This window comes from Dipodomys spectabilis, unplaced genomic scaffold (genome assembly GCF_019054845.1).
Source record: "Dipodomys spectabilis isolate Male_0828 unplaced genomic scaffold, ASM1905484v1 ptg000031l, whole genome shotgun sequence".
In the NCBI taxonomy this organism is placed as follows: domain Eukaryota; kingdom Metazoa; phylum Chordata; class Mammalia; order Rodentia; family Heteromyidae; genus Dipodomys; species Dipodomys spectabilis.
Window position 1 is genome coordinate 75892 of NW_024870708.1, and position 72089 is coordinate 147980.

Sequence of the window (72089 nt, forward strand, 5' to 3'; positions counted from 1 at the left end):
AACTATATATATATATATCTGTCTCATTCTATAAAATATGAAATTATGTGTATGGATGTATGTACATATGTGATAAACAATAACAGGATATTGAGTAATTTAGTTAATGCCTTATTAATTGTTAACTGGGACACATCATTAAATGGAGACATAATTTAATAAGTAATAATTGGTAGTAATATCTATAAATTAATAATATACAGACATCTTTTTGTGTATATAATGCTTATATACATCAATCTCTATACCTCGTTCACTCCTTGGGCTGGGTTGTTGAGTGCTCACATAGTGAGCATGAAGCCCTGGGCTCGATTCCTCAGTGCCACATAAACAGAAAACCCAGAAGTTCTGCTGTCTTTCAATCAATTGAGTTCTACCCTTGAGCATAAATGCTTAGGGACAGGGTAAAAAACTTTACTCAAGCCCCAGGACTGCTGCCAAATAAGGTACAATGTTCTAACGGCAACTATAGAAGAACAGGACTTCAAATACCACATGACAGAGCAAGCTAGGAGTCTTGACAGCTGCCACCTAACCTGACTTAGCCAGATATAAACTGCTGCAACCCAGCTCCATGGGTTACCCCCATCATCCTGGCTTACCCTGGCTTACCCCCGATATCCTGGCCTCTCTGGGGCTTTAAAACCTGGCAGGATGTCTGCTAGACTCTTTGAAATATGGCTCAAAGTGGTAGACTTCTAGCCTTGTGCAAATGTTATTAGAACAATAATATCCCCAAGCTTTAAGCTCAAGCTCCATGACTAACCCCCTCCTCCAAAAAAAATCCCACTAAACTGTTAGGTGTGAACTTGTGTGGTTTGTGAAATGTTCTTCAAAGAATGGTGATATTGATTAGAGCGCCCTAAGTCTAATGAAAGCTTGTGTAACAGAGCTATGTGTGAGTCATCCATAGGGTACTCTGTGTTGAGTCCTGAACATGGTGCCATGTGCTGTGTCTTCACAGGTTGCAGTGTACTGAGTCCTGCATTGGGTGCTGGGTGCTGAGTCTTTCACAGGATGCTGTGTGCTGAATCATGCAAAGAGTGCCATGTGCTATGTCCTTCATCAGGTGCATTCTTTCATTTGGTCCTTGTAAGATCTCCCCACTGAGATGATTATGCAGACAAGAATATTGAGGCTCATATATGTATCCATGGCAGGGACAAAATTATGTATTACTGTAGACTAGTGAGTTGTCTACTTCAGACAATTGTTTTGTTTTGTTTTTTTTTTCTCAGTCATAAACCTTGAAATAGGGGCCTAATCTATGACCCTTACCTCCTGGGCTCATGGTTAGCACTCCACCACTTGGAGCCTTGGACCCCCTTGCAGCAGAGGCCACAGCCTAGGGGTCTATAGCTGAGGTCTCTCATCCTGCCTTCCCAGGAAGCTGATATCTGAGGATCTGGGTTCCAAATTATCCAAGACACAAAAGGTCCCATGAGCCTATTATCTCCAGTTCACCACCAAGAAACCTGAAGTGGAAGCTAGGTGCTTGTCACTCATGCCTGTCATCCTAGCTACTCAAGAGGATGAGATTTGAGGATCATAGTTCAAAGCCAGCCTGGGCAGGAAAGTCCTTGAGACACTTAGCTCCAATGGACCACCAGAAAAGCTGAAATGGTGTTTGGCTCAAGTGCTAGAGCACAAGACTTGAGCTGAAGAGTTCAAGGACAGCATCCAGTCCCAGACATCAACTCCTACAATAATAAAAATATAGAGAAACAAACTAACATACCTAAAGTAGAGGGCTGGGAATGTGCCTTAGGGGTAGAATGCTTTGCAAATATGAAACCCTGGGTTTGATTTATCAGGACCACAACAGAAAAAAAAATACTGAAGTAGCTCTGTGGTTCAAGTGTGAGAAAGTTATGATTGTACAAGTGAAACTAGGTACAGTGCTCAGGTCCTGAGTTCAACCTCCAAGAATGGTGTATGTGCCCGTGCCCTTGTGCACCTGCGTGCATACACACACACACTCACACACTCATACACACACACACACACACGCACACAGACTAGAATTGATGCTGTTATACAAATTGGTAAAGCACTGGGCTTCTGCACTGAACTCATGGTCAGCACCCTGGCCCTGTGTTCAACCCCAAAACCTAGGCACCCAGGGCCCAACTAGGAGAGGGCAAATGTTTCAAAACATTTGTGATATCAGATATGTGCTTGGATTTCCTAAGCTTCCAGAAACCTAGGAGAGGCATCATAGGCCCATCATCAAAGGCAATGAAACAATTAAGTTCAGTGCCCTAGTTGTCTGCCAGAAGGACTCTTGAAGTATATTGAGCATTGTATCTGAACACCAGAATATAGTCTCAGAAAGGCAGGATAAGTGCACAGGACTTGGCCTGCCACAGGAGGTGGCACAAACGAAGGATTCCTGTCAAACCAAAGCACTGGGGAGAGAGATAGTTTGGGGTACAAAGAGACCTTTTTCTCCTGATCTTCAGAGCCCGCCCCAAATCATCCTCACTATCTGACCCAGATGGAGTTGTTTGTTACACAGCTGTACAGGAGTGAGGGCTTTTGTCTGCCTGACCAGACAATGAGAGAGACTTCTTCCAGCAGGCCTGGGATGCAGAGAAACCCTCAGGCTACACTGGGAACAGTGAGGGGAGCTCTGTATTATGCACTGTCATGAAAGCAGTCTCTATTATGAAATCATTTTATTGAATACAAATTTCCTATCTTGATGCCATTCATCATAACTACTCTGGAGCTTCACCTATATGAATATATCCATACATACCCAAAGACATGGAGGTACAGACTCTTTTTGAAGGGCAGGTCCTGGGGTTGAACTATGAGCCCAGGCATTGTCCCTGAACTGCTTTTGTTCAAGGGTAGTGCATTAACTTTGAATCACAGTCCCACTTCTTGGTTTTCCTGTGATCTCTTAGAAATAACAGTGTCATGGATTTTGCTATACTTGCTGGGTTCAAACTCAGATTCTCTATACCTCAGCCTCCTGAGAAGCTGGGATTACAGTGAGAAGCGACTGGCACCTTCTTTCTTTTCTTCTTCATTTTTTCATCTGGACAATCTGACTTCTTAACAGGGTCATTCCAAAGGTTTGAATTTATAAATTATCTACCCAATGTTCTTTATAGCTGTTTTCTCTGAAAAGGATTTTCTCTCCTCATCTTCTCCTCTCGGTCACAGGTTTGAAGCCAAAAGTAAGAAAAGAGTGTCACAGGATTTGGGAGCAAATGTCCACAGGACAAGCACGTTCTGTCACTTAGCATTGAGCTGCAGTGAATTTGCTGTCTCAAGATGAGAGGAGCAAAAGTTGGAGCGATCCTTATACTGTATTTATTCCTCCTTTTGTCTATAAAATGATCTAATAATTATGAGTGTTGTGTGTCTCCAACCTTAAGTATCTAGAACACACTAGACTTGTCTTCATGTATCTCTTTTTCTCTAGTGCCTCTCGAGATTTAGACTAAGGTTTTGTGTAGAGCGGCTCTTTGGTGTCTTCCTGAGGAAACCCGATTGAATCTTGTTTGTGAGATTGGCATTCAAATGCAGCCTGAGCAGGAATTCTGTGAGACTCTTGTCTCCAATAAACTATTAGAAAACCAGAAGTGGTCCAGTGGTCCAGAGAGTAGAGCTCCAGCTGTAAGAGAGAAAGCCGAGCAAGATTCACAGGCCTGACCAGGAAGGAAAGCTTGGGAGGCGCTTATGTCCAATTAACGACCAAATGGCTGGAAGTGGAGCTGTGGAAGTGGTAAAGCCTCAGCCTTGGGAAAACAGCTGAGAAACGCATCGGGCCCTGAGTTTAAGCCCTAGTATGTCCACAAAAAATTTTCAGTGCTGTACCTACTTAGTCTGTATACTACCTCCCAGAATGCAAACAGACCTTATGCAATGCTTCTCCTTTTATTTACTGATTTATTTTTCAGATATGCTCCTGATGCATACTGCATCATTCTCTTCATTTCAGTCCCATGGCTTTTCTCTTCCAGGGTTCCAGGCCTGTGTCCTTATATGATACACTGATGCTCTCAGCAGATTTTATTTACATTTTATTATGAGGCCAATGCAGGAACAGTAACAAACCAGGCAGGGGAAGAGAAGATCAGGTTTCGTATAAGTAACCATTATTCAGGAAATTAAACTTGGGGACGTAAAATGGCATCATACTTATGTAAAAAACTACCATTAAGGAAAAGATGAGGGGGCTGGGAATGTGGATTATTGAGAGAGTGCTTGTCTAACATGCAAGAAGCCCTGGGTACAATTTCTTGGTAGCATATACACAGAATAAGTCAGAATTGGGACTGTGGCTCAAGTAGTAGAGTGCTACAGACAGTGCCCAGGCCTTGAGTTCAAAACAAGAACTGGCAAAAATATACCTAGGTGTTGGGTCTTCGTCTGTCCCAGGAAAGATGAACGGGGTCCAAGGAAAGGTCAGTGCCACACTCTCCCATTCCTTAGCCTCCCTCAGCTCGGGAGACAATCAGACACATTGGGGAGACAAATAAAGCAGGAAGAAAAACTCATTTATTAACAGAGAGTAGCCCTTTTTAAAGCCAAAAAGCGTGGGTGGCATGGCAGGGGAGGAAGAGGAACCAACCACTGTCAAGGTCACACCCTATCAGGCAACTAAGCTTTCATGGGCTGGCTGTGCATTGAACTTAAGGCAAATTGGGCTCAGCCCACTCTACTCTCTCAGCACTTCTTTGCTGCCCATGTGCCCTGCAGATTCCCCCTAACTTTTTTCTTGTTTAAACAGGATTACATTTGTAAGAATAGGATTTGCCACACAGGGGGTTTGAGGCAAGTCTGGGGGTCGAGATTCACCAGACAAGGATAGGGAGGGCCCTTGTGCTTGATCCAAAAGCCTGTCCCAGTTGCCTCACATCCCCACCTAGCACAGTAATAAACATCAGTCCCACCACAGTTAGAAATATCCGAAGCAGTTCAATTATTTCCTGGGCATATATAAAAGTCAGTATCAGTATCTCGTAAGGTCGTCCTCTTTAGAACATGGGAGCAACCTGGGTATTGGGAGTTGCACACATGTGGCACGGTATATCCTCGTGGGCCCCCACACTCAGGCAAAAGCATTACCAGGCCAGGAAATGTCATTACCAGTCCTTTAACATTAGTGAAGGATGGAATTGCAGTCTTTGCCACCAAGAGTCCAGAGGTAGGGCTTGTAACAAAAGGTGGTTGTTTAACAATGAGTATGGATTCAATGCCGCCATACAAGCAATTAGTAAAAGAGCAATTAAAGCAGGTAATATTAAAATGACATATGGTGGTGATCAAAATGAAGGTCAGGCCACCAGGTCAAAAGGACAGCTTCTCTTGTGGTGCTGTTGATGATTTCTGCATTGCCAGCGCTGATCACTGCCCAGGTCAACCTTTGAGGTTGATGCAGATTCCATAGGGCCATTACTAGGACTGGGAGGGTCAGGAGAGCCAACAGCTGGAGTATCGGAGTATCGCCATCTGCAATTGTTAGAGAACAAAAGAGCTTCTCAAGGGCTGGTTGCCCTTGGGGATAGTTATTAGTTATCTTTCTGGATTTTCTCTTTTAAACACAAGCCTCGGCGTCGGCTGTTTTTCTTTCCTTGTTAGTTAGTTTATCCTTGGGCATCCTCCTGTATAGAGGAGATGGGTAAAAACTTAAGGTTCCTAGCAGGGATACAAATGGGGGCTGTCTCCCCTATGGGAAAAACGAATCCAAATCCCCTGCCCATAGTAACTAGGGGATCAGGTCCTCTCCATCGTCATGTCAGGGGGATAGATAAAAACAATCTTTCACAACCAAGATATATTCTGAAGGTATAGCAGGAGCATATGCCAAGCTCTGGAGGCTTTTTGAATAACAAATATGGATGTTAGATATTGTCAATGGTCACTGCTCCATCCAGATTGGGTTTCCCAGCTTCCACCTAATGGGAGGTACTCCAGGGGTAGTGACATTTTAGGATTGGGGATGCACCTGAGCGGGTCCCCTATGTTCTTCTCTGTAATTATGAAAGTTAAAAAAATCCTTTTCATTAACTCCCTCTAGATCCTGTTTAAGCCTTTGTGCTTCATCCCCATCCAGGATATCATCATAGGATGCTTGATGGTCTGTAGTGACCACAGCATCCCTTTGTCTTAGCATGTCTTGTCCTAATAAATTGGCAGTGAGTTTTTTGCCACTAAAGGGCATATCTTTTCCTGTTCTCCATTTGGGCTAGTCCATGTCATAAGGGCAACCATCTCTTGGAACTGCGTGTTGCCCTCTACCTCCAACAACAGCGGCCCAGGTGAAGCTTCCAGTCCAAGTGCACTTCCTCCTCCCTCTACCCCAATAACAGGGGCCCAGGTGAAAGCTTCCAGTCCAAGGGCACTTCCTCCTCCCTGAGTATGGTTCGATCTGCCCCAGTGTCAATTAAGCAGTGAGACCTCTTTCTGCCTAGGAGAATACTCATTTTAGGGCAGAGTCCTTCCACCAGAGGGACGGCCCAATGGGCCTGAGTCACCCTGCCACAAGGGGGATAATCCTTGAGTTAGCTGGGCTGGAGGATGCCCCTCCCCTAGTTTAAAGGCTTTCCATCTAAATCAAACTTGTATCCCTCCCTGCCCCTGGGGCAGAGTGTAGGGGATGGTTTGCTTCCAGGCTGATTGGTGGGGGATTGTTGTAAACAGTCCCTCTTAAACTGCTCCTCCTGCCTGCATGTAAAACAAGTCCTCTCCCAGATGATCTTGGGGTTCCTTGACCCTGCGCTGCCAATTCCTGGGTAATAGCTTCAGTCATTGCAGATGTCTGAGCCTTTAAAGCTAAAGCTAATGATTGGAACTGGTGCTGTTGCATTCCCACATCCTGGGAGGCCACCACCCAGCTGCCCAGGGAACTCTCTCTCGATCCCATGCAGGCCATGCAGTGGTCTGCATTCATCCCTTCCCAGACCAGCAGCTTTACAAACGGATCATGGAGGTTCCCTTCTGGCAGCTTGCTGTGAATGCTAGATTGGATTCGGTCTAAGAAATCTGCTAGAGGCTCACCCGGTTTTTGTCTCACTCCTGCTATGGGGGACTCAGTAGGCCTATCATCCAGTTTGTACCACATGGCAAGTCCTGCCTGCCTCATCTGGTCACAGTATGGGCCAGGTATTGTGGCCTGTTGGATGTCAATGGAGTACCCTTCCCCCATCCCTGCTAACATGGCGTAAGTAATAGGTATCTCGGGTTGAGCCTGCCAGTTATCCTCCGCTCACACTCTGCATTCCTCCTCAAAGAAAGCACAACATTTAATAAACTGAGAACTAGTAAGGACAGCTTTGGTCACATCCAGCCAGTCCTTAGGGACACAGAGGTGATAAGCAATGTCCTGTAATAGGGTCTGGGCCCAAGGAGAGTTTGGGCCATCCTCTGCCACCATCTTTTTTTTTTTTTTTAACTTAATTTAATTTTATTTGTGAACATACTGTACAGAGGAGTTACAGTTACATGGGCAGGATAATGCGTACATTTCTTACCAAGCATTGCAGCCTCCTCCTTTGTTTACCCTTCACATCCCTTCCCAGCCTCCCCCCTCCCCCCTAATCCCAATCCTTCTCCTCCCCCCCCCCCCCCCCGCACCAACGTTGTAAAGCTCGTTTGCCACCATCTTGCGGAGCTTTTTAAGATCCTTAGCTTCCCATGGATACTACTCCAATGGCCTGTTAGCCCCTGGTGACAGATTGAATGGATACGCTTGGGGAAGCGAATCCTGTGGCCTAGAGTCCGGGCTCTCGGGTGGCCTTTACTTTCCAGGGTAGGTCTTCCCGTAGATTACTTCCCCAGCCCTTGGCCCCTCCATGGGATAGGGGTCTGGGTCTTGAACGTCCCTCTCACAGGTCTTGTAGGGTGCCGTACCTCCCCTCCAATCGAGGGAATAGGGAGGGGGCCTACGACTGTCAGGATCACCCGAGTCAGAGGGGTTAACTTTCAGCCTTGTTTTGACTTCCACTGTGCATGTTTCAGTGCCCCTCAGGTCAAGGCAAACACTCTACCATTTGAGCCACAGTACCACATGGGGTCTTTTCATGGTTCACTGGAGATAAGCGTCTTATTTTTTTTTTAATGGAAGCAATTATATTTACTCAGTTCCATACTGAACATTAAAAAAAAGCAGTGTGGAGTTTGTACAGCTATTCAGACATCCTTTCCTTACCTCTATAGTGCTTCTCTGAGAACAACATTATTTCTCTTATTTTGTACTTTTTTATTGCAAAAGTGTTTTACTGAGGAGTTACAGTTATAGGAGCAAGGTAATGAGTACATTTCCTATTGAGCATTGTTGAATCTTCCTTTGTTTTCCCCCTACCATCCCTTCCCTCCCATCTCCACAACTATCTCACCCTGCTGAGGTCAGTGACTTAGTTTTTCATTTTTGGTTGGCATGGGGTTTGAACTCAAGTAGTGGCAACACTTCCCTCACATTGCTACAAATTTACCAACACTCTGAGTTCAAATCCCAGGCTAGGAAAGAACACTGGCAGAAATTCCAAACCAGGGAGCTATGTTTTTTTTATTTCGTTATATAATTAATATTTTTATTTATTTATTTATTTTTTGCCCATCCATGGGGCTTGAACTCAGGTCCTGGAAACATTTCTTCAGCTTGGATCTCCCTAGGCTGGGGTGCAGTCTCCAGACCCATAACTGATTCTGAGATCCTAGGCCCAGAGGGCTTGCAGGAAGAAAAAAGGAGATGGAAAGCACAAAATGTGGTGAGCTTCAAATGGTTGGCATTTTACGTTTTTTTTTTTTTTTTTTTGGCATGGTGACTATCCTGGGTCTGAATGACATGGCTGCAAAGTATACCTGACCTGCCATTGCTGATGGCTGGTGGGCTAACAGTGAAGCCATAGCCCAACCTGTCAACATAAGCCCTGGGTTCAAATCCCAATCCTGACACCAATGGCAGGAGATTACAAGAGATTCATTCTTATGCATGGGAATACAGATTTAATGAGTAGTTCATACATGGGTCTAGACTAAAATTGGATGCAATAGTCCTAGAATGCTGATTGATCTTAATGTATAGATTATTAAGCATGAATAGAATAATATTCCTTCAATGGTGGTATAATAAATACCTAAAAGTTGGTAAGAACGTAGTAGGTATCATTCAATCATAGATAGGCTCTGGCACTATTTTTTGGGGGAGGGTCTGGCTGTGGGGTCTGAACTCTGGGCCTGGGCACTGTCCCTCAGCTCTTCAGTTCAAGGCTAGAGCTCTACCACTTGAGCCACAGTGCCACTTCCGGCTTTTTCTTTTTTCTTATCTGGTGCTGAGGAATTGAACCCAGGGCCTCGTGCATGCAAGGCAAGTGCTCTACCACTGAGCCACCTTCCCAGCCCGGCTCTGGCACTCTTTAACAATATATATTTATTTGTATACCATGGTCTGCCTATCCATGTATCGCTCTTTTGGCCAAACCTGAGGGTGGATCTCAGCGCCTGGGAACCACTTGACAGCTTCATTTGCTAGAGGCTCCCATGCTCAAACTCACCCATTCATGAATTGGGCCTGCTAGGCACTGAGTTCAGATCCTCACATTGCCAGGCATGATGGAGAACACATCTAAAATCTAGATTCTATGTGATAGAATGTAATGAATATAATAAATGGTATAGGTGTCATCAGAGTCAATAAAATAAATGGTAAATAAATCAACAAAACAAGAAATAAAATAAATAAATGCACCAAACACAATACGGACTGAACATCTGAACGGAAGTATAAATCCTATCATTAACATATATTTAAGGACTATCTTTTCCAGGTCTGAGGCTTGAATTCAGTCCCCGTAGGAGGAGGGAATGGCAGGAGATCCTGAGATACTTGTTTCTGGACCTAGGAAGAGTCATGGCATGCGATCGATCTCATCCTTGAATGAGTAATTCGTGCATGATGCGAGTAGGAAATGATACTCAAGACTCATGGGGTGTAGATTATTAGTAAAGAAGAGTTAATGAAGCATGATTAAATCATCACAGACATGAAATGGATGCATCAGAAAAGATCCAAATATGGGTACTCACAGATTAGATTACATCACAGGTCACCATCAATCCTACTCTATACAAATATGTACTTATTCGGGGCTGGGAAGGTGGCTCAGTGGTAGAGCACTTGCCTTGCATGCATGAGGCCCTGGGTTCGATTCCTCAGTACCACGTAAGCAAAAAGAAAAAAGCCGGAAGTGGTGCTATGGCTCAAGTGGTACAGCGCTAGCCTTGAGCTGAAAAGCTGAGGGACAGGGCCCAGGCCTAGAGTTAAGGCCCCAAGACCAGAACGCTCCCCCCCCAAAAAAAAACAAATATATACTTATTTGCATTCTACCTTCAGCTTATGAATGGATGATTGTTGTGCTCCCCACTCTCCCCACAGGGGAGCTCAAACTCAGGTACTGGGAACGCCTAGCTCCTTCGTTGCTCACAGGCTGGTGTACTCATGTGTATCCATTCACCAATTGGGCCTGCTAGGCCCTGAGTTCAGATCCCAGCCCTGCCAAAAGATTCATCTTGATGTCAGAAGCCAATTGTTGCATCTGTTTTCCTTTCCTGTGCAAGTCTTGGGTCTCAGCTAGGATGGAGAATGCATGGGCCACCCTGTGGCCATGGGAATTAGTTGTTATACATGTCAGCCCAGTTATACCTGTCATTATATACATAAGAAAATACACAATACATCCATGAATAGCATACAAAATAAACAAAATAAGTACACACAATGCACCATGCAGTCCACACACTGATGTGATATTCAATGATGCATTGAGCACTATTTTGGCTTCACTGTTTCTCAATCTCAGTTCCTGGGAAGAGCCCATCTCCTTAGTGCCTCAAAGTCTGGTGTGATCACGTGGACCGATTGGGCAGTTGGGCCTCCTAAGCCCCGAGTTCAAATCCCAGCACTGCCAAAAAATTCACTCTGATGTGAGAAGCTAGTCGTTGCACCTGTTTTCCTGTTCTGTGCAAATTCTGGGTCTCAGCCAAGATGGAGAATATATAGGCAACTTTATACTCATGTCAATCTATACTCAAGAAAATACACAATACATCAATGAACAAGACAAAAAAATAAAGAGAATGATTACACCAAATGCAAGATGCAGCCCACCCATGTTTGGAAATATAGATTCTTTGTTTAATTATGAATATATGAGTATATTGGCCCCCCACCAGGACTCAATCTCAGGTCCCGGGAATGGCCCAGCTCCTTAGAGGCTCATAGGCTGCTGTGCTTACCATGATCCATTCAACAACTGGGCCTGCTAGAATTTGAGTTCAAATTTCAGCACTGCCAAAAGATTCATTCTGATGTGAGAAAACCAAGGTTGCATATGTTTTCCTGTTCTGTGAATGTCCTGGGTCTCATCGAGGGTGGAGAATGCTATAGAAGCAATTCCATAGCCATGGGAATAGGTTGTCATCCATGTCAACACAGTTTTATCTGTCACCATATTCAATAAAATGCACAATACATCCATGAATAAGACACAAAATAAAAAGAATAACTACACTGAATGCAAGATGCATACCACTCCTTTACGTAAAGAGAGATCCTATGTTTAAAATAGGTGGGCTTGTTATTTTGTCCAGTGCTGGGGCTTCAAATCAGGCCCTAGACCAGGCATGAAATTCTAGTCTTCAAGGATGGTGAGCTTCCCCTTCCCCCACAGTGCAACAGTGCTACCCAGACCAGAGTTCAAATCTCAGCACTGACAAAAATTTCCTCCTGATGTCAGAAGCCAGTTGTTTCACACGTTTTCCTCTCCTGTGAAAGTCCTGAGTCTCAACCAAGAAGAGAAATTCATAGGCAACCCTGTAACCATAGCAAAAGGTTGTCATTCATGTCAGCAAAGTTATACCTGTCACCATATTTAGTAAAATACACAATACCTCCACGAAATAGAGACAAAATAAGAAGTTCACTAAACACAAGATGCTGTTGACACATATATGTCAATATAGATTGTATGTTTAAATTATGAATTTATGACTATAGTGGATGACCATAGGGATCAATGTCAGATCTTGGGAATGGCCTACATGCTTAGTTGCTCAAAGCTTCGTGTGTTCACCTTGACTTATTGGCCAATTGGTCCTACTAGGCCCTGAGTTCAGATCCCAGCAATACCAACAAGTGGGTTGTGGAGTAAGAAGCCAATTGTGAAACTGGTTTTCCTTTTCTCTGAATATCCTCGGTGATCCTGAGAATACTGGCATGATGGAGAATATTTCTACAAATCTTGATGCTCTGTGATAGGATGTCATCAATGTAATAAACGGAATGGGTATCATCATAGTACAATCAATGGTAAATAAATGAATAAAACAAAAAATTCAAGGGACAACCACACCAAAAATGTATGGACTGAACATCTATAGGTAAGTGTAAATCCTATCTTTACAATGTATATACATAGTATGTTTTCCAGGGCTGGGAATTGAATTCAGGACTAGTGAACAGGCCTAAATTTCTTATCTTCAAGTACAGTGATCTTCCCCTTCATCTACATTGTTTCAGATTTACCCAGATCCTCGGTTCAAATCCAATGCCTGGAAGAATAAATATCACGAATTGCAGGCCAGGGAGCTAATTTTTTTATTTTACTTTTCTCAGTACGGTCTTGAAGTCAGGTTGTGGCAAGTCTGCCTCAGCTTCAATCACCCTAGGCTGGGGTGCAGCCACTAGACCTACAGCTGCTTCTGGGATCCTAGACCCCCAGGTCTTGCAGGGAAAGCTCTGCACAGAAAAAATGTGGACTTTTTATGTTTTCTTCCTTTGAACGGTGACCCTCATGGGTCTGAATGACACTGTTGCAAAGGGTACTTCACCTTGCATTGCTGAAAGTTGCCGGAATATCTGGGAAGTCATAGGCCCACGTGGTAACTTAGGCCCCCTCCTAAAACCAACCAATGGCAGGAGATACTAAGAAAATGGTTCCCATCCATAGGAAGAAAAATGGAATGTTATCAATGTCAAGGTTCAATGAGTTGATCATGAATGATGCTCCTATAAATTTAGGCAGCATCATTTCAGGAGGCTAATTGATTTTATTTAATATTTATGAAGCATAAAAAGAATATTATTATGTACAGGAACACAATAATTTCAGGACAGTGATTGATTTCATTAATAGTATAAGGATGAAAACAATAATATTATTACATGGACGCATGATTAATACCCAGGAATTGATAGGAATGTAGTCTGTATAAATGAATAATGTATAGACATCTCTAACACTCTATAAAAATACATATTTATTAGCATACTGCCATCTGCATGTCAATCTGTTCTTATTTTCCTAACACCTGGGGCTTGATCTCAGGTCTTGGGAACAGCCTGTTAGCTCAATTTGCCCCAGGATGGCGTACTGACACTCACCCATTCATGAATTGGGCCTTGTAGGCTTGTAGGCCATGAGTTCAGATGCCAGCACTCCCCAAAAATGAATTGTGAAGTAAAAAGTTGATGGTGAGACATGTTTTCCTTTTCTGTGAAAGTCTTGGGTGTCAGGTATGAAGTGGCATACACATGCAGACCTATATCTTATGTAATCAATGTTTTATGTGCTATAATATTCAAAATAAATGGTCAATACATGAATAAAACAAAAAATAAAATAACAGCACTGAATACAATATGGTGTCAACATATGTATATAAATATAAATCATATATGTAAATTGTACATGAATAGGATGTTTTCTAGTGGTGGGGATCTATTTCAGGCCTAAAGAACAGACTTGAATTTCTTGACTTCAAGGAGGCCAGCTTCCCCTTGCCACACAGTGCAACAGAGTTACCAAGACCATAGGCTCCAATCCCAGTCCTGGCAGAAAAACGGCACCTTTATATTTTGTAATAGTATAGTAATTCTTAGGTATTTCATTATGCCTCCATTTTATGAATGTGATTGTTTAAATGCTTCATAAAGCATTAATTAACACTGATTAGTATCCTAAAACATAATTGCATATAATTTTATCCTAGAATAATTCAAGAACTGCTCTTTCAATCATGACATACATCATATACCATCGGTAATCATATGGAGAGGAATAAGTCTCTAAGGATCTCCTTCCATTTGAAGGTGGGAGCTCCCACCACTTAAACCTAAGGATACGGAACTCACCAGTCTGTCCAAGAACATCAGTAAGACCAATGATTAGGCAGGCACCAGTGGTTCTCAACAGCCTTCCTTGATACTTACAAGGCTGTGATGGGAGGATCATGGTCGAAGTCACCCTAGGCAGGAAAGTCCAACTTCAGTGCCAACAAAGCCAGAATCCCTGCGGCTTCAGTGTGGAAGGCCAGCCTTGAGCCAAAGCAGCTCTCAGACTGTGCCCATATCCTCAGTTCAAGGTCTGGGACTGGGAACAAACAGCCATACACAACAATCTGTGCAGCTATCCGGCTAAAGCAGGTCACCCTCTTGTCTCCAACTGAATTGGACATTGTTCCCTGGGAAAAGGGCTGGGGGAGCTGCTATCTTCTTGACTCCTCCCATACTGTTTGCATTACAGGATTCTGGCCACACCCCCATTCTTTCATTGTTCTTTATGACCAATGAGACACAAGAATGGTGGCCACGCCCACATTCCATGCTGCCTGGTAGCACCTGGATTCCCTCTGTTAGTTTACACCACTACCAGCAGTTGAGGAAGGTAGAGATGGCTGAGTGGTGAGAAGAGACTCAAGGCGACTGGAATATAGAAGGAAAGGGAGATGCCTGCCTACGCCCCAGCCTCTTCCCCACCTTCCCAAGGTTCAGAATTTCAAACATCAGGCAATGGCACCCTGCCAGGTCATGTAAAGCCCCAACCTGGTCCCTGGGCCTGGTTCTCTTCTCTGAGGCCATGTGTCTGCCATGCCACTGCCATCACTGCTCGCCCCACCTGGAGCAGCCTCAAGCAACTTCTCCCAGGAGCACATGTGAGTGGCTTCCCCCAAGCCACCCCTACCCCGGGTCAGATACCCCTCTGGGGGCACCATGACCCCCTACTTTTGTCCTCTCGCTGGCTATTAGGAGCCACCTTTTTGTCTTGGGCATTTCTGAAGCAGAGCCTCACTATATGCTCTGGCTGGGCTGCGTCGAGTTCCTCCTATCTGTGACAGGTATAAATGAAAAAAATTTGAATACATATTTTAGGGTTCATTTTCTTAACATCAGCTTATCAGAACTTTTCTGCTTGACTCAGATATATACTAGTTATTGCAAATAAGGGAAACCATGGGACCTATGTTTCTTTGGGCCTGGCTTACTTCACTTAATATAATTTTTTCCAGGTCTTTCCATTTCCTAACAAATAGAGCAATGTCATTCGTTCTGATGGAGGCATAGAATTGCATTGTGTATATATACCACATTTTGTTGATCCATTCATCTACCGAGGGGCATCTCGGTTGGGTCCATATCTTAGCTATGGTAAAAAAGGCTGCAAGAAACATAGTTGTGCTGGTAGCTTTAGTGTGGTCTTGTTTGTGAACATTTGGGTAAGTGCCCAAAAGTGGGATTGCTGGATCATAGGGGAGCTCAGTGTGGAGTCTTTTGAGGAACCTCCATACTGCTTTCGAAAGTGTTTGAACAAGTTTACACTCCCACAAACAATGCAATAAGTTTCCCTTCTGTCCACATCCCCTCCAGAATCTGTTGTTATCAGAGTTCTTGATTATAGCCATTCTAACTGGGGTGAGGTGGTATCTCGATGTTGTTTTGATTTGCATTTCTTTTATGGTTAGAGAGGTTGAGCATTTCTTCATGGGTCTATCGGCCATCCTATTTTCCTCTTCAGAGAAGTATCTCTTTAAGTCTTTAGCCCACTTATTTATTGTGCAGTTGTTTCTTTGAAGATTTGTTGTTGGGGGATTTAATTTTTTGAGTTCCAGGTATATATTAAATATGAGACCCTTGTCCGTTGTATGGTTAGTGCAGATTTTCTCCCAATCCATGGGCTTTATAATGATCTTATTAGCTATGTCCTTTGCCATTTGGAAGCTCTGCAATTTCATGCAATCCCATTTGTCCAACCTTTCTTTTATTTCTTGTGTTTCTGGGTCCCTATTAAGAAAATTTCAGCCTGTGACAAGGAGACCTAGGATTTCTCCTATTCCCCTGTAATATTTTCAGACTGTCTGCTTTGACTCTGAGGTCTTTGATCCATTTAGAATTGATTCTGGTGCAGGGTAATATATAAGGATCTAGCTTTAGTTTTCTACAAGTAGTTAACCAGTTTTGCCAGCACCATTTACTGAAGAGGCTCTCTTTCTTCCATTCTATTTTGTTAGCTCTCTTATCGAATATTAAATGGTTATAGGTACGTAGGTTCATTTCTGGGTTTTTAATTCTATTCCATTGGTCCTGAGTTCTGTTCTTGTGCCAGTACCAAGCTGTTTTGATTACTATGGCTTTGTAGTAGAGTTTGAAATTTGGTATTGATTTTTCTCCAGGACTGTTCTTTCTGTTGAGGATCGTTTTTGTTATTTGGGGTCTTTTATTTTGTCCCCTATGAATTATTGGATTGCCTCTTCTATTTCCTTGAAGAATGAGGTTGGAATATTGATGTATCGCATTGAATTTGTAGAGAGCCTTGGGAAGGATTGCCATTTTCACGATGCTGATCTTTCCAATCCAGGAGCATGGGAGTTTCTGCCACATTCTAAGATCTCATTTGAGTTATTTTTTCAGGTTTCTAAATTTTTCATCATAGAGGTCCTTCACTTCTTCGGGTAAGTTAATTCCTAGGCATTTTATTTTTTGTGGGACTATTACGAATGGAGATGCTTTCCTAATTTCAGCCACACTTTTCTCATTGTTGATATACAGAAAAGCCATTGCTTTTTGAGGGTTAATTTTATACCCTGCTACTTTGTCAAAGTTTTGAATCAGCTTGAGTAATTTGGGAGTGGAGTCTATGGGATTCTTTAAATACAAGATCATGACATGTGCAAAGAGGGAGAGTTTTACTTCTTCTTTCCCTATTTGGATTCCCTTTAGGTTTGCATCTTGTATTATTCCTGTAGCTAGGCATTCTAATACTAGATTGAAGAGAAATGGAGAGAGTGGACATTCTTGTCCCGTTCCTGAGTTAAGAGGAATTGACTTTAGTTTTTCACCATTAAGTATAATGCTGGATGGAGATTTGTCATATATAGTCTTTATTGTATTGAAGAAAGTTCCATGGATTCCTAATTTTTCCAGATCCTTCATCATAAAGGGGTGTTGGATCTTGTCAAATGCTTTTTCTGCAACTATTGAGATAACAATGTGGCTCTTATCCTTGCTCCTGTTGATATGATGAATTATATTAATTGATTGGCGCATATTGACCCAGGTTTGCATCCCTGAAATTAATCCTATTTGATCATGGCTTAGGATTTTTTGGATGAATTGTTGAAGTCGATTAGCCAAAATTTTGTTGAGAAGTTTTCCATCAATGTTTATCAAAGAAATGGGTCTCTAGGTATCTTTCTGTGATGAGTCCCTGCCTGGTTTTGGGATGAGGGTTATTATGGCTTCACAGAATAAGTTCAGTAGTCAACTTTCTCTTTCAATTTCATTGAAGATTTGGAGGAGTATTGGTGTGAGCTCCGTTTTGAAGGCCTTATATTATTCTGCTGTAAAGCCATCTGGTCCTGGGCTTTACTTAGATGGGAGGTTTGTTATTGCTGTTTCTATTTCAATGCTTGATATGGGCCTGTTAAGATGGTTTAACTCATCTTGGTTTAGTTTCGGCATGTCAATATTTCCTAGGAAAAGGTTCATTTCTGCTAAGTTCTCAAACTTATTAGCGTAAAGTTTTGAGAAATATTTCCTTATAATGTTCTGAAACTCGGTTGATTCTGTGGTGATGTTTCCATTCTCATTTCTGAGTGTATTTATTTGTGTGTGTTCTCTTCTTTTTTTGATAAGATTTGCTAAGAGTCTGTCAACTTTGTTAATTTTTTGGAAGTAACAAATCTTTGTTTTGTTGCTTCTTTCTATGATTTTTTTTGGATTCTATTTCATTAACTTCTGATTTAATTTTAATTATTTCTTTCCATCTACTGGATTGGGGATTATCTTGCTGCTCTTTGTCAAGGAGACTCAGATGTCTCATTAAATGGTTGGTTTCAGATCTCTCCAATTTGTTGATGTAGGAACTCAGAGCTATAAACTTGCCCCTGAGTACTGCCTTTGCTGTGTCCCAAAGGAGCTGGTAATTTGTGTGTTCATGAACATTTGAATTTCCTTTCTAATCTCTTCCATGATCCACTCGTGATTCAGCAGTATGTTGTTCAGCCTCCATGTGTTACAGAATTTTCTCTGGTGGCTTTTGGTGTTGAGTTTAATTTTATTCCCTTGGGGCCTGCGAGAATGCAAGGTATATCTTCAATGTTTCTGAATTTGGACAAGTTTGCTTTGTGGACTAAAATATGTTCTATTTTGGAAAATATTCCATGTGCTGCTGAGAAAAATGTGTATTTTGATGCTGCTGGGTGAAATATTCAGTAGATGTCTGTGAAATCTAGTTGATCTATGCAGGTTTTTAGATCTGCAGTTTGTCTGTTGAGTTTTTGCGGAGTTGATCTATCTAGTGGGGATAGTGGTGTGTTAAATTCCCCAACATTTAATGTCTTTGTATCTCTGAGAGATTTGAGGGATAGTACTGTTTCTTGGATAAATTTGGGTCCTCCTGTGTTTGGCGAATAGATATTTAGAATATTCTCCTGAAGGAGAGATCACTTAATAAGTATGTAATGACCTTTATCTCTTCTCATGAATTTTAATTTGAAGTCTCTTATATCTGATATTAGGATTGTAATTCCCGCCTGTTTATGGGGGCCGTTTGCTTAGTAGATTATTTTCAGCCTTTCACATTCAAAATGTGTTTGTTTTTATGGGGAAGATGTGACTCCTGAAGGCAGCATATTGAAGGACCTTGCTTTTTAATCCAACTATATAGTCTAAGTCACTTAATTGCAGAGTTAAGTGTTAATGTTGAGAGATAGGACTGAGAGGTATTTGGGAGTACCTGCCATTTTATCCACCTTCTTGGGGTCTGTGTCAACTGGGTTCTTCTTTTGGTTCATGGATTCTGTTTGGTTGCGATTTCTTGGCATTTATTGTTATCTCGTAAGTTTTCTATGTGTAGGACGTCTTTAAGAATGTTTTGTAGAGCTGGTTTGGTGGAGATATATTGTCTTAATGTTGCTTTGCTATGGAAGGTTTTTATTTGACCTTCCGTAATGAAGGAGAGTTTAGCTGGGTACAGAATTTTGGTTGATAATTTTTTGTCTTTAGGGCATGGCATACATCATACTAGGCTCTTCTTGCTTTGATTGTTTCCGCTGAGAAATCTGAGGTGATTCTAGTTGGTTTCCCTTTATAGGTGATTGATCTTTTCTCCTTGACTGCTTTAAGGATCTTTTCTTTGGTCTGAATTGATCCTGTGTGGATGATAATATGAGGGTGGGATGTCCTATATTGGTCTGGTCTTTTTGGAGTTCTAAAAGCTTCTTGTATCTGAATAGGCCTATCATTTTGCATGTTTGGGAAGTTCTCTGCTAGGATCCTGTTAAACAAATTTCCTCGACCATTAACTTCTGTTTCTAGGTTCCCCTCTACACCCATTATCCTCAGATTAGGCCTTCTGATGGTGTCTTCCCAGTGTTGAATAGATCTCTCATCTTTCTTGGATTTGTCTTGGATGGTTGTATGTCCTTTCTCTATAATATCTAGGCTGTCTTCAATCTCCGAGATTTGATCTTCTGCATGGCCTAACCTACTATCAAGACTTTATACTTTGTTTTAAATTTCTTTTTCTTCTAGTTGGTCAGCTTTGATGGCTTCAAATTCTTTGTTGGAGTATTGTTTTAGATCTGGTGTGAACTTCTTTACTTCCTTAATTTGTTTGTCAGTGTTTATTCTCAAATTATTTAGTTGATTGGTTATTCCCATTCCTTCTGTTAGGTTCCATTCAGCATTCCCTTTGTGGTCTCTCTGACATCTTTCACTTCTCTGTTTATGGATTCCATGAATGCCTTTAGTGATCATTCTCCATTCTCATCCAGCTCTCTCAATTCCTGTATTACTCTCTGATTAGCTTCTTCACGTTCATGCAGTTCCTCTAGTTCTCTTTCAGTGATCTCAGCCTGCTCACGACATTCCTTTATTTCTCTTTAGTGTTCTCAATCTGCTCATGCAATTTCTGTATCAATCTTTAAATAGCTTCCTCACGCTCAAGATATTCTTTTATTAAGCTTTGTTTTGCCTCCTCTCTCCCCCTATCATGCTCATTCAGAGTCCTTTGCAGGTTTTTAATCTTTTCATTTACCATAATTACCAGTAGTGTTTGTAGAGCTTTTTGGGACCTCTCCTCTGGATTATTGATTATCTTTTCTGACCTCTGATTATCATGACTGGGAGTTGAGATACCCAGACTTGCCATTTTTCTTATGTTTTTCCAGGTTGCTCTGCCCATTTGGGATGAAAGTAACGCTAGTTTTGTGCTAACACACTATTTTAAGGCAAGCATCAACCAAAGTCTGTAATTGCACAGTCAAAAATCTGCAGACACTATCTAGTTCAATAGATATACCTATTCAACATCAAACAACTATGTATTAATGGGCTATGAACCACAAAGAAGAATTTCGCAAACAGAAATTATTATTTTTAGGGTGAGTTATGGGTAAAAATAGGCATATAGGGATGTGGAAAGATAGTGGGAGAGTTAAATTAATTAAATCCTAATCTCAAAGCAGGAAATAGGTTGGATAGAATGATAATAGAGAGAGAGAAAATAAGAAGAAAGAGAAAGAAAAGGCAAGAGAAAATAGAAAAACAAAAATTAAAATTAAGAAGGGCAACACTTTAAAATTATGCAAAATGAAAACGTAATACTTAGAGAAGAATGTGGATAGAATAAGAGAAGGGGAGGGATATAATGCAGACGTGAAAAACTTAAAAATAAACATGCTTAAAATATTATATACGTATACAGAAGTAGTACCCCTATTAAGTAATTTAAGTCTAAGAGGTTTTAAATTGAGAAATAAATTTCTGGAGGAAGTGTGTACACAATGGGGCTAAGGTCTAGTAATCGACTATTGGCATATCTGAGGATGAGCAGAACAACAATTAAGTCACGCAAAGAATGAAAAAGAAGAAAAAGTGAAAAGAGTGAGAAGGAAAGAAAAAAAGGATCAAATGATCAGTAAAGCTAAACAAAAAAAAATTTAAAAAGAGAAAAAAGTATACAAACATATCCCCTAAAATAAAAATTATGAAAGGAAGAAAAAAAATTAATAGAAAAAAATTAAAGTTAAAAATTTAAAAAAAAACTTTTAGAAAATAATTTTATAAAAGGTACAAAAAAAGAGTTCTTTGATTTTTTTGGGGGGGATGGGAAGATCCTGTATCTCCCTTCTGTCCTTAACTTGTCTCTTGTTGGAGTCTCTGGTCTGCTTGTAATGTTTGATTTTCCTGTGGCTTGAATTGTTTCTTAAGTCAGTTTGAGCAGGCAAAAAAAAAATCACAGCAGACGATTCTTGAACACAGGTGAAGCTCTGGGTAGGGTAGCAACCATTAGACCTCATTCTCCTCAGAGGAGTTGTGAGGAAACAAGGGATTTATACAGAGGGATCTCGGGAACATGGCTAGGTACAGACGGAGCAGCCTTCAGATAAGGTTCTCGGCAATTCTGTGAGCAAATGTTAGGAAGGTAGCCTGAAAGGGCTCAGGTGGGGCCTGTTAATTGTGCAACAGATGTGGGATTATGAAACAAAACATTGCTCTTTTTCATAATTACCCTATCCCCATGAGGAAGAGGATCCTTCACTGTGTTGAGTTTTGCAGCTGGTGAAACCAAGGCAGAGAGAAGCCAGGTGACCTAGTTATGACTTCAAATTCACAGGAAGCTCTGCCTGACTTTGCTACCATGCTCCCTAGGACAATGGGTGCTATTCAATCCACTTCTTGTGGTAGGAAGCCCACTTCTTGTCAGTCGTGGAGCTGGAACTCTAGGCATAGGCGATGTTCCTGAGAGCCTCAGCAAAAGGCTAGTGCTCTATCACTTGAGCCCAGAGCACTACTTCTGATTTTATGGTGGTTCTTTGGAGATAAGAGTCTCACAGATGTTCATGCCTGGGCTGGTTATGAACCATGATCCTCACATCTCAGCGTCCTGTGTAGTTAGGATTAGAATTCTGAGCCACTGGCACTAGACTTAATTGTAATTTTGACTTTTTTTATCTCTCTCTCACAAGAACTGGTTGAATGGGAGGTGGAGGAGGGGGCCCAGCATCCCCATGTGGCTGGAACCCAAGGAGGCCCTTTCATTCTGGAGGTTGGCTGTGGGTCAGGAGCTGTCTCGGTCAGCTTGTTGAAACAGCTCCATGAGATAAGCCCCTCTGTTCCCTGGCTAGACCGTGAGAGTTCTTCATTGTCCATCCAGCCTTACTAGACTTATTGTATTGTATTGCTTTCTACATCATTTTCTAGCACCTGGCCAAAATTCTGATACGTAGTTACGAAATGAAAATGTATTGCCATCTTAAGAAAATTATTTAGGGCTCTGGGAATATGGCTTCATGGTACGGTGATTGCCTAGCATCCATGAAACCCTGGGTTCAATTCCTTAGTAACACATAAAAAAAAAAAACCACTGGAAGTGGTGCTGTGCCTCAAGTGATAAAGAGCTAGCATTGAGCAAGAAAAAAAATCTCAGGAAAATTCCCTACACCTGAGTTTAAGCCCTTCGACTGGCAAAAAGAAAAAAACAAATCAAAGCAAAACAAAACAAAATTCAGTTAGTAAATGCAAAATAAATAACCCATACTTGGAATATATAATTGGTCCTTCCATACTGACACCTGACAACAGTCCCTAATTCCTGTACTTTACTAATATGAGGATACTGTTTTGAAAAAATTTTGTTCATTAAGTCACAGCAATTAATGCCAGGGATGTGCTTAGATGTCAGGGAAATTTTAATTCTGGAAATTCAACGATTTCAGGATTTGTGTCATCTCTGATAATCACAAAGAGAAGGGTAGGATATGTCTGATTTTGAAATGTTTTTGGTCAGTTATGGCACCAAAAAGGCAGAGGCTAATTAATAGTTGTGACAGAAAATAAGGAATAACTCCAGATAGAAGGAATAAATGATAGTAATTAAGGTATACCAGAAACTGTTCTTGAGAACCATTTTTGGTTATTGTAGAACTAGTTGTTAACTAGGCTTTTCCTCATTGCCTTTAGCAATCTAAATCCCTTAGGCAAGCTCTTAATCTCTGTGTGATAAACGTATCTCCTTCTAAGCTATTCTTTCATTCCTTATCTCCTTTGCTTCCTAAAAATCTTATTATTTCTATATTTCTCTATGAACATTTCCTGATACTAAATACACCTATACAGATAGCAGAGGATGCTAATGTAAGGGTCCCATAGCTCATCAGTCATTAATGTAACGAAATGGAAAAGGAGGACATATTTATTGCTACTTCAATTTTTCTGAAATGCTGCAATGTCATCATTTGGTTAAAATTTCCATTCTTTGTCTACACAGTGTCATTCAGTGCACATAAATGCAAGTATGAGCCAGGTGCTGGTGGTTTACTCCTATAATCCTAGCTACTCAGGAGGTTGAGACCAGAGGATTGTGTTTCAAAACCAGCCTGGTCATGAAAGTCCATGAGACCCTAACCTTCAATTAACCACCAGAAACCAAGAGGTGGTGCTGTAGCTAAGCACCCAGGATCAGAGTTCAAGCCCCACAACCAACAAAAAAGGTGAAATATGACTTTAAGTTTCCCCAAAAGGTACGACAAGATCAATAATCTTCCCAAGGAAAAGAAAATAATTCCAAAATGATTCAGTGCACCTACTTTTGCTGAGTTATGTTATGGATTCTATGCTGGATATATTCTCCAAAAACAAATCGTTAAACTAGGGATACAGGTGGACCCATTGAAATAATGAGATGTACAATTCGTTATGTCGAAAAATGAACTTTACAACGTTGGTGGGGGGGAGGATCAAGTGTGGGGAGGGGGTATATGGGAAGAGATGGGAAGAGGAAACAAAGAGGAGGCAACAATGATTGATAAGAAATGCACTCGTTATCTTGCACATGTAATTGTAACTCCTCTGTACGGTATACTCACACTAATAAAGAAAGAAAAAATTGTCAAATATTAGCTTTACAATAAACTTCATCTAATATTTCTTTTTGAAAAGAGAAGTCTATACAGGTAATATCACTTGGCTTTCTTACTATCTTAGTTTAAAGCCAAACCAGTTAGGAGAGTCTGTCAAACTCTTATCTGTAATTACGCAGCAAAAAATCCAGAAGTGGAGTTTTGGTTCAACAGTAGAGTACTAGCTTTGGGGGTAGGTGGGCAGGAAAGAAAATTGTTGAGGGACAGGGTCCAGCCTCTGGGTTCAAGCCCCAGAACCAACAGAAGCTAAACAAAAAAGCAAACAAAAAACCAGATATTTCATTGGGACCCTCCTTAAAGGTGTACTGGTCTGAAAATTGGCTCCTTTTGCTGATCATACACACTAGATGCTTTTTTGGAACCCTTATTGCTCTGGAGAACTCAGGACCAAAATGAAGGAATTGAAAACTGACTCCTGCAACAAAAGAATCATCTCAAGGGTGAAATATCCATCCATAAAACACTTTTAAACCAACATGTCTTTGTTTCTTTGCAGTAAATTTTTTTTTTTGGGGGGGGGGGTTCAGTCGTGGGCCTGAACTCTGGACCTGGGTGCTTTACCTTAGCTCTTCAACTCAAGGCTAGCGATCTACCACTTGAGCCACAGCACCACTTCTGGCTTATTTTTGCTTATCTGGTGCTGAGGAATTTAACCTAGGGCCTCAGGCATGCAAGGCAAGTGCTCTACCACTGAGCCACCTTCCCAGCCCCTGCAGTAGATTATATTTAAAACAACGTTATTTCCTTTTGTTCTATGCTGGCCTTCAAATGGCACATTATATCTTTTGGTAGTACTCTCAACTAGAATTTGCAGAAAAATTATATATGAGTAAAAACACACTAGAACAAGTCAGGGTCAGAGTTTCCTTCAAGCCTTTAGATTCTCTTCTTTTACAGTGAAAAGGAAAGCACAAGTTAACTTTAACTTTGTCCATCTTCTATGTTCCATTCCTCTCCTGGGATCAGTTTCCACATCCAGTAATAGTTACTTTCAGGAACAATCTATGGTGCTGCTTGAGGTATAATGAATGCTTTCTGGCTTCACCGAAATAACACAAGGACACCTTTGGACCTGTGTTAACAAGTGTTTCAGAGACAACTTAGTAAAGAGAAAATATTAAATTTATATTTCTTATAAATACATTGTCCATGAGTATATTGAGTTCAAAATTTGTAAATTCTCTGTAAATTAAGGCGAATTTTAAAGGGGAAAAGGTTCTCAGATCATTTTTTTTGTGAGTGTATGTGCTGCACATTATTTCCCAAGTGTACATGAATTTGTTAACTCATGTTAACTATAGCAATAATTAGAGAAAGAGAAATTCTGTGTTTAAGTATAAGGGTAAAATACACTACAGAAGACGCTACAAATAAGACCACGTTGAAAAATAAAGCCAAGTCCAGTATGTAGATTTATGTAAGCGATATAGAGAAAGCATTACTCCTACGTGGAACATGAAGTATGAGGTCACTCCCTTTCTAAATCATGCTTGCTAATGACACAACTTTGTACAAAGTACAATGGAAGAACAATTCTGTTTCAAATGCAAGTCAGATATAACAGCATGGACTTAATTGGGGAAAAAAAGTCCATCTTGAGAGAGCAGGGATTATACTAGCCATGAACTGGTGAATAACATCACATATTTTTCTTTCCTTTACTTATATATTTTTTGTTGGTGGTGGTCTTGGCACTTGAACTCGGGGCCTGGGCACTGTCCCTCTGCTACTCAGCTCAAGGCTAATGCTCTACCACTTGAGCCAAAGTGCCGCTTCCAGTTTTCTTGCAGCAAATTGGAGAAAAGAGTCTCTGGGACTTTCCTACCTGGGCTGGCTTTGAACCCCAATCCTCAGATCTCACGACCACCCAGCTTAGGATCACATTTCTAACAGTGTAGACTCAGCATATGTAATTTGTTTGTTCATCTATCTTTATATGAATTCTTGAGTTAAAAATCTGGGCTACAGTTTAGACTTTACACTCAAAAAATGTTTGTAGTTTAAAAGTTGATTCTACTGGATAAATTAAACCTAAAAATGTAAAGGAGTCTGGGAAGTTCAGTTTGCATCCAACCTGGGCAGAACAGTGTTTGAGACACTATCTATATTTAACCAGTCAAAAGCTGGATTGGAAGAATGACTCACGTGATGGAATAACAGTCATGAGCAAAAATGATGAATAAGAGCTTGAAGCTTTTGCATACATACATATAAACATACACATACACACAGAAGCACTTATATGAGCCTCTGAAGCAACTCTCAGAATATGTAGAAAAGTTAGAAAACAATCGAAAAGATGTCCTGAGTAAAACTAGAATCAAGTGATAATTTTTAAAATGAGAAAATCCTCAAGTGAACGTTCTTCAAAAAAGTTTGAGAATATTACATAGGTAAAGACCAGATATAGTAAGAGATTCAAGTAATTAATATCAAAGGGATTGGATCTATGAAGGAATGAATCAGAGACACTGCAGATGCATTGAAAATCTTCATACCCTGTGTCAAATGTTAGAACATCTTTGAAAATAGTACATGAACAGTCTGAGAAGTCCAGTGGATAATGTCACTGGAGAAGTTCAGAATTGCTAATCTGTATCTAGATTAAATAAACCAAGAATGGGCTGGGAATGTGGCTCAGTGGTAGAGAGCTTGGCTTGCATTCATGAAGCCCTGGATTCGATTCCTCAGCACCACATAAGCAAAAAGAAAAAAGCCAGAAGTGGTTCTGTTGCTTAAGAGATAGAGCGCAAGCTTTGAGCTGAAGAGCTGAGGGACAGCACCCAGGCCCAGAGTTCAGCCCCCATTACCGGACCCAAAAATAAACAAACAAACAAACAAATAAATAAATAAATCAAGAAACTATGGTGAGGCAATGTGATACAAGGCTAGAATTCTAGCACTCAGTCTGACAGGAGATTAGAGACTGCAATTACTACTGATACCTTCCCTGGTCCAGGTAGTATAATTTTGTCTTAATAAAACAAACCAAACAAGAAAGGAATACACTGTTGGAAGTTTGGGCTAATTTCTTCATTATGGTTTGAAAAGCCAAGTTTTCTATTGAAATGCAACTGGTATATAATCCTCAGTTGTGTTTTAAATGCAATCTTCATTACAGAACATTCCTAGATGCAAAATGGTTCATGATTCCCATCCAAAATTTGAAAAAGTAAGTAATCATCTTTCTGTTAGATTAGAAGGAAAGGATGAAGGATTACAAAAGCTTCAGCCTGGAGGAATAGCAAAGTTCATCTAATGTAGGTCTTTATAGATCTTGCTAAATTAGAGTTCAGGCTTCAAAAAATATTTTGGTTTCGTTTGTAATTTCATATTCTATAGGATACTAAATTTTTTTTATGTAGAGGGTTTAATTAACAAATTTACAAATGATTCTTGCATTCTATTTGCCTAGCATATTGTTTGAAGAGAGTTATAATTAGAACTCAGTTAATAGATAATTCTAACTGTTCATGTAGAAAATAATATGAATAATGTAGACCGAGTTGCCAACAAATTGATGATATTAATTTATAAATTTAGAAAAAGCAATTTTTTGAGGCTTTAATGTAACATGGTATGAAGAGAATAATTGTGTGACATCTTCTTTCTTCTACCTGTATGTAACACAGGAAGCAATTTCCTTAAATACATGCCTCTGTATACAGTGAGAAAAATGCTATGTTTGGGGTTTGTTTTTATTTTTGTTTTTGTTTTATTGCTTTGTCATAGGGCTTGAACTCTGGACCTGGACACTGTCTCTGAGCCTCTTAAGCTCAAGGCTTGTGCCCTACCACTTCAACCTCAGTACCACTTGTGTCTAGCTTTTGCTGAGAAGTTTATTGGAGATAAGAATCTAGGGAACCTTCCTGCCTGGGTGGGCTTTGAACTGTAATATTCCGATCTTAGCATCCTGAATATCTATGATAGTTAAAAAAGTATAAATATAAATAATATTTGGGAGAATACCAGTGGAGGAAAAATGATGCAACCCAGTTTATTATGGTGGTATTTCCAGAACATGGAGGGCATCACATTAGCAGAGGTGTAGTATTTTTCCCAATAGAGATAAGCTATTTGTGATGTGAATTAAGGGAATTTTGAGGTGCACCCTACAAGTTGAAAGCTGTTGGTCTAGGATGACTTTATGGTATAAATTTTGGGATTGATGGTCATAGAAATAATAGCTTAATCTGATAAACAATTGCTTACTCTTGAAGAATTAATTATAACCGATGCTTTATAGTTTTATCCTATACCAGAGTGTGGCTATTTTTCTGTTCAATTCTCAATCTGTAACACCCCATTGGAAAATGCATCTATTGCAGAATTACATAACATGGAAACAGGTACTCTTTTGAATCTCTCAGGTATGGAATGTTCAGAATTTGAAAGTGAGTAGTTATTAGTCATAGGAATTTAAGAACATACATATTCTGTCCTCTTAACAACTTATTTACTTTTAATAGTTACGGGTTTCCATAGAATTAAACAGCTTCCAGTTTTAGTATGAGAAAGTACTAGTTAATACTTTTTTGAAAATATTGGCAAGTGTATTGTGAAAAACTTGTCTAGTTGTATAACGTTCAAGTTGATGGCCCTCCGATAAAGAAGGGGTAATTCATTCAAATTAGATGCCAAATAGTACTGATTTTTTAAAAAGTTACTACATAAAGAACAATATTTACTATACCAATACAGTGAAATTTTATTTTATGCAGCTTATTTTTTAAATTTAATTTTAATGTGAAAGTGATGTGCAGTGGGTTAGCAATTGTAAGGCAGTGAATACATAACTTTTCAAACTTATTATCCCCTCTCTCAATTTTCTCACAGTTTTCCTTCACCCCCAAACTCCTCACAAGTTGTAATGTACATTTCCAACTTATTGTCTTCTGAGTATTGCTATTGCATTGGTTTGCCTTTTGTCCTTTGTCTCACCATTTTGTTGTTCCTCTTCCCTTCCCTAATTAAGGTAAATGGATACACAATACACCAAAATCAAACACAGTAGGAGATAAACCATAGGGGAAAAACCCAAGGAAAATAGAAATCACATAGTACATTATAAACAACAACTGCAAATAAATATCTCTTTCCATATCTTGGAGTTCATTTTGCTCAGCATCAGCTTATATGTTCATATATATGCATAACAAAGCCACTGGAAAATAATAGTTTCATGGATACTATATCACGAAAACAACATGTTAACTGTTTTCGATGGTAAAGTTGGAGTTACGATTGGTAAATTCGCGATTCTGATAAAGGAATTTCAAAGGAGTTTTAAAATTATGACAGGTAAATTTTAGTTTTCAAAGAGAAACCATGAAGATGTAGCAATGGGTGACGCCTTATAGTCCTTCAGCTTCACTAGACTTGAAGCCAAGAAGTTTTGATTAATTGGAAATCAAGCAAGTGCTAAGAGGAGGACATAGAAGTAGGACATAGAAGTATTGTCCTTTGTAACAGACAATGTCATCCAAGGAATCGGTGATTTAACTCTATTCTTCTCCATACATCATGTTGAGCAAATACAAGACCAAGAGGCAAATAATCTATTGAAATAATTTTGCAAAGAATAACTTCACTGTTCCCGATATGGTATCTAAGGAGAGTCTTAAGAGAGAAGATAAAAGTCTTAAGAGAGAAGATAAAAGTGGAGTATTCTTAGGTTTCCTCTAAATATCTTGTTAGCAAAATATATCTTTGAGGTTAGAAGTGATTTAACCAAAAACTGGTGGAGTACTTATTTTTGTGGGCACTTTAGACACAAGAAAATTTCAAGGTAAAAGAAAAAAGAAAAAAAATAGCCAAATATTTGTGATTATAGGTTCTTGGACTGGATTTTTGGAGACAAAGTTTTGCATTAGTGTTGGTCCTCATTAACATAGTTGTTGGGTTTTCGTGGCAACCAAATGAAAAGGGGAAGTTTAATGGACTCGCTTGAACAAGTAAACAGCATGATAGAATATAATGGCAAATAATATTTAATGAATTATTTTGAACAATTACTTTGTGAGAACAAAGAAGGAAAGATAATTCAAAAATCACATGACGTTATTAAATGTATGAAAATGGAGTAGTGAAGAGATTGAGAGAAAACATAGAGGACTGTTTTCTCTCCACTGGAGTAGTAGGTTCTTGATCTTGCTTCTTCCATTCTTTCTTCACAAGCTATCAAGTGTGCCTCAGGACTGGAGTATCCAGTTCAGACAAAGAGCACTCGCAGAAGAAAATATCTGCAGTAGATATAGGTGATTTATAACCTTAGACAATCTTTTTAAAATCTGCTCAAAATTCTCCCCTACCCCAAACTGCCCTCTTTGCACAGCTTTGTTTGCTTTTCCAAAGACTGCACTTCATTAACTGCTTAAAATTTTGAGAGGTCATATTCATACTCTCTGGAGATTGCTGTTTTGTTGTGATTTTTGTGTGTTTTTATTTGTTGTTGTTTCAAACTGAATTTCAAAAGGTTGTGCAAGTGTGTTACAATTAAATATGTCCATCTGATTGTCTAATGCTCCTGGATCAGAGTCACTCCTTCTATCAATGTCAACCAACCCTTTCTCCAAGATTTAGTTCAGATTTACCACTTCCTTTATTACATATGTACATTGAGTATTCTAGCTGTACTTGCCCCTTGTTCCATTTTTCATTCATTCTATTTCTTGACTATTGTTCCTCTCTGGTTTCAATTTCCTGATAGTCATTCTGTTAAACTGCCTGTTAATACTTTGAAAGGTTTATATACATTCCATGGACTTTCACTCCCACATACACTTGAACTGTTGTCAGCTTATATTTCCATAATTCATTCATCTGCAATAACAATTTGCAAACTGGAGATGTTAAGCACTTAAACATGATTTTATTCTCGTTCATTTGGCAGATTAATGTTTAATCAATAAGAAAGTTTAAAAATGCCTTAGAATTTATTACTAACTACCAGTTTTTATAAGTGGCTTTGTACAATGGTGTGTGATTATTTTATTTTCCATAGGATAATTTTTTCTACTACCTATAAGTTTTGGAAAAAGAAGAAAGAAAAATTTACTTCTTAGTGGAATATGACAGAAATAGAAGACAGATTTTATGTTTGTCACATCTCTCATGAGTGCCCATATTCAAGATTTAAAATCATATTTCTTACTATGTTAGACAGATAGGGAAAACATAAAATAACACATGATAAGGCATCTATTAGTGACTTTTAAATATGTACCTTCTTATATGATGAAATTTACTTTGTTAGCTAATATTTGGGTTTGAAATATGGGAGGCTGATCCATTTAACACATTTATGGAAGGCACCTACTAAACAACACAAATGGTGAGGGGTACTATTTCTACACTTTAATGAATGGTTGAACTTGTTTGGTATTATTGCTGGGTACGTAAATCAACTCTATTGTAACTGCTCCCTACATTTGAAAACCTTGTAATGTCACTATCATCTAATTGTCAATGGTTATTTTTGCAAATATGATTTTAAATAGTTTATTTGAAAATGAATATACATTCAGGAGATTAAATGTAGGTTATCATTAGTTTGAGAATGACAACATTTTTTTATTACAGAACCTAGTTTTACTGAAGTACCAGTGTCATTTTTTCTGATGGATCAAAGACCTCGGAGTCAAAGCAGACACTCTGAAAACATTACAGAATGGAATAGGAGAAACCCTAGGTCTCCTTGGTGCAGACCGAAATTTTCTTAATAGAGACCCAGAAACACAACAAATCAAAGAAAGGTTGGACAAATGGGATTGTATGAAGTTGCAGAGCTTCTGCATGACAAAGGACATAGCTAGCAAGATCAATAGAAAGCCCACGGATTGGGAGAAGATCTTCACTAGCCATACAACGGACAAGGGTCTCATATCTAAAATATAATTGGAACTCAAAAAATTAAATCCCTCAACAACAAATCCTCAAAGAAACAACTGCCCAATAAATAAGTGGGCTAAAGACTTAAAGAGAAAATTCTCTGAAGAAGAAAGAAGGACGGCCAATTCTTGTTTTTTTTAAAGACACTTGTTTTCATCTACAAATAGGCCTGTCTATTGTCTTCAGGTGATTTTGATGATTGAAGATGCTTAATGAGAAGTCAAAATGTATTAGTAATCCTTTGTGATCAATTAAATTTCACTTTTTCTTCTTGGAGAATATAATGATCAAAGCAATAGTTCAGAATCATGCTTCAATTGAAAATCAATCACCAGTAAGTAATACACGATTCCATTTTCCACAAAGTTTTGTCACAGATACAATCAGCCTTCCTGCTCTAGTTGGTTTCCTAGCCTGGATCTAGTCCTTCATTGTACAGGAAAAGTGTAATTCACCTGATTTCAGTCACATCTGTTAGTAGAATTATCAAGTATTTAGATTCTTTTTTTTTTTTAAATTAATTGTGGGGCCTGAACTCTGGGCCTGGGCACTGTACTTTAGCTCTTCAAATCAAGGCAAGCGCTCTACCACTTGAGCCACAAAACCACTTCTGGATTTTTCTGTTTATGTGGTGCTGTTTTGGGAAATGGCAGAGCAGAAAGTGAAATGATGCAACCAAATATATAAAAGCAAAATAAATTAGGATAATTATGGAGCAACTATATTGTCTATGAGAACCATGAAAGAGAAAGAGGAAAAGAGATAAAAATGTGCAATGACCTAAATAGCCACAAAATGCATGCTTCTAATCAATTTACAGATCAAACAATTTTTTTTATTTTTTAAAAAAGATGAAAATAGAATTTATATATAGAAATTAGTAAATACATTTTTAGTCACCTACATAAAGAGAAGAATCTTAATCCTTGGACTGGGAAGGTGGCTCAGTGGCAGAGTGCTTGCCTTGCAGCTTACTACAGTGCAGAGACTACTTTCCAAAAAGGCCACTCATATGAATACTAGGGATGAGGATGAGTATACCCCTCTTCATCGGGAAGCCTAGAGTGGACACCTAGACATTGTCCATGAGTTGGTATCTCAAGGCAGATATTTATGCAATAACTGTGAATGGCTGGACACCCCTGCACAGTGCTTATTTGTGGAACACATTGCAACAGCACACACACACACACATCATCATCATCAGATTTCTTCTTAAGTATTTTTTGTGTATGATCTTAAGAAGAAATTTACATTACTAACTTGAATTTCTGACAGGACAATATTATCACTGTACATCTTGCTTCTATGTTCTCAGTTTTAAATTACTATCTAAATATGTCCATTACATAAGTACAGGAAAAAGTAGGAGCACCACGGGTGGCTCAGATCTTTAATCCTAACTAATCAGAAAGATGAAATCTGATGATTGTGCTTTGAAACTAGACAAAAAAGACCATTAGATTCTGGTTTGAAAGTAACCAACAAAATCTAGAAATGGCGCTGTAGTATAAGCAGTAAAATGCTAGCCTTGAGAAAACTAAAACAAAAAAAATAACAAATTCTGGGACAGAGCCAGGCCCTGAGTTCAAGCTCTAGTATTAGCATCAAACTAATGAAAGAAAGAATGAATGAATGAATGAACTAAAAATAAATTAAGTGGTCACATGTGGAGAGACAGGTAAAATGTAACAACCGTGGTGACTGGATTATGTATTATTTTGTAATAAGTCAAATTATCATTTTTCCTAATCACTAATATTTTATTTGAACTTTTTTGTACAATAAGCCCTGAATTTGACATGCATGTATATGTGTGTGTACATGTGCACACATGTGTGTGTATGTGTGTGTGTGTGTGCGGTTGCAATATTGCTTGCCAATGTGGACAGAGTGAGGTTAAAAAGACCTGTGTTGCAATGTTGTTATTTATCAGTGTTCCGTCCAGTCATTTCAGTGGAACCACCCTTCTATACATTTTATTTGTCAAATAATAACATCATCATAATCAAAGCATTTACATCATTAAGTTAGATAAAAGAGCATATGTTAGGTAAGTATATGTTAGGTAAGAAGATACACATATAATTAGGTAGTAAGTTATTGCTGCAAGATGACTGTCAGTACAAAATGTGTATTTGACCTCTTACATTGGATATACTTTTAAGATATACTCATGGAGTGATTTTGACCAACTTGACCAAACAGGTATTACTCTCTGGTTATTCCTGTGAAACTCAAGGTCGATAAACCCTTTCCGGATTTCTGTTGAAAATAACTTTCTTTGTAATATTGTATCTATTCACACTAAGATAATAAACCCCGTATATTTTAGGTTTGAATATCCCATCATATTGACTGAAAATTCAGTATTGTGGATATGTTTATTAGATATACATTGAAAAAACAAACAAAAACATGTACACCTCCAGATTGTGGATGCATTTGAAGTTGTATTATACATACAAAGGTTTCTTCATTAATAGTTCTTTTGTGGGAGTAACTATCACAACTTTAACAAATAAGGCTTTTTGAATATCTTTTCCAATATAAATAACATCCCAGAGGGAGTCTTGCAATTTCTGAAAACCCTTTGAATATTTTAGTGTTATTTCAGTTCATTGACTATACAGCTAAAGACATTTCTGAAATAAATATTGTTAAAATCTGAAAATGTAAGTGGGTATTTAGGCTGTTTATGCATCATTTTATTAAAAGCCAGTTTTTATGAAACTAAAAGATATAGAGTAAAAGAGTGGAAGTGAATTGGGTGAGGTAATTATTAGTATAAATTTATTTTCTATTAGCAAAGTCCTTTGAATGTACATGATGAAGTTAAATTATGTCCTTTGTGACACTATGCTTCAGTTATTTTTAGAATCTTTGTAGTTATAAGAGTGAATTTGTAGTATAAATAAATGTCTTGAAAATGATTAAGATTAATCTTGTGTTTTGTTTCCTACTCCCAAGAAAATGAGTTACTTTCAATGTTAACAGTTTACAATTGAATCTTCAGTATCATAAGAAATTTTGAACAAATGTAGTAGTATTGATGACTTTTTTTGGGGGGGGCGGGGGAGTCTGGTAGTGGGACCTGAACTCTGGGCCTGGGCGCTGTCCCTCAGCTCTTCAGTTCAAGGCTAGCGCTCTTTCCCTTGAGCCACAGCGCCACTTGTCCCTTTTTTCTTTTTGCTTATGTTGTGCTGAGGAAACGAACCCAGGGCTTCATGCATGCAAGGCAAGCGCTCTACCACTGAGCCACCTTCCCAGCCCTTTATGTCTTTTTAAACCAATAGTATTCACAAGTTGGAGAGACTTTAATTCATGCTTAGGCCTTGTTGTCTATGATTTTTTATTCTCTCATTTCTAGCATTAATGATAGGTCAGACTGCATTTTTGGGTACATGAAAGGTAAAATATTAATCTGGGGTCAAAGGCGATTTTTATATCAGTCTTGCTTTAATAGCATTTTAAAGTAGTACCTTTCTCTCAAAATGTTGGGTATAAAAAGCATACTTCTAATGGTAAACAACTTAGTTGAGCTACAATGTGGAAATGATTGGTCCATGAGACCTGCAGTCTCTTTCCATCAGGAATTGGGGAGGTCATTCTTTCAGTTAGATAGTGTTAAACACAGGGTCCCCAGGCAGTGCAGTGTTGAGTGAAGGGATATAATATGATTTCTGCTATTTTGACCTAGAAAACAAGAATGTTATACTTTAGCAGTTCCTTTCACCAGGGAGGTATGCATTGATTATGAACTTTGAGTTTTCATATTACAGTTCCCTATTTTCTAACAAAGGTAAACTGAAATATTATGAGTGTACACAATAATTCTGGGAATTTTTCCTTGAATTTGTAGACTAAATGCTGGTATTTTAGTCATAAAATAGAATGAGGTTAATTGATACAGTTGGAGATGGACCTCAGGCTAACACTTACCATGTGTGCAATGTTGTACTAGGAATTACAACTCTGAAGACTTCAATATCATCATCTGAGAATTAAAAATGTAAGTAGTTCCACTTTATGGGATTATTGTGAGGATTAAATTAGATACCATAGGTAAAGTACTTGGAAAAGTAATCAATTAGCATTTGGCACATTCTACCTGTTATTTAGTCATGTGGTGAATTCTAACATTTTTACTCTGATTTTTATTGTGTCTCTTTATGATGTGCAATGTGATGTATTGACACTCATTGCATTGATCCTTTTTCTCTCACTATGAGGAAAATACCTGCAAAGAAAATTTCTGAGGAGGTAACTATTATATTGACTCACGGTTTAAGAGAACACAGTTTAAGATCAGATGTCTTCATTGTTCTTAATTATATTTTTATTATCTTAACTAGTTGTACGAGGGAATTTCCATTCAATAAATCATGTTTTTATGTATAATGGATCTTTATATAACTTTTCCCTACCCTTCTAAACCTCACCACACTTTAATTTTTTCTAGTTTCATACTATCTGCATTGAATAATATGTCTTCAGTTTCTTCCTCCATAACTCTCTGTATTCCTTCCCTTTGACTTCCCCTCACATCTTCCAAGTGATAGTTTCCTGGTATTCATTTTTTTGGATTAAAAGTTCAATTTTATAAAAAATTACTTCTTTTAAATACTCCTCTACAAATAGCACGATTTGGTTAATATTGCTGTGTAAACTTGTATAAAGTTCTAGCTTCCAAATATGAGACAGAATATGGGTCCTTTGTGTGTCTGGCTTTGACTTCGCTTACTTAACATAATTTTAGATCTATCCATTTCTTTGCAAATAATGTAATAGTCTTCATAATGGATAGGAACAATCCACTTATGTATATATGACACACTTTTGCCAACCATCCTCCACCAAAGAGCATCTGGGCTGTTTCCATAACTTGGCTACGGTGAATAGTGCAGTAGTGAACATGTTGTGAAAGTGATTTTACTGTAACCTTTTGGAAGAATTCATCACTATCTTTCTGGGAGCAATCCTCTAGCCAGTGTCCAAAATAAGCACATCCTTCCCTTCATCTCCATCACAACGTATTGAAAGTCCTCAAAAACACACTAACCCATACAGGTCTCAATAAGCTAATACCACACTGTGCCCATATTCTTTCAAAACATTTTTAATAATTACATAAATTTAGTGAGAACCTTCTGTGTACTTTCCTAATGTGGGAATGAGAGACATAACAACAGAGAAAAAGTAAGAAATATGCATTTTAATTAGCTATTATCATATTTAAAATCTTTTTTAGCTCTAACTCATAGACTCACTTACTATTATTTTAATCTTTATTTGATTACTTCATCTATCCCTTAAATTATATCAGGGGAGTTAAATACAAAGGCAAAAAGTATAGTTTGATTTTGACACTCATGTGTGAGGGTGCACAATATAGGCAAACAGATGAATTGGAATTAATAGCAATTATCCATTTTGTTAAAGTAGAGATGGTTTTCCCAAACTAATTCTCACAATTCGTATTCCATTCAACAAAAAGTAACGTGTAACAATTCCCTTTGTTTTGCTCCTTATTACCTTTTGTTTCCATTTTATTTTATAATGGATAATTTCATAAATCTACTGTAGATGCCAAATATGTTAATATATTTCTAACTGTATGCATTGATCTATACATACACACATATATTACAAAGGTTACAATGATAATTTATAACTTCTGTAACTATACAATTTATTAAATTATTGAAAACATCGATGGCTCATGCCTGGAATCCTTGTTACTCAGGAGGCTGAGATCTGACTATCATGGTTTGAAGCCATCCTGGGCAGGAAAGTCCATGGGCCTCTTATCTCCAAACAACGAATAGAAAATCAGAATTGGAACTGTGGCTCAAAGTATTAGAGTGGTAGCCTTGAGAGAAAAATCTCAGGGACATCACCCAGGCTCTTAGTTCAAGAACTGCAATCTACCCCAAAAAATCTATTTAATTTACACCTGTGTAAATAGAGTGTTTCCATCACCCAAATGCACCTCCATGCTCATTTACAAGGTAACTCTGTTTTGTCTGAAGTACCACTAAACTTTATCACTAAAGTAGCATTGCAATGTGGGTTCATTCTATCTCTCTAATGGATTTTTCTCCACTCAAATACTCAAGTGTTACAATTGTTCTAATTATTTAAAATCATAGCTTTTTTTCTTTAATACCCCCAATGGTAGAGTTTGAATTGAGTGTTTTGTGCCCCTTAAATGGGTGTTCTTACCACTTTGTCATGCCCCAGCCCTAAGTTATCCTGATTATTTTTCAGCTAGAATCTGGCTTCCTACTTGTGTATGAACTTGACCTCAGTCAACTTGATGTTATTCTTCCTGGAATTTAGAATAACAGGTTCATTGTATACAGAACTTTCTGTTCAGTCCGGGCTTTAGCCACTATCCTCAAAACAGTGCACTCCCATGTAGTCACGAATTTCATAAGCTTGTCATAGCTGATTTTTTTAAATCTTTCATTTCCTTCAGGTTCTTGAGTACTGAATTAATTTGTGTTTTCTTGGGTTGTTTGGTTTCATTTGAATGTATGTGTTGAATTGTTCCTCACTTTTCCTTTTGTTTCTTTCCCTGAAGTTCTTACCTAAAGTGCTGAAAAACCAATTCTTCTTTCTCAAGATAGTCAGGGTGAACATTATTTATTCCAAAGCAATTTTAGTATCTATGAATGGTATACACATGCTAAGCTCTGAGAAGGGTTTTTTAATTTTCACGGCAGTCTTTTGCATGCACAGACAGATAATGAAATATATGAAGAAAATAAAACTACAGATGAATGCCAGGAGGAGAATAAGCTATTATTAACTGTTTGAAGAGGTTTCTCTTCTAGTGAAAGAAATATATTGCTTGATGCAGGATTTCAAAAAATCATATTGCTAGGAGGAACCTAAAAATCTTCTAATACTATAGACTTGAGAGTGATGAATTGACTTCCTGAATAATTTACTTTTGCGTCAAATAGAGAAACATGATGAATTTTATGTAAATAGGTCCTTAGCTGATTTTGTTAATTTGTGAACTAATATAGGGAAATAAAGTACAGCAAGGTAAAAAAATACAGAACTTCACATTGAAATACTCATTTGTGTTTTTGTATGTGTGCATGCATGTACGAGTACGCACACGCACATGTGCATATGCTCATGAATGCATTCATCATTCTTGAGGCTTGATAGTCCCTGGGAACTATTCCTCAGCTTCTGTGCCCAAGGATGGTGGTCTACCACTTCAGCCACTGCAACAATTCTGGTTTTTGGTTTTTTTTGAGATAATCGCTTGTACTTTCATGATTGAACAGTGGTCTTCAGATCTCAGATTCCCGAGTAGCTAGCTAATCTTATTCAGCCTCTGAATAGCTAGTTAAAATTCTACCTGTCCTCTGCGCTTCACTGCTCTTTTATTCTTTTTCTGAGGTATTCACAAGCCTAAGTCATATATATGTCTAGTTGCTTTAAAACATATCCTTACTGCTTGGCACCAGGGGATCCCATGTGTACTCTTAACTACTTAGGAGGCTTGAAAACAGAACCCAAGCCAAAAGTTTAGTATACTTACTTCTCAATCTATAGCTTGGTGAATTGGATCATTTCCACCATCCTGCGCTATCTAGAAACTAAGATTGGAAGGACTACGGATCCAGGCCAGTCAAGGTAGCAAGCTAGACAAGTTGGTGTGCAAATCTGATGCCATTGATGATGGGAAGGCTAAAAGGACAGATCAGGTGCATGTTCTTGTGGAAAGGGAACCCCTATCCTAAAATTAACCACTGATATGGCGCCGACCTGTAAGAACAATATACCCCAAGTGGAAATCCCCACATTTTCCCACAACCAAAATAAGTATATAAATTAACATCCCAAAACTTAATACAATCTGTTTTTTGCTCTAATATCAGCTTTACCTGATTATCATATGATGTGACAGAATAATTTCTTCATTAAACTTATGATAATTTTAAAAGACCTAGAAAATTCTTTCTCACTTGTTAAGTGCAAGTGAATGGCAAATTGCCTCAGGTCTTACATATTTGACTACGACTATATATTCGTCTTATGATTATTATTAATAGTAATATATTCTAATTTATTTCTTTACTTTGTAACAGTTTTTAAACTCTTTACTTTTCTGCAGAAGTTGAAATATTTAAATAGTATCATCAAATTATATTCCTTGGATATTTAGTGCAGTTTTTTACAAAGTTTTTAACCAATGGTTTCTAAGAATTCGTAATTGGTATATCATTTGGTTTATTTTTAATTTCAAATTAATTTTATTTTAATGGTAATGTACACAGTAGTTATAGTTACATAAATGAGGTAACGAGTACATTTCTTAGGGAAGGAACATTGTTATATCTTCCATCGATATTTTTGTACACTCAAAACAAGAACTACTGATGCTTTTGCTGTTGCTATTGACCAATGGGTACTTTTGCTTTTTTTGTTCATGCATTTTATGATAAAATTGATATACAGAGGGCTTACACTTAATTAAGTCAACTAAATAGTACACTTCATTTTCTTTTCTTTTTTTTGTGGGGGGTGGTCCGGTTGTGGGGCCTGAACTCTGGGCCTGGACCCAGTCCCTCAATTCTTCAGCTTAAGGCTAGTGCTTGAGCCACTTGAGCCACAGCGTCACTTCCGACTTTTTTCTTTTTCCTTATGTGCTGCTGAGGAATCGAACCCATGGCTTCATGCATGCAAGGCAAGCACTCTAGCACTGAGCTACCTTCCCAGCCCCTACTTCATTTTATTTTCTAAATTTCAAATTTTGATATTAAATGTTTCCTTTTGTTTCTTTAGGGTAATACTGTTTTCAGTGTTTAGGATCAGTTAATTTAATTTTGCATGATTTTTACACATGTAAATTATTCAGACACATATATTTTGCTTTTAAAATATTTAACATGTGGCTATTTAAAAATTGTTTTCTTAATTCTTATATGGTTTGTGAATCTAACCACATTTATTTTCTTATAGTTATAAACATATTTGTTCAGCTAACAAATACTTACTGTATTATCAAGAAGCACATACTTTATTAAGAAAGGCTTCATTACCTGATCACTTTTTGGAAATATTTGTACTTGAATTTAAAAAAATGTTTGAAGTCAGCATAGTGATTTGTTGCATCCATTTTCTAGCTATGGTGGGAAGTGTAAATAGGCTTTCTCATTCGGGAGAGACTGGGAAACTTTGAGACCTTATTATAAAACTAGTAAGAGTGAAATGATTATAGATATAGCCATCCCTAGCGTTATATACAGCACATCGCTATCATATTCTAAATCTTGAGTTAAAACACCAGTAACATCAATCTTTTGTCAAAATAAAAGGACATATGTTTCAAAATGTTTATTATTTAAAACTTATTTGCAAAAATTCTCTTGTCTTCTATAAATTTTCAATTTACTTAATCTATTAAAATCCAAGTATATTGTGACTATTTTATTTCTACTAAACTTTTAAATAGTATGAGCAATATTATGATTTCATATATTAACATACTTTTACTATTTGTGATAATTTCCTCAGTTTAATATGATAAAATCAATATTGCAAATTTGTGTATGTGGAGTGTGTGTGTGCTTATGTGGTTTTTGAGTGTGTGTGTGTGTGTGTGTGTGCTTTGTGTGAACTTTGTAATGCTTGGGAGATCACACCATTGCTTCACATATGCAAAGCCAATGGTTTACCACTGAGCTATACTGTCTAGTTATAATCCTAATAGTGTTTTAAACCATGACTTTCAAACTTTCATTCCTAGTATGCTTTTTCAAAATTATATATGATAACATGTGACCCATATTCTATCAATGGTAGCAATTTTTATTGTTATTTAGAATATTTCCACTGCCTTTCCACTTCCAAACTCTTGTGTTTGTTATTGATAAAAGTTTACTTTGCTTCTTTTCTCTCTTCATTCTTTTTCCCTTTAGAGTTTAACTACTCTTTCTCTTATTTCTTTGGGAATTATTTAACATATTCCTATTACAATTTCTTTTCATTGTAATAGGTATATACAATGCTTTAATTTCTATTTTAATTTTTCCCAGTTTCACTGTCTTTTAGTACAAGCTATTAGATGGATTAAAAATAAACTTGTCTCAGGACACTTTTTCTCCTTCTCTTCTCTGAATTCTGTTTTTTGAAACACAATAGTAATGATATATAGCTCCTATGTGGTCCATCATTATTTCCCTTCTCACTCTCCTCTGTTGTACAGCTCAAGTTGTTATCATTCAGCTTTGTTATGCTACAGTGTTATCTACTCCTTAACTAATTCCTGAATTAATTTTAGTTATTTCAAGTATTCTCTGAAACATTTTTCTATATATAATATCTGGGGTCTTGTGTTTTTACAAGGTACAAAATATGAGTGACTATCAAACATCTAGATATCTTTGTAGAATATTGGCCTACCTGCTCAATAAACTTGTATGTAAATTCAAGAAAAACAGGTCAGTCAGAACAATCTTGTAAAATGGTGTAGCTTCAGCCTTCATACTAGCTTTGAATCTTATTACCATGTTTAGTAGTGAAAACAACATAGTTCTACTACAAGAGCAGTCATATAGAAGAATGTAACAGATTTGTCAAAAATAAATTCTCAGTTTTATGGTCAGTAGATTTTGAAAACTATCCTATGACTTTATGAAATAAAAATAGAATCTTAAATGGATGTATTGACACTCTTGTCTTTCGAGATTTAAAGATTGATCTTAGACTACTACCTCAATCCCTTTTTTTTGTTTCTTTGTTTTGTTTTTTGTCACTCATGGGGCTTGAACTCTGGGCTTAGGCGCTGTCCATGTGCTCTTCAGCTCAATGTGAGCAACCTACCACTTGAGCCACCGCACCACTTCTGGCTTTCTAATGGTTTATTAGAGATAAGAGTCTCATGGACTTTCCTGCCCGGGCTGGCTTTAAACCATAATCCTCAGATCTAAGACTCCTGAGAAGCTAGGATTATAGGCGTGACCTACAGAAGCCTGGCCTACCTCAATCCTTATACAAAAATTTAAAATAAAAAAAGATGATCAAACTGAATGTGAGATATAAAAACCTATAAGAGATAAACGTAAAAATTCATGACATTCTATCAGTAAAGGTTTCTAAATGGAAAGCATTAGTGGCTAAAGAAATGTAAGAATATACTGGATTATATCAAGTGATAGCCTTTCATAATTCAAAGGACACTATGCTCATAATTCAAAGGACACTATGCTCATAATTCAAAGGACACTATAACCGAAGTGAAAACATATCCAACAGATAGAGGGAACATATTTGTTAATGCTACAATGTGAATGCTACAATGATTCTGAATCTTAAGTATTTTTATATCTTCTAATTCTATATAATTTTTCCTGAATAGGATATTTTTTAAAGAACATGTGTAAATTAATAGTTAATAGGAGGAGCATATGAAATAAGTTCCTCTTTAGTATCTAAGAATAAAGAAAAAGAAAACTCACTAGTATGACCTTAATATAAAAAGATGACACAAAATATAGTAATGCATTTGTGGAGAAATTGATAAACTCCTCATAATGATTGATTTGTATAATACTGCAATCATTTTAGCAAGCAAGTTTTCAAGTCTTAAAGGTCAAAAAAATTGTATAGGATCAATTCATTACACTTCTATGAATGTATTAAAGAGAAGTAAAAAAAACGTGTTTGGACAGGAAATTGTAGTTCATTGACAGTGCACTTGAGTAGTATGTGTGAGACCCTTGAAAAAAATCCCCACAATCAAATTTTGAAAAGACACACTATAGAGGATGTATGCTGGACAAATTCCTGTAACAGAATTTTATATCTATTTTAATGTCTGTTCTAAAATGTATAACATTTCTATTTGAAGAAATGCAAGTTTGTGAAAATTAGGCTTTGAAAGGGTATGAAGGTACAATTCACTTCCAAAGCACTAAAGGTATACAATAAAAGGAGATAATATATTGCAAGTGAATTACATGTCAGCAAAAAAACTATTGTTAAAAATTCTTCACACAAAATGCAGAATACCTAAAAAGACGTTTTTGGTGTTGGCTAAAATCTTTGTAATCTACAGCATTTAAAACAAAGATGTGATTTCTGTTCATTTTGAGGGTTTTTTTGTCTGTTATTTTGAGTTTATACAGAGATAATTCAATCAAAAGTGTATGTGATAACTGGAATACCTAGGAATTATGCATCATTTATAAGTAATTGATAACCTTTTCTGGAAGAAACTTTTAGCAAATGACAGAAGACACAAATCTATGCATCTGCATTTTATGAAAGCCATTGGAACATTAAAGTAGGAAAAAGCCAAGTACATATTTTGCATATATTCTATTGGTCTCTCTTTAACATGAAAGTTATAGATTATGTCTTTTTATATTCTATTGGGACAATGATCTGCTGTCACTTATTTTTTTCTCTTCGCCTTCTTTTGCCCTTCCACTTACATAATTATTATTTAAAGAGACATACTTGACCTTGCACTTATAAATTCTTCAAAATTATCTGAACTACTTTATACTTCTGGAAGCCTCCTATATATTTCTCAAGGGAAATATTTTTGTCACTACCATATTTATCCTCTATGATATTGGATATCTTCCTGCCTAATTCAGTGCAAGATATACATTAGAATCATCCAGATATCTCAACACTTGTACCACCATAACATCCTATCTTACTTAGAAATCATGCTTTTAGAATGTCTGGGGAAGTGGCATCTCTCGTTTTGGAATGCTCTTAAGTGATACTTACAAGCAGTCATGTTTTAAAACAATATGCCACTCAGTAGATGAATGAATTGACAAAATGTGATTTATGCACTGTCCAATTTTATGCTTCCTATTCATACGGAAATAGAAAGTCTTGGAAAAATCAAACTAAGTAAAATAAACAAGAAACATAGAAACAGATTCCGTGGTTTCCTCATTTGTAATAAGTAGGAAATGTCTTGGATAGTCCTAGCAGTTGAACAGAATTGCTAAACTGTATGTATGTATGCCCATAAAAGATGATGATGAGCAAAATGAACTCCTGGATATGGGAACAGAGTTTTCTGTTTGTGGTTGTTGTTTTTAATGTACTATGTGATTTCTTTTTTTCTTTTTTGTTTTCCATTTGGTTTATCCCTGTTATATTTGATTTAAGTATCCTGTGTATTATTATACATTTATCTTAATTTGGCAAGGGAAGAGGAACAACAAAATGGCAAGACAAAGAACAAAGGGCAAACCAAAGAAATAGCAAAACTCACAAGACAACACGTTGGAAATTTACATTACATCTTTGAGGGGTATTGGAGTGAAGGAAAACTGTGAGAAGAATGCGGGAGCGGGTAAAAAGTTCATCATGTTATGTACTCACTACCTTACAATTAATGCAACGCCTTCTACATATCACCTTGACAATAAAATTAAATTAAAAAATGAGCTGCACAAAATATGATTTCACTGTATTGGTATAATAAATATTATAATGTATAAATATTATATAAATATTTATTTATTTATAATACTTATAAATGTAAATATTATAATATAATAAATTTTCATTAAAATGAACATTTTGGCTGCTAATTTGAATTAATTATCCCTTTCTTTATCAGAGGGTCATCAACTTGAATATTATCAAACTATACAATATTTTCAGAATATACTTGCCATTATTTTGAAAAAAAATTATTTTAGTATTGTCTCATTCTAAAACAAAAATAGTTCAATTCTGTTGAAACCGCTAACTTTTAAAACTGAATACTTGTTAAGAGGAGAGAGTATATGTGTTCTTCAACATTCCTATGACTACTAACTACTCATTTTCAAATTCTGAACATGCCATACTAGAGACATTCAAAACAGTACCTGTTTGCATTTTATTTAATTCTGCAATAGGTGCAGTTTTCAATTGGGTGTTATATATTTAAATTCATCAGAAAAAATAGCCACAGTCTGGTAGTAGGTAAAATTATGAAGTATCTATAATAATTCCTCGAGTAAACATTTGTTCATCAAAGTAACCTATTACTTCTATGACCATCAATACCAAATTTTTATGCCATAATGTCATCCTAGCCCAACAATTTCCAACTTTCTAGTTGTACCTTAAAGTTCCCTAAATTCCCATCATGACACGCATATAACTTTTGTAAAAAAAAATACTACACTTCTGCTAATGTAATGTCCTTCATATTGTGGAAAAAATACTTCACTAAACTTTGCAGCATCATTTTCCACCCAGTGTTATTCTTGAGATCAGAACATTTGCAAATATTATTTATAGTTATATATTTTATCTATCCTATATATTCAGGAGATCTGAATGTCTGAATATTAAGATCTCAAGATTATGGTTCAAAGCCCACCCAGGCAGGAAGGTTCCTTCGATTCTTATCTCCAATAAACTGCTCACGAAAATCCTGACACAAGTGGCATTGAGGTAAAAGTGGAAGAGTAATAGCCTTGAGCAAAAAGAGGCTCAGGGACAGTGGCCAGGCCTAGAAGTTAAACCCTAGGACAAACCAAACAACAAAAACAAAATAAAAACAAACCCTAAAAGTAGCATTTTTCTCATTTTATACAGAGGTACATGATTAAGGAAATTTCTTTCTGTGTTATGTATAGGTAGAAGAAAAAAGATGTCACACAGTTACTCTCTTCATATCATGTTACACCAGAATCTCAAAAAATTGCTCTTTATCTAAATTTATAAATTAATAGCATCAATTTGTTGGCAACTTTGTCTAGATTAGTCACATTATCATGTTACTTATGAACTGTTGGAATTAACTATTACCTAAGTTCTAAATATACCTCACTTGAAAGAATATTTTAGGCAAATAGAATGCCAGATTCATTTGTGAATTTGTAAATTAAATCTTCTACTTAAAAAAGTATTTGGTAGTAACCTATAGAATATCAAATATAAACAAAAAATATTTATTTTAAATCTAAATTCTAATTTAGCCTGGTCTACAAAGTCCTACATTAAATGAACTTTCCTATTTCTCTAGGCTTAAGCTTTTGTAATCCTTCATCATTTCTTTGGACTCTAACAGAATGATGCATACTTTTTCAAATTTTTGGTTGGGAATCATGAGCTGTTTTGCATCTAGTAATGTTCTGTTTTGAAGAGAACATTTAAAACACAACTGAGGATTATATATGAGTTGCCTTACAATAGGAAACTTGACTTCTCAAAACATAATGACAAAATTAGCCCAAACATCCAACTGTGTATAACTTTCTTGTTTATTTTTTATTCCTTTTTTGGTTTGTTTTATTGAGACAAAACTATACTACCTAGTCCAGTGAATGTATCACTGTGTAATTAGTGTGAGTGCGAGAATTCCTGGCTTGTATTACATTGTCGTACCATAGTTTGTTGGTTTATTTAATCTAGATACAGACTAGCCATTCTGAACTTCTCCAATAATATTTTCCACTAGACTGATGGCTCAGACTGTTCATGTACTATTTTCAAAGATGTTCTAACATTTGACACAGGATATGAACATTTTCAGATGCAGTGGAGGGGCCTCAGATTCATTCCTTCCTGGATCTGATCCCTCTATTAATGATGACTTGACTTTCTTACTATCTCTGTTCCCACCTATGTAATATTCTCAAGCTCTTTTGGGGAAATTTCACTTGAGGAATTTCTAATATTAAAAATTATCACTCGAGGAAATGGGTTTAGTTTTTCACTATTAAGTATAATGCTGGCTGTAGGTTTTTCATATACAGCCTTTATTGCATTGACTCAGGAACTCAGAACTCAGGAACTCAGAGAGTGACCTCATCCTTCATGTTCTACTTAGTAATAATGTCACTCTATATCACTCCCATAGATCTACATACTGGCCTTGCCTTTATTATTTCAAAGTTGTCTTATTTGCAGAGTCTTCTATACTTTATTGAACCATTATACTTAAACACAGAACTTCTCTTTTTCCTATTCCTATTGATTCTCCTTCTGTTAACTTATGTACACTTGGGTAATAATGCACAACACAAACACTGACAAAAAAATGTCTCTGAGAACCTTCTTCCCACTTAAAATTGGTCTTAATTTACAGAGCCCTTAGGAAATTTGAATTTAATGTACTCCAGGATGAATTTTTTTCATTTTTTTATTGTGAAAATGGTGGACAGAAGGATTAGAGTTACATAAATAAGTTAATGAGTACATTATTTACAGAACATTGTTACCTCCTCTTTTGTTTTTCCCCTGCCATCCCTTTTCTCCCCACCGCCCCAACTCTCCCCTCCCATCCCCAACTAGTAAAGTTCATTTTCAACATAGTTTCTTGTTCATCTCATTGTAACAACTGGTCATACTGTATACTTCTTTCAGCATTTTATTTTCCTTCCCCAAACACATTAGAAAAATATATATGCAAGTTGCAGCTCACCAACCTCAAATACAGTGGAAACAGGTTATACCATGGAGGAAGAAAATAGAAGAGAAACCAAAAAAAATCTCATAATACATGGTAGATACTTTAAAAACAATAGTAAGAAAGAAAAAACTAGTTGTGTCCGTATTTGGGGGTTAATTTCACTTAACATCGTCTTATACGGCCATATGTACGTGGATAATGTTTTATAAGCCATGTAAATTAAATATTTTCTCGTTACTAAGTTGTCTCTGAAACACGTGTTACCTCGTGTCCAAAGATGTCTTTGTGCTATTTTAATGAAGCCAGAAAACATTCATTTTGCCTGGAGCAATACCGTAGATTGTTACTGGAAGTAAGTGGAAGGAACTTTTATGGGAAGTAGAAACTGAATCCAGGAGAGAAAGTGAACATAGAGAAATGACAAAGTTCAAGTTAATTTGTGCTCTCGTTTTTACTATACAAAAAAATAATCCAAGGCTTGAAAGAAACTCTGTCCCTAACTTTTTCAAGTGTGCACTTTAGTCATAAAACTTTTCTGTAAACTTCTAGTTGAGAATATTACAAAAGGAAACAATATGCCATTTGAAGGACAGCATGGGGAAAAAAAAGGAAATAACATTGTTTTACAGTGTTCTACTACAAAAAACATAACAAAGACATGGAGGTTTTAAAATGTCTTATGCATGGATATTTAACTCCTGAGATATTTCCCTTGTTGCAAAAGTTAGATATCCATTCCTTTATTCTGGTCCTGAGTTCGCCGTATCAATAAGGATTCCAAAAAGCAGGATCCAGTGAGTATGATCAGCAAAAGGAGCCTCTTTTCAAAGCAGTGCTTTAAGGATGGTCCCAAAGAAATATTTTTTTTTGTTTGTTTGTTTAGTTTGTGCCGCTTCTGGGGCTGGACCCTGTCCCTGAACAATTGTCTTTCCTGCCCACCTGCCCCCAAAGCTAGTACTCTACTGCTTGAGCCAAAACTCCACTTCTGGCTTTTTTGGTGTTTAATTACAGATAAGAGTTTGAAAGACTCTCCTTCCTAAGTTGGCTTTGAACTAAGACAGTAAGAAAATCAAGTCACAACAACTGTATGGACTTCTCTTTTGAACCAAGAAATATTAGATGAAGTTTATTATAAAGGTAATATTTGACAATTTTTAAAAGAAGAGAATATGTGCAGCAAAGAAGCCATAACTTAAATAACTCAGGAAAAGTAGGTGCACTGAGTCATACTGGAAAAATTTTTCTGCTTGGGAAGATTACTATTGACTTCATAGCTCCTTTTGGGGAAACTGAAAGTATATTTCACTTTTTTGTTGGTCGTGGGGCAGGAACTCTGATCCTGGGCATGTCCCTCAGCTCTTCAGATCAAGTTGGGTGCTCTGCAACTTTAGTTACAGCACCACTTCCTGGTTTCTGGCAGCTAATTGAAGATGTGTCTCATGGTCTTTCCTGACCAGGCTAGCTTTGAACCACAATCCTCTGGTCTCAACCTCCTGAGTGGAAAGGATGACAGGTGTGAGCCACCAGCACCCAGCTCATATTTGCATTTATGTGCACTTAATGACACTCTAGCCAAATAATGGAAATTTGAATCTAATGATGACATTGCAGCTTTTCAGAAAATTTGAGGTAGCAATAAATATGTCCTCCCTTTCCATGTTGTTACATTAATGATTCATGAGCTATTGGACTCTTATTTTAGCATCCTCTGAGGTCTACATCGGTGGACTTATTAAAAATAATTGTCAGTAGAGAAATAGAGAAATACTGAGATTTTTAGAAAACAAAGAAGATCAGATATGAAAGAACAACATAGAATGAGATATAACTTATCTCACAGAGATTAAGAACTAGCCTAAGTGATTTAGAATGCTAAAGACAATGAGGAATAAGCCTACTTGATAACTAGTTCTTTAATAACCAAATATGGTTCCCTGGAACAGCTTCTGGTATAATTTAGTTATTATTATCATTTATTTCTTCCATCTGTATTTGTTCCTTCATTTCTATCACAACTATTAATTAGCTGGTGGATTTTTGGTGTCAAAACTGACGAAAAAGTTTCCCAAATTTCACTTAGACTTAGATTAATCCTCACCTGATATCTAAGCACATTCTTGACATTAATTGCCATGACCTACTAACAAAATGTTTTTTTTTTTTTTCTCAACACAGTCTTCTAATATAGGTAAAGTACATGAATTAAGAACTGTTGTTAGGTCATAGTTGGAAGGAGCAATTATATATTCCTAGTATAAGTTCTTTATCTGGCATTTATTAGCTAAATGAATTTTTTGCCAGTCTTGGGGCTTGAACTCAGGGCCAGGGAATTCTTCCTGAGATTTTTCTTTTTTTGCTTAAGGCTAGCACTCTACCACTTGAGGCATAGCACCACTACTTTTGCTGTTTATGTGGTACAGAGGAACTGAACCCAGGATTTCATGCATGCTAAGCAATCACTGTACCAATAAGCCACATTCCCAGAGCCTTAAATGACTTTCTTAAGATGACTTTACTTTTTCATTCCATTACTCTGTATTATAATTTAGGCTAGGTGGTAGAAAAGAAGTGGAAAACAATACTAAGCCCAGTAAGGCTGTCATTACTATCACATCCCTAAAGTACAGTGTTAAGACCTTCAGAACTCATAGGGCTTTTGCATGTGACATTATTATTTTACTTTATTACATAATATTTTACATTATTATGTAAAAAACCATTAACAGTCATCTTCGACATCCATAACATTCTGCTTCCACTTTCAAGTTCGAAAGCCAAAAATCTAAGCCTTTTTATTGATTGGGTGTGTTTCCTAGGAATTAAGAAGGAGGATGTGGAAGATGACGCTGGAAAAATATGTATATTGGCTCCCAGTCCACATTTTTTGCATTTTTAAAAAGTGCTACTGATGAACTCCCACATCTATTTGACTATGCTGACTGCACAAGATGCAGATAAAGGAAGACATTTATTCTGGTGGATAGTCACATATATTAACAAAATCCAGTTCTGGAAAAAAAAGTTACTAGTATAAAATATTGTCTATAAAATGGTTTCTTGTCCTAGCAGAACAAAATGCAATATTGTAATGATTAGTCCAGCTTTCTTTGAGATTTTATGCTGTCTCAGTATCAAGATGTTCTCTAATTCCAGTAATACACATGCATAAAAGACCTGATTTGAAGATCTTAGTAGTTTTAGTAACAAATGTACATAGTAGCTTCCTTCCTGCAGAGACATATGATGGCATGTATGACCGATTGTAGTGTAGTTATCTTCTTTTTCCTCTTCATCTCATGTTGCATACCTTAACAAATTAATCTGTCCTGCATCAGCTTCCTGTAGGAAAAGAGAAGTGAGAAATCTAGGTATTTGTTCTTCCTCATCTCAATAACAAGGTCTGGATAATGATTGTGGATATTAGATACAGTGCTCTAGAGTTATTAAACACATTTATAGAAAATGTTAACCCCTCAAGTGACCCTGTTGATTTTCTCCCCTGTTAGATTCATCATTGCATCTTGGGAACTACTGTTATGCACTATTGTACTTCTGTCCATTCTCCTTGTGCTTCAACTTGTACCCCTCTCACCTCGAAGGGCTAAAAATTGGGGATATTTGCTTTACTCTTTATCTCAGACATCTATCTTTACTTTCTAGAAATACATTCATTGAATTCCTTCTGTAAAGTCTAATGCCTTGAAAATTATTACTGCATTTTCATGGCTTTGTTAATGGCATAAGGGAAGAACATAGATCAGTACTGTAACTTAGGTACAAGATTATTGCAATCATGCTTCAATAGATGTTGTTCATTGGATAATGTTTACTTCAAGGTCTACCTGCCTGCTTCCTTTTCACTGTTTTGATTATTGTTCATTGTAGTCTTTTCTTCTGGAAAATATTTATGGGCCTAATGAAGATCAATTCCTACTGTAATTAGTCATTAATTTTATTCCAACTTCATTTCACAGATCCTTCTGAGTTTCTTCAGTGTCTGTGTAGTGCTTCACATTTTTAGATCTTTTTTAACATCGATGCATCCAATGATGAAGACACATTCCTTAAGTCACCATTTTGATGACTGAAAAGAAACCATGCTGCAATCTCACTATATGGCAATTTTCTGGTTTTGAATTCTTTTAGATTAAAATTGATGCTGGACAACAAACATTCTGTGTACAATTTTATATTTTCCTAATTATGTTAGTATACTTCCCAATATTATATAAAGTTAAAACATTATCACTTACTTAGTTTTAGGATTTCTAAAGCGGTCAGAGTAAAAGTTCTATTCATTCACAATTTTAAGATAATAGAGTGTCTATTATGACCAAATGAGATATTTTAAATTTTGATGTGTAGTCCTTAAAGGTTGTGCTGGGGAATCAAGTCCAGTGCTTCATGTGTCTTAGTCTACTGTGGGTCTCTGAGCCTGATGTGACCTGTGATTTTATTTTCACTCAACTGGAATAAAGAAAAAATTCAATAGGAAGGAATTATTACTTGCTTACTTTCTCCAATATCTCTCGCATACATGAAAGTAATATAATTCTACACTGACTGAAAATGGTGTTCTTATTAGAGTAATTGTTTATTTTTTGTAGCCCCACTCTTCACTAAGTCTTGTCCCTTTCCTGTCTCCCCTTCCCATAAAACTTGACTGGATCCACTGGAAACCCACTTCCAGTCAGCCTCGTCTTTAAAAAGCCCAACCTACCCCCTGGTAATCCTGCTATAAACTTTCAAAGGCCTGACTGCAACCAGATTCCTTCCTGAAAGTCCTCCTCTGATACAGGGAAAGTCTTCTTCCACTCCACCCCTTCCTGTAATCCCTGCTTTGCACCACCAGAAACCAGGCCACATCCATATCTCCTCCTATGATCCGCCTTGCTGTAACAAGAACCCCGACTACATCGGGCTCCTCCATCTAATCCTAACTTCATCCACCAGCTACCCTGTCCCTAACTATTCTCTTCCCTCATAGTCCCATTGCTCCCAAATTCTATTACTTCAAGCTCCTCCCGTCCCTTTCATACCCCACTCCCAACCGGACTTCTCCCTCGACCCCTCCTGGCTTCATCAGAATCTCCATCCATAAGTAGTCTACTTCTAAGTGGCCTAACGTCTCAAACCCAGCCCTCAACCTACCTCTTCTCACAAAGCCTGTCATGCTACACCAAAAACCCTCCACCTCTCTATAACTGCCTTGAAGCACTGCCTGGGTTGACAGAAGGTTCTCACACAGATCATCTCCTGCCTGGAAAGCAAGCCCTGCCCCACCACAGGCTTCTCTACCTCCCATATCTACTCTCTCAATGGTGGCTGCATTTTTCCAGAGATGAATCCTCCCCTTATTGGATCCTTCCACAGATCCACGCCCTACTCAACCAGTTACCCTGCCCATAATTACCCTACACCTTTGTAGACCTACCACTCCTTTTCAAAGTCCCTCTTCCAATTAACCCCATGGCTCCAAGCCCTGACCTGCTCTAGAAAACCCCCACTAGACAACCCCCACCACACTCTCCCATTTCTCGACACCCACATTGCTCCACTGCAAACCACTTCATCTGTTGGCTTCCCTCTGGAAGCCTCACCAGGCTCAACTGTAAATCTCTGTCCCTTCATAGTCCCTTTTTGAAGGTTGCCTTGCCCCACTGGAAACCCTGTACAAAGTCTAATGTCCTGCCTTGCAACACTGAAATCCCCACCCAATCTTACTCCTCTTTCCGTAGTGTTGACAGGCTACACCAGAAACCCTGTCCTAACTAGTCTAGTTCACTGGATCCTATCCCTGCTCTCACAAGGCTATAGTCCTGAAAAATTCCTCCATACATTGTTACTACATCCTGCTATGACAGAAACTCCACCTCCACCCTAACACACTTCCCAAGGCCTACCATTCTCCACCAGAAACGCCGTCCCTTACTAGCCCACTTCTTCCTAGCACCGCTCTGCCCTCTCACAGACCCTGAAAAGCCTCTCCCTCATAGCTCCGCATTCCTGCACCAGAATCCGCACGTTTTGTCAGCCTCTTGCCTTCATTCTTTTCCCTGCCTTATGAGAAACCTCACCCTACATATCCCAGCAGAGTTCACAGTGCTACACCACAACCCTCCTCTAAGTACCCTCCTCCTTTGTAGCCTTGTTCTATCTTTTCAAAGCTCTGCCCCAAACAGCTTCTTCCCCAGTGACCCGGCCTTCTTCCACTGAAAACCCATCCACCTGCCAGTCTCCATCCTAAAGTCCCACCTACTCCACAAGAGACCCTGCTCTTAACAAACCTAGTCTTTCCTGTCCCCTCCCTGCTGTCTCACAGCCCTACACAGACTAGCTTTCACCCTCAAAGCCCCAGCATGCTCTACCACAGAGGCTGTGCCAATACCAACTCCTCCCTTGAATCAGACAGGGCTCCACCAGAAACCCCACACCACCTCATCAGTGAAGTTCCCACCTAGTAACTTTTATTACAAATGTGATTTTATAATGGTCACAGAATTCATACTAATCAATATGATAAGAAGCAGTATTGCCAATAGACAACAAAAATTATATAGCTGTTAGATGCTTTAGTCTAGTTTGGGATTCTGTTACCAGGCAGATATACATTGTGTGAAAATGTGAGAAGATGATTCCTCTAACTGGAAAGCATACTTTGAAGTATCAGTAAGGTTTCATGAGTGATCATTTTTATTATTTCTAGAATTTTCGTGCACATTTGTGTCCATTAAGTTAAAAATATTCGTTATTTTAAATCCTCTGGTTTGGTTGAGGAAAGAGTATTAAGATGTAAAAAGATAACTTTCAAATCCTCTCTCTAATGAATAATTTTGGACTTGCTTATTTACTATGTACCAGAGTTTTATTAACAGAAATTCTCTACTAGAATCCACTTTGAATTTCCTCCTTCCACTAAAATGCCTTTTGGAAAAGATTGAAGTGAGATTATACAGGTAGAATGCCAGAAATACAAACGTATTTGAGATCATATCAAAATCATGATGAAGACCCTACACAATGTGGTTTAAATTTTCTAATGAAAGGAACTTAAGCATATTTAACTGCAGACTTTCTGAAGACTAGAAGACAAAAGTATAAGAAATGCCCTCTTATACCATGGTTCTGAAAACAAAACAAAACCAAGGATGAGAAACATAATGAGAAAGAAGGGCATGAGGAACTTGTACATGTGATATAGAATGTAAAAATACACTGAATCAGGTAAAAATAATTTTGGTCACAATGCCTGCTTGTTCAATATATTTCATTTTATATATTTTTCTTTGTTAACTTAATATAGGTCTCAGCAGGGATCTGCCAAGGTAATTGTTTAATTAGTTAGTTTCATCATTGCAAGATCATCAGCATGATAATCTCCCACACACCTTAACATACCTGCAACAGCACTAGGCATACATTCCTCTTGGTCCAACAGTGTAAGGCAGACCTGTATTTAACCCAGGCTTTGTATGTGGTATGCTGTGGTTTTTTCAGGCTTGATACAAAATGTCTCTGCCCAGAATTAAATGATGGCATTTATAGCTAAAATGATTTAGTGTCATTGTTAACATCTAACGCATACCTTTCTTTCTTCCTACCTTTCTTCCTTTTCTTTTCTTTCTTTTCTTTTCTTTTCTTTCTTTCTTTCTTTCTTCCCTTTTTTTCCTCTTTTAGGAAATGAGTATAAATTTAGATATTTTGTTTGCTGAACAAGTATTCTACCATTAGAATAATCCTTTTTCGATTTATTTACTTTGCTCATTTTGCTGAGGGCCGAACACGGGCTAAGATCCTCACCTCTATCTGCCAAGTAGCAGGGATCACAAATACATTCCAACATGCGAACCTTTAGGATGATATGAGACTCATTACTTTCCTTGAAAACTTTTTTTGATCTTTGATCCTCTCAAATTCTACCTCTTCAATTAGAGATGTGAGTTCCAGTAGTCTGCCTTCACTATAGATCGTCTAAATGATTATTGAAGGCAATTTCACTTTAATCTCTTTTTTTTTTTTTGCCAGTCCACGGGCTGTTATAGTTTTATTCGAGACAAATTTTGTGTATATATGCACATTAGCTTTAAAATATTACTTTTCCCCCTTTTTTCCTTTTTAATTTTCTTGGTCAAGGGGCTTGAATTCTGGGTCTGGGCGCTGTTCCTGGGCTCTTCAGATCAAGGCTACCACATTACCATTTGAGCCACAGTGCCACTTTTGGTTTTCTAGTGGTTATCTGGAAGTAAGAGTGTCATGGATTTCCCGATAGGGCTAGCTTTGAACTACTATCCTCAGATCTCAGCTCCTGAGTAGCTAGGATTACAGGCATGAGCCACTGGCACCCAGCTAAATATGTTACTTGTTTTATGTTCTGTGATTTAGTTGAGGGAGTACCATGAGTGTGTATAAAGGTAACTTTCAAGTTCCCTCTCTAAATAATTTCAGAGTTTCATTTTCATATTTACTGCAGTTATTAATAACAGAAACTCCCAAAGTAACAGAATAATCCTTCATTTTCTCCTTCCCATAGGAACTATTGGAAGAGAATGAGTGAGATCTAAGACAATATGTACTTGAAATTATAAAAAATATTTTGATGATACATAAAGAGCCTGATAACACAACGTGCTTTTCATTTTCTAAAGAAAGGAATGTAATGAAAGTATATTTATTGGCAGGCTTCTCACCTGAAAAACAAAGAAAAAACAATATCATAAAAAAGCTGAAGGGGATCAGCCACCATGTAAGTGTGATATAGCATTGGAGATTTTAAGACATGAACTGGTTCAGGTAAAATAATATTTTGGGAAAATTATCCGTTCACTTAATTTATTCATTATTATTTTTTATTTTATTTACTTTTCACTTAATATATAAATGCATACATGTGATATATATATATATATATATATATATATATATATATATATATATATATATATATATATCAGCAGTATCTGTCCAGTGAACTGTTAGGTTATGTATGGTTAGGTAATTTCATCATGTCAAGTTCATCAAAAAGATGGACTTCCATAAACCTTAACAACCCTGCAACACCACTGCACATGCAAAGTTAAGTGTTCATTGTAAACTAGACCTGTGTTTAACCAAAGCTTTATATATATGGTGTTATGTTTTCATTTACTCTTGACACAAAATGTGTGTGCTCCTAGAAATAAATGATGACATTTATAACTACAATAATTTAGTGTAAATCTTTACATTGAACACATGCTCAGTATGAGTTGCTCTTTCTTTCTTTTTCTTATTTTATCTTTAGGAAGTTGATTTGAGTTTTGATGTTGTGTTTTCCAGACAAGTATTCCACCACTGGAGTCACTCCACCAATCCTTTCTTGTTTAAGTTACTTTACTCATAGAGTAGCAATTTTTGCACCCAGCCCAAAAAGCAGGGATCATGATTGCATTCCAATATCCCTACCTAGTAGGTTGATATGGGTGACACTTTCCTTCGTAGAGTGATTCAAAACTGTGTTCCTCTCACATTCTACCATTTTAGTTAATTTTGTGAGCTCCAGTTCTCCCTACTTCAAAGAAGATAGGACAGACATAAATGATTACAGGTAATTTGAGTGAATCATTGGCTAATATAAGTGATTTGATATTAAAGTGTAGGGTAAGTTTGAAAGTATAATCACAGTAGTCAGATATTTTGCTAAGTAATTTTGTTTCACATTAATAACACATCTTGACCAGAATTAAGGACTTACTTTTGCTGTCTGTCAACTTGTATGCCTTTTGGCAAAATAAACCTCATGTCTTCCATGTGGCCTAAAGAACTTTGAATGGTCTGTTGTGCTGGTTCACATCTATAATCATGGTTAGCACTCAGAAATAAATAGATCACAATTTGAACATAGCCTAACCAAAAATGTAAGAAGTCCCAATCTCAACAAACTAGTGGATCATGTTGAATCATGCCATTAATCTCAGCACCACAAGAGGCTAAGTCTCTGCCTCGTACCTGTGTCACTTGAGTAACTGGGACTCTTGGAGGCAGTCACCTCTACTGATGCAGAAACTGGGCTGAGATTTAGCAAGAGGAAGGAGGAGTCTGCCCCACTTTCCCTGGGTGGACCTCACAGAGTGAAGTGTGCATGTTTGCTTTCCTCTTACAAATGGCTTGAGATGCCATGCTGTTTAGTGTTCATTATTTTATTCCAGTGACCTGTGGTAGAGGTATAAGGAAACATTAAATAAATTTCACATATGCCAATTAAGCTGTGCTCCCAGCCTGTGAGTTCAACTCAACTCAGCAAGTGTTCATTATTTGAGAGTTGAGAATACTCAGTTAGGGGAGAGAGGGAAGGTGAGTGAAAGAGAGGAGAGAGAGAGAGAGAGAGAAGAGAGAGAGAGAGAGAGAGAGAGAGAGAGAGAGAGAGAGAGAGAGAGAGCTGGGCGCCGGTGGATCATACCTGTAATTCTAGCTACTCAGGAGGCTGAGATCTGAGGATTGCAGTTCAAAGCCAGCCTGGGCAGGAAAGTCCATGAAACCCTTATCTCCAATAAACCACTGAAAAACCAGAAGTGGCGCTGTGGTTCAAGTGGTAGAGCACTCCACTTGAGCTCAAGAGCTGAGGGACAGTGGCATGTCCAGAGTTCAAACCCCATGACCAACCAAAAAAACAAAAGAGAGAGAAGGGGAGGGAGAAAAAGGAAGGAAGGAAGGAAGGAAAAAAGACAGAAAGGAAGAAAGAAAGAAAGATAGAAAGAAAGAAAGAAAATAACTGAGAATGAATTGTTTGGAGTCAGGAGTCATATGTCAGAGGTGCTACCTGTATTTGGTGTTAGGTCTGCCCCAGGTCATGCAGACCCTATGCAGACACCTTCCCATTTCTTGGCTAAGTTTCAGCCCTTTATGTGTTGCCTAGTATCTGGCACACCTGGAGGCAGCCACCTCCCCAACCTGTTAAGTCACAACCTGGTCAGCCTCTGGTCCCACTTTCCATCTGACCAGAGGTGAGTCACAGAACTTGAAGTCATATCCAGATCCAGTGTGGCCAGAGTTTCCCCCAAATGGCCACACCTCATCTGGTCCTTCACATAGATACATCCTTGCCAGAGGTTGGGTCACCACATTTTTTTTTACATGCATTTCCACCATGTATGGCATGGGCAGCAGTACAGTAAATAAATTTTTTACCTGACTGAACAGCGTGTGGTGTTCTCTTCATTGGTTACCCAATGAAACTCACCTAATTAATATACTTTATACTTCAGAATGTCTAGTTATGAATCTATGGATATTTTTGTGACACATCTGAGATCAGTATCTACAAAACATATTTACTAACATCATTTAACAGTATAATTGTGCCTAGAATCTTTAATATCAGCTTAATTAACGATAAAGTCTATTTTGTTTGCTTTGCTTTGCTTTGTTTTTGCTTAAAGTAATAGAAGAGTTGGTGAGACAATCTGTGTGAAGACTCAGGGTCTGTGTTGGAGGGTCAGAATGATGCAGGCTCCGGCCTCAGGGTTATCTGAGGACTGTGTTTGTGTATGTGGAAAGCTCTTGGCATGAGGGAACATGTTCTCTACCTATCTCAAAGCTCACATCAGACTCATGGGAGCTGAGGAAGTAGCTCTTCTGCTTACTTAAGCATAGACGAACAGCTAGGCAAGCATTTTCCTGAGTATGGGGAAGTGGTTTGAGCTTGCTCTAAAATAGTTTTGATAAAAATATACAAAGACTTATCTCATAGTTTAAGCAAAATTGTATCTGTTGAAATTCTTTGTGTGAATGTCTCCTGACCAAATCTTGGCAAAGATAATACTTGCTTGTCTTTAAATACCAACTAGCAATAAAACACAGCATGTAGTGGCAATTGCTGTTTGCACTGTGCAACCCCTGTGTCCTGGTGATTTTGCAACCCTCACCCAGGGACCCCAATGCCTGAGACGTTGACAACTGGCACCCAAATAGGGACCCTGCAGTGTTGAATACAGGAAGGGATATTCAGGTAAGTACTTTTAATTACAGGGTGATGGGACAAGTTAAGTCTACTCTGCACTTACATTTGCTAAAATATTTACTTGATGCTTATGGTGTAACTATTTCTTCTTTTGACATAGAAATGTGTATTAATGTAGTTAGGGAATGGAATCCTTGGTTCTCCGACAAAAGGACGTTAGATGTTGATAATTGGAAATGAGTAAAGTATAATGTAGAAAGAGCTGTTGGAGAAGGGGAAAGGATTCCTGTTAGATTTTGGTCCATTTGGGCTATTTTACATACCCTTTTTAAAGCTTTAAATGAGAAAAGATTAATAGCGGACTTAAAGAAAGAGGCTGCACCTTCTATTGTAGATTTACTATTGGACTCTGAGGTTAAGGACACAATAGATAAGGCTGCATCACAATTAACAGAGAAAAAACAAGAAGTAAAGAAAGCTGAAAAGGAACAAACTGAAAGAGTAAATAGAATGTCAGAGCAAATGGAATTGATTTAATCAAGATTACAACATATGGAGTTAGAAATTAGCAGAGTGAAAGGAGAATCTGAGAAAGTAAAAGTAAAACAGCCTTCTGCTCCTCCTCTTGCCGAAGCAATTTTTACCGCCTCACTCCCTCACAAAACAGAAGGATCAGACTTAACAAGGCAGTGACGTATGGTCCTCAGTTTCATTATGGTAAGGAATTGCTTAATGGGCGTGGCCAACATTACAATAATTTTGCTCCCGAGGATTCGAAGATGCTTTGTAGAGCTTTGCTTAAGGAACCTGAATACCTACAATGGCAAATATGGCTTACTGAGTTATGTACCGAAAGGACTAGACAAAATGCACAGAGCAATAATCTGCGCTTGCAGGTCATAACCTGTCCCATGTTGAGTGGAACAGAACAATATGCAGATGCTCATATGCAAGTGAACTCTCCTGAAGAGATCCATGAGCAGTTATGAGACATAGGTATTGAGGCATGGGGGAGGATTCGGCTGGTAGGAGAGCATTATGGCTCCTGGACTAAAGTAATTAAAAAACCTAATAAACCCTATGTTGAATTTTTATCATGATTGACACTGCCCTTGGAACATACTGTTGTGGGAGAGGCTGCACTGCAACAACTACTGGGCATGTTGGCTTATGAAAATGTTAATGAGGACTGTATCTGAGCCCTATTGCCTATTAAAGAATCTGGGGATGTAAATACATATTAAAGGGCGTGTAAAGACATTACATCTGAATCCTGGCGTATGCAGTTGTTTGCTGAAACTGTGCCCACTACCTGGCATGCTTTACAAACCATTTAAACTAAAATGTTTTGGATGTGGTCAAACGGGACATACAAAGAAGAATTGTAAAAAGGCTACTGATGTTAACAAGAGATGACCAGGAATTTGCCCTAAATGTAAAAAGGAAAGCACTGGGCAAGAGTGTGTAGATAAAAAAATATAGACAATAAAGGAATTCCTATAAAAATGCTTACCCTATGCAGGGAAACTCTCCATCTGGCCAGCCCTGGGACCCAGGATTAAAAACCGAGGACAGCCAATCATTTTTCTTCCTTTTCCCTGCCACAGCCCACAGCGCCGCAATGGACATGCCAATTCATTCATCTACTGAGAGGCATGTTGGTTTAAAACATGCTTGCATGTAATTATCAACTATGGTCATTCAAAAATGACAGATGTCACCTCCCCAGACATACTAAAATCATGATTTCTAAGTAAGATATTATTTTATGGTGGTACAAGTGTTGAGATATCTGGATGAGTCTAATGTGTATCTTGCACTGAATTAGGCAGGAAGATATCCAATATCATATAGGATAAAAAAATGGTAGTAAGAAGATATTCCCTTGTGAAAGATATAGGAGGCTGCCAGAAGTACGGAGAAATTCAGATAATTTTGAAGGATTTAGAAATGCAAGCTCAAGTATGTCTCTTTAAGTGGAAGGGCAAAAGAAGGGGAAGAGAAAAAAATAACTGAAAGCAGTTCATTGTCCCAATTTAGAGTATAAAAAGACATAACCTATAACTTCAAAGTTAAAGAGAGACCAATTTAATACCTCCCACTTAACTTAGATACATGCAAAATATTTACTTGGCTTTTTCCCCACTTTAATGCTCCAAAATAAATGAAGACTTATAAGAAACATTATGTGATTGTTGTTACTTCAACCTGAACAATAATTGTGATGAGTCCTCCTTTTCTCAGTATGCTCTTGGAAAATACTCCCTAAATTGATGATGTTGTGACTGATTAGAGAGTCAGCCCAACAGGTTTCTACTTGTATGATAATCCCAGAATAGTTAAATGCAGTTTTTTCTCAAGGTATCCAAGTATATTGTCTGACCCTGTACATTGAACACACCCTCACACCTGAGCACATTATTTGAAATTGTACACATTCTATTGGCACATTCTATTTTGTGCCTTTGTCTTTTTTGCATGTTCCTTTTGATTGCTCTATTTCCATTTCATTTGTATGAACTGCTAAGAACATTGTTCAGCTACCACTTCTTGTTTGCAAACATCCAGTAAATTTATGAAGGTACTTTGTCCATGTTAACCAATAAGGTAGTACTCACTCTCTGAGGAGAAAAGTTCCACAGTATAACTCTATGCCAGCATTAGAAGATGTAGAATTTAAGGCATTTTGAGACAAACAGTGATATTTGAATTGAAAGGCTTCTTAGGGACTTTTTCTTGGAGGTCATTAGTTTACCCAGGAGAAATATAAATATCCACACACTTTGGAGCTAATTAGTAAGTAACTGAATTAACACTACATCCTAGATGTTGTGTTATTACAAGTCACCATTGTATTATTGTTACATCAGAATCCTTCCCTACATGCATATGTATCAGAAAATGAAAGAAAGGCGTTAAAACAAAATGTCTTATCTCTTTAGGCATTTAGTCCTTATGATGTGGGTAATGTCTGAACTCTTCCATTCAATAAAAGCTTGAAGTTTATAAGAGCACTTCCCACATATAAGAATTTGTGGTAGGTTCATTGAAAGGGTTATTTCAGCATGGAGATATCCCTAACAAGAATTATATTTAAATAGAGTATATGGCAGTTATGACATATCAATAGCTATTGAGGCATTTTCTATTCTAAAGAAGAATCAATTTGCGGAGTCTTCAGTAACATCAGTAAAACTTTATGTTCAACCTATACTTGGTGTTACTTGTCCTGCATTTATAATGAATAGCCTGATAAGATGTCCAAACATATCTAATGATATTTCAGTAAAATCCCAAATTGATGTAGATATATGGGTCACTCATTGGAACTTTAGGGCAAATTAGGCTTGTCTGTGCTATAGTTCAATCCATAATCTCCTGGTTAAATAGTCTTCAAAAATATTCACAGACAGTTACATCTGTATAATACTTCTAAGGTCAGGATAAAAGCATTTGTTCCCAACATTTAAAATAACATGGATCTGTTGAATTCATGGATCTCGAATTTTATGGCTTCACATTTATATCTCAAATTTTCATCAATATGACTTACATCTCTACACTGTTCTTATTGAACTTGTCTATGTCCTTTTAGTTTTCAAATCCAAATAGCATATTTCCTTCAATGTCTCTGTAACAGTTTTGACCTTTTCTTTCTGCAAATTCTTTCCTTTCTTTACTTCTGTAAATCTGTTTTTATTACTTTCTTGTTTCCTTATCTCTTTCTTCCAATCTTGTCCACACTGGTGCTCACATAGCTACAATTATGTCATAACTTTTCTTTTCCTCTTCCCTTTAATAATGCCCCCAATTTTATCATTCTTTTTCATATTCATGGTCATGGATATTTTGATGATATCTAAACAGATCAACCTTTGCATCTGTTTAATATAAACTTTAGAACTATCAGAGAGTTTTTTCCCCTAAATCCATCATTTTCACCTGTAATCCTTATCAACAAGAATATCACTAACACATTTGCCTAGCCATAAATGTAGAACCCTTTAGATTTCTTCTTACCCTTCTACTCCCACCCATTATATAAGATGAACGATCAAGATTTTCTCAGTTTCTGTTACTAATTTGATTTCTTTTTCTTTTGTTTTTGTTGGTCGTGAGGCTGGAAATCTGGGCCTGTGTGCTGTCCCTGTGCTCTTCTGCTCAAGGCAAGCACTCTACCTCTTGAGCTACAGCACCACTTTCAGGTTTTCCAGTGGTTTTCTTTTTACTTTCCTAGCGAGTCCATTAAACTTCCCCCTTGAATTTGGTTGTCATGAATACCGAACTTCTATGTTAATGAGGACAAACTCTAATGTAAAACTTTGTCTCCAAAAACCTGTCCAAGAAGCTGTGATCACAAATATTTGGCTATACTTTTTTTCTTTTCTTTCTTTTTTAACCTTGAAAGTCTTCTTGTGTCTAAATTGCCCACAAAAATAAGTACTCCATCACTTTTTGGTACCACCCTTCTGTACATTTTATTTGTTAAATAATAACATCATCATAATCAAAGCATTTACAACATAAGTTAGAAAAAAGAGATCATTTTCATTTCTTAATATATAGGTAAAAAGATACACATATAATTAGGTAATAAGTTATTGCTGTAAGATGACGGTCAGTACAAAATATGTATTTGACTTCTTAAATTGGTTATATTTTTAAGAAATATTCATGGAGTGATTTTGACCGACTTGACCCAATAGGTATTACTCTCTGGTTATTTCTGTGAAACTCAAGTTGGATAAACTCTTTCCGGGTTTCTCTTGAAAATAACTTTCTTTGTAAGATCTTATCTATTCACACTAAGATAATAAACCCCGTATTTTTAAGGTTTGAATATCCCATCATATTGACTGTAAATCAGTATTGTAGCTATACTTGTTAGATATATATTAAAAAAAACAAAAACATATGTCATCTCCAGATTTTGGATGCATTTGAAGTTGTTTTGCACATACAAAGGTTTCTTCATTAATAGTTCTTTTGTGGGAGTAACTATCGCAATTTTAACAAAGAAGGCTTTTCTAATATCTTATCCAATATAAATAACAACCCAGAGAGAGTCTTGCAATTTCAGAAAACCATTTAAATATTTTAGTAATATTTTATTTCATTGACTATACAGCTAAAGACATTTCTGAAATAAATATTGTTAAGATCTGAAAATGTAAGTGGGTATATAGGCTTTATTTTATAAATTAATAGCATCAATTTGATGTCAACTTTATCTAGATTATTCACATTATCATGTTACTTATGAACTGTTGAAATTAACTGTTAACTGAGTACTAATTTTACCTTACTTGAAAGAATATTTTAGTCAAATAGAATGCCATAATCATTTGTGAATTTGTAAATTAAATCTTCTACTTAAAAACAATTTTATAGTATCCTATAGAATATTAAATTACAAGCAAAAATATTTATTTTAAATCTAAATTCTTATTTAGCCAGGTCTACAAAGTCCTACATTAAATGAACTTTCCTATTTCTCTAGGCTTAAGCTTTTGTAATCCAACATTTCTTTGGAATCTAACAGAATGATGGTTGCTTTTTCAAATTCTTGGTTGGGAATCATGAGCTCTTTTGCATCTAGTAATATTCTGTAATGAAGGCGACATTTAAACACAACTGAGGATTAAATGAGTTGCATTTCAATAGGAAACTTGACTTCTCAAAACATATTGACAAAATTAGCCCAAACTTCCAACTGTGTATTCCTTTCTAGCTTATTTTTATTCCTTTCTTTGTTTGTTTTATTGAGACAAAATTATACTATCTAGTCCACTGAAAGTATCACTTCGTCATCCCACTCTCTAATCACCTGTCTTAGTCTGAGTGCTAGAATTCCTGGCTTGTATCACATTGTCCTACCATAGTTTTTGATTTATTTAATCTAGATACAGACTAGCAATTCTGAATTTCTCCAATAATATTTTCCGTTAGACTGATGGCTCAGATTGTTCATGTACTATTTTCAAAGATGTTCTAACATTTGACACAGGATATGAACATTTTCAGATGCAGTGAAGGGGTCTCTGATTCATTCCTCCCTGGATCTGATCCCTTTATTAATGATGACTTGACTTTCTTACTATCTCTGTTCCCACCTTTGTAATATTCTCAAGCTTTTTGGGGAAATTTCACTTGAGGACTTTCTAATATTAAAAATTATCACTTGATTTTATTCTTACTCAGGACATATTTTCTAACTTTTCTACATAATTTGACAGTTGTTCCATATGTGTGTTTGAACATATAAGTGCCTCTCTGTGTATGTGCATGTTTGTATGTATATATGTATGCAAAAACCTCAAGCTCTTCTTCAGCAATCTTGCTCATAACTAGTATTCCATCACTTGAGATATTCTTCTAATGCATCTTTTGGCTGGTTAATTATAGTGTCTCAAAGACTGTTTTGCCCAAGCTGGATGCAAACTAAATTTCCCAGACTCCTTTACATTCTTAAGTTTAATTTCTCCAGGGGTACCAACTTTTGAACTACAACCATTTTTGTGAGTGTAAAATCTAAGCTGTAGCCCAGATTTTTAACTCGAGTTCATATAAAGATAGATGAACATACACATTACTTATGCTGAGTATATACTGTTAGAAATGTGATCCTAAGGAGTTTTCAAGTGGTTCACACCTGTAATCCTAGCTAATTAGGAGGCTGAGATCTGAGGATTGCAGTTCAAATCCAGCATGAGTAGGAAAGTTTCTGAGGCATTTATCTCTAATTAACCACCATAAAACTGGCAGTGGTGTGGGGCTCAAAGGTAGAGAAAAAGTTTTGAGCTGAAGAATAGAGGGACAGGGCCCAGGCCTGTATTTCAGGCCCCACTACCATCAAAAAAAAAGAAAGAAAAGAAAAAGAAAAAGAAATGTGATCTTAGCCATTAGTTCATTGCTAGTATAATTCGTGCTCTCTCGACATGGCTTTTTTTCCAGTTAAGTCCATGGTCTTATATCTGAATTGCTTGGAACCAGAATTATTCTTCCATTCTACTTTTTACAAATTTGAATGATTAGCTATCATGATTTAGAGCTAGTAGAAGAAAGGGAGTAGTCTCATCCTTCATGTTCCACTTAGTAGTAATGCTTTCTCTATGTCACTCCCATAGATCTACATACTGGCCTTGGCTTTATTATTTCAAAGTTGTCTTATTTGCAGAGTCTTCTATAGCATATTGAACCATTATACTTAAATACAGAACTTCTCTTTCTCCTATTCCTATTGTTTCTCCTTCTGTTACCTTATGTACACTTGGGTAATACTACACAACACAAACACTGACAAAAAATGTTTGTGAGAACCTTCTTCCCACTTAAACTAGGTCTTAATTTACAGAGCACTTAGGAAATTTGAACTTAATGTACTCCAGGACAATGTTTTTTTTTTTCATGTTTTTTATTGTGAAAATGATGGACAGAAGGGTTAGAGTTACATAAGTAAGTTAATGACTGCATTATCTAATGAGCATTGTTACCTCCATTTTTGTCTTTCCCCTTCCATGCCTTTTTTCCCCACCACCCCTACTCTCCCCTCCTACCCCCAAGTTGTAAAGTTCGTTTCAATATAGTGTTTTGTTCATCTCATTGTTAAAACAGGTATTACTGTATCCTTGTTTCACAATTTTATTTCCCTTCTCCTCCCACATTAGAAAAATGTATGTGCAAGGTCACCAATATCAAACAGTGGAAACGGGTTATACCATGGAGGAAGAAAATAGAAGAGAAACAAAAAAACCACATAATATATGTTAGATACATTAAAAATAATAGTAAGAAAGAAAAAAACAAGTTGTGTCCCTATTTGGGGGATCATTTCACTTAACATAGTCTTATATGGCCATATGTACATGGATAATCTTTTATAAGCCATGTAAATTCCATATTTTCTCGTTACTAAGTTGTCTCTGAAACACGTGTTACCTCATGCCCAAAGATGTCTTTGTGCTATTTCAATGAATCCAGAAAGCATTCACTTTGCCTGGAGCAGCAATGTAGATTGTTACTGGAATTAATTGGAAGGAACAGTTACAGTAAGTAGAAACTGAATCCAGGAGAGAAATTGAGTATAGAGAAATGACAAAGTTCAAGTTAATTTGTGCTGTCGTTTTACTGTACAAGAAAGTGATCCAAGGTTTGAAGGAAACTCTGTCCCTGACTTTTTCGAGTGTTCTCTTTACTCCTAAAACTTTCTGTGGACCTCTAGTTTAGGGTATTAAAAAAGGAAACAATATGACATTTGAAGGCCAGCATAGAAAAATGGAAATAACATTGTTGTACAATGTTCTACTGCAAAGAAACAAAGACACAGAGGTTTTTAAATGTCTTATGCATGGATATTAAACTCCTGAAATGATTCTCTTGTTGTAAAAGTCAGATATCCATTCCTTTATTCTGGTCCTGAGTTTGCCATATCAATAAGGATTCCAAAAAGCAGGATCCAGTGAGTATGATCAGCAAAAGAAGCATCTTTTCAAACCAGTGCTTTAAGGATGGTCCCAAAGAAATATGTGGGTTTTTTTTGTTTGCTTGTTTGTTTCTTTAATTTGTGCTGCTTCTGGGGCTTGAACTCAGAGCCTGGACCCTGTCCCTGAACAATTGTCTTTCCTGCTCACCTGCCCCAAAGTTAGTACACTACTGCTTGAGACAAAGTCCACTTCCGGACTTTTTGGTGTTTAATTAGAGATAAGAATTTGACAGATTCTCCTGCCTGGGTTGGCTTTGAACTGAGATAGTAAGAAAGCTAAGTGACATCAACTTTATGGACTTCTCTTTAGAACCAAGAAATATTAGATGAAGGTTATTATAAAGGTAATATTTGACAATTTTTAAAAGAAGAGAATACATCCAGCAAAGAAGCCATAACTTAAATAATTCAGCAAAAGTAGGTGCACTGAATCATATTGGAAAACTTTTTCTGCTTGGGAAGATTACTATTGACTTCGTAGTTCCTTTTGGGGAAACTTAAAGTGTATTTGACTTTTTTGGTTGGTCGTGGGGCTTGAACTCTGATCCTGGGCACTGTTCTCAGCTCTTGAGCTCAAATTGAGTGCTCTACCAGTTTAGATACAGCACTACTTCCTGGTTTCTGATGGCTAATTGAAGATAATTGTCTCATGGACTTTCCTGACCAGGCTAGCTTTGAACCACAATCCTCTGGTCTCAACCTCTTGAGTAGCTAGGATGACATGTGTGAGCCACCAGCACTGGGCTCATATTTGTATTTATGTGCACTTAGTGACACTGTAGACAAACAATGGAAATTTGAAACAAATGATGGCATTTCAGCTTTTCAGAAAATTTGAGGTAGCAATAAATATGTCCTCCTTTTCCATGTTGTTACATTAATGACTCACGAACTATTGGACTCTTACTTTAGCATCCTCTGATGTCTGACGGTGGACTTAGTATAAATAATTGTTAGTAGTTAGTATTGTTAGTATAAATTGTTAGTATAATTGTTAGCTCTCTCTTTCCCACCTCTTTCCCCGGTGCTCTCTTTTCTAACTCTTTTCTCTCTTTTCTAGCTCTTTTATCTTTCCCAGCTCTCTCTCTTTCCCAGATATCCCAGCAATCTTTCCCAGGCCTTTCCCCACCACGTGGAGGACCAATATGGCCTGGTGCCAGCCGGAACGAAGAATAAACCTACTCCTTACCTGAATACCACGTGAATGGTGCTGTTCTTACTCGGCTACCTCATTTAAAAAAAAAAAAACTAACAATTATCATTTATTTCTTCCATCTGGATTTATTCCTTCACTTCTATCACAACTATTAATTAGCTAGTGACCTTTTGGTGCCATATCGACCAAAAAGATTTCCAATTCTCACTTAGACTACCCTTCTCATTGTGATTAGCAGTGACCACTCAAAAGCCTAGAATCTTTGAATTTCCAGGATTAATCTTCACCTGATATCTAAGCACATTCCTGACATTAATTGCCATGACTTACTAACAAAATGTTTTTTTTTTCTCAACATAGCCTTCTAACATAGGTAAAGTACATGAATTAAGAACTATTGTTAAGTCATTATTGGAAGGAGCAATTATATATTCAAATATAGGTTCTTTATTTGGCATTTACTAGCTAAAAATTTTTTTGCCAGTCCTGGGGCTTGAACTCAGGGCCAGGGAACCCTTCCTGGGATTTTTTCTGTTTTTTGCTTTTTTTTTTTTTTTTTTTTTTTTGTTTAAGGCTTTCACACTACCACTTGAGGCACAGCACCACTTCCTTTTTTGTTTATGTGGTACTGAGGAATTGAACCCAGGATTTCTTGCATTCTAAGCAATCACTGTACCATGAAGCCACATTCCCAGAGCCCTAAATGACTTTCTTAATATGGCATTGCTTTTTCATTCCATTACTATGTATTATATTTTAGGCTAGGTGGTAGAAAAGCAAGTGGAAAACAATACTAAGTCCAGTAAGGCTGACATTCCTATCACATCCCTAAAGAATTACACTGTTAAGACTTACAGGTCTCATAGGGATGTTGCATGTTACATTATTATATAAAAATACATAAAAAGACATCCCCAACATCCATAATATTCTACTTACACTTTCAAGTTCAAGAGCCAAAAATCTAAGCCTTTTTATTGATTGGGTGTATTTCCTAGGAAGGAAGAAGGAGAATGTGGAAGGTGATTTTGGAAAAATATGTATATTGGCTCCCAGTCCAATTTTTTGCACTTTTAAAGTATGCTACTGATGAACTCCCACATCTACTTTAATATGCTGTCTGCACAAGATGAAGATAAATGAAGACATTTATTCTGGTGGATAGTAACATATATTATCAAAATCCAGATCTGGAAAAAAAGTTACCAATATAAAGTATTGTCTATAAAATGGTTTCATGTACTAGCAGAACAAAATTTAGTATTGAAATGATTAGTACAGCTTGCTTTGAGATTTTATGCTGTCTCAGTATTAAGATGTTCTCTAATTCCAGTAACATGGAAGCACAAAAGACATGATTTGAAGATCTCAGTAGTTTTAGAAACAAAGGAACATAATGATTTCCTTCCTGCAGAGACATGTGATGGCAAGTATGACTGATTGTATTATAGTTCTCTTCTTTTTCCTCTTTATCTCAAATATTGCATATCTTGGCATAATAGTCTGTCCTGCATCAGCTTCCTGTAGGTGAGATTTACCTCTACACTACAATGTCAAGATGGGTCACGTGACTTACTTCGGCTTACAAAAATGAACCAGAAGTGGTCAAAGGCTATGTCTAGGGGAAGATTTCTATCCCATTGTCTGTGTCTAAGAGCTAACTTCCTTTCCCTTCCTTATAAAAATAGCATATTTCCAGAGGGAATCTTTTTTCAACTTATATACTGGAAGAATATAACATGTAAAATTGAAGCAAAACTCAAACACAGCAAGAATTAAGTGAATATTAGAATGTGATATTAATATGTTAGTTTTTTACCTTTCTTGTATGACTACAGCACATCAGAATTTAAGAAATACTAAACAAGTACTAAACAAATAGATAACACTTCCTGTTTGATGCTATTACATTTTTTAAATAAATAAGCATTCTCTATGTGATCACTTGAGGGGTTAACTTTTTCTATAAATGTGTTTAATCACTCTAGCGCACTGTATC